Source organism: Coffea arabica, chromosome 9c (genome assembly GCF_036785885.1).
Source record: "Coffea arabica cultivar ET-39 chromosome 9c, Coffea Arabica ET-39 HiFi, whole genome shotgun sequence".
In the NCBI taxonomy this organism is placed as follows: Eukaryota; Viridiplantae; Streptophyta; class Magnoliopsida; order Gentianales; family Rubiaceae; genus Coffea; species Coffea arabica.
In genome coordinates, this window is record NC_092326.1 from 1,677,508 (window position 1) to 1,749,596 (window position 72,089).

The window sequence follows — 72,089 nt, forward strand, 5'->3', positions numbered from 1 at the left end:
TTTGAATACTTGAGAATTAATCTCAAGTTGTTCATCGAACTTATCAATCAAGTAGTCTCCTTGATTGTGGCGTTCTTCTAAATATACTTTGGTTCACTAAACTGGCTAGTCTTGGGTTAAGGATTCTCCTTAGTTCGTGGCTCGTGATTCTAGCAGGGTCAAAGTTCCGCAAATCCACTCAACTTGGTGTTCGTCTAGATCCGTCTCACTTCACCAATATTTACATTTTGTTTCCAACATTTACCTAATGTGCCACAACACTCCTATAAAAGCCCAAATTGTCATGTGGAATGCACTTACTCTCCGACTACAATTAGCTTACGTACCAAATTTTTAGTAACTTAGTCATCAGAATCTTTTGCTAAGCTGTGACTGATAAAGCTATCAGAACTTCCAGTGTCCACCAATACGTTCACTACTACACTTCTCATAACCTGTTGTAGAGTAATGGTCTTTCTTTTGAGCCCAGAAGACAAAGTATGAAATGACATGTCTACCACAACCCCAATATTACTGGTGGTTACCTCATCTTGCTTCCCTTGGACATCTGCAAACTCAATTTCCTCCTCTTCGTCTTCTGCCATCAGATGCAGCTGCTTCATTTTACTTTGATATCCTGCTCCAAATTTGTTGGCACCACTTGAAACAAAAATTATTATTCCTCTGGTATTGGATGGTAAAATTTTCTATATGATGTTAGGACTAGAATCCTGATTAGCAGAAGCTCCTTTTTCAACTCGACAATGAGGGAGCCTATAGCTATTAGTTCCAATACCATGGCCAATTTTGATTTTATATAATTCAAATATGGAGTCCACATTCTGCCTACCCCCTTGTCTAATTTGTCTACGTCAAATGCTTCTATTAAAAGCTCAGGTTTGAACATCTTGACCATGCCTAATTTCTTCTCTAAGCCCGCTAATGAAACTGGAGACAGAATATCGTTCACTAAGTCTTATTACTCCTGCGGAGCATCAAAGTTTTCAACTGTTCAAACTTCTCTTGGTATTCTTCTAAATTACCAATCTATTGCGACTTATTGAATTTTTCCAAATTTCCTCGGTCAACAAATGTGTGCACGATAGTTCTTTAATTCCTTCCAAGACAAACTAGCTAGGTTTTTCAATCTTGACCCCCAGAAACTAGTTATCTGTTATTCCCTCATGATACATTCCAATCACATTCATTCTATTTTCATCAAAAAAATTTGTAAAACAAGAATAATTTATGGCATTTTCTGACTCATTCCCTGAGATTATCCCCAGAGAACATAGGTAATTCAACCTTAAGAGTAACTGGGAAAAGGAATCCTACTCCAGTTCTCCTTAGTAGTCGCTCCAGGCTCATTGGTGGACAGCAACTTCTGTTGCTTCTAGGAGGTGGGAATCCCAAAATTTTCTTCTTCGTAGATCACTTTCTGATTGTCTTTACAAGACATCAACATCATAGAGGAGCTGAATTTCTGATGCACATTATGAATCATGGACTCCATCTTCTTGCCATTACTTTCCCACTCATCTTTAAAATGTTGCTGGAAATTATTCATGGAGTCTAACTGCTGCTAAAAATTTCCTATGGAAGCCAGAGCCTTGTTCAACCTTGCTTCTGTTTCTTGACCTGCTCCTTCAAACACTTAAAACAAGTAGTTTCAGCCATGATCAGGGGGTATTCAAGCAGCCAGAGTCAACCGCTTCATACCAACAACTATCAGGGACTCAAACATTGGAGTCCAAATTAAGTACTGATTTGGGAGAAAAATGAACTAGAGAAGGAAAGAATTAGTTCAAGAATGAGGAATGATCAGAACGAGAGAAGAAGAAAGAGATGCAGAGGGAAAGATTGACTATAAGAAAGGGATGACTACCAAACTCCTTTCATAACTAGTTTCACTAACTGAAGGACATTAAACCAAGCTATCTTAGTATTTAGTTTCATAATTCTTCTAATTTCTTGTTTTGGTGTCTTGTTTGTTTAGTTTTCATATTAGTTTAGGAATTAGTTTCCTTCATTTCTTTCTTGAGCCCGTTCCGTTTGTTTGTTTATAAATATTTCGCTGCCATGCTATTTCTTCGAGTGTGTGATTTGTTTTGATTATTTATCCTATGGGCTATTTTCCTACAAAGTATTAGAGGTCTGGACTTTGATTCTAGGGCTTGTTCATGAAATTGAAGCATGGATCAATGTTATTCATCACGTTGTGATGTTTTTATTTTTGATGATAAAAATGATTTTGAGATTTGGAGTTGGATGATGAAAAAAAAATTTCAAACTATTGGAATTTGGGATTTTGTCTAAAAGGGGTTCACGAAACCTATAGAAGGTATGAATTATCAAGCAATTTAAGTGTTAGAGAAGAATAAATAGTTAGATTGCAAGGCATTCCAATATCTCAACACCCAAGTCCAATTGCATGTAGCCAAAAAATTTATAGATGTAAATACAACAACAGAGGTTTGGAAAATTTTGATGAATTTCTATGGTCATGGTCACTACAAGAAATATATTTTTCAGTGACAAAAATTTATGTGACAACAAAAATCTTGTCACAGATAACCTAATTCAGTGATGACATTAGGTGTCATCACAGATGAGTACAGCACAAGCATAATCAATGACAACATTGGAAGTTGTCATTCTCGACTCGTCACGAAATAGTTGGCGCGCATCTCATTTGATGCCGCGGGAAATGATTTTATGACAACTCAAGTAAAGTCGTCACAAACACTCTCTCTACAGTGACAACATAACTTGTTGTCATTGAAAGTCTACCTGGTTCCAATTTTGTGACAACTTTTTGCGTCACTGTATACTACAGTATTTTCATCAACTTTTACTAATTCTACTATGACACCCTAATTTTATTATTTAGCCCCCAATTCTTTTATATTAGCAAAAGCACCGAAAATATGACACCCTAATTTTATAATTTAGCCCCTATTCATTATGTATTAACAAAATGCAAATGATATAATAACAAACTATTTTTAGATATTTGTAATTTTTGCTAAGTTGACATAATAGACATGTCTGAGCATAAAAATATTTTCATGAATTGTTTATTATTACTTATAACAACCCCCAAAAATCAATAACTGAAATAATTTGAAAAAGTGTAATTGAATATAATTTGTAGTCTAATGTTAGCACTGTGAAAGATTAGTATAACGTGTAATACATCATAACTAATAATTATTTTCATATGGAATGGGTATATACGAAATTAAAATTATTTAGTAAAATATCTGTCGTGCAATAAGATTGAGAGTTGTAACACATTTAACAGAATATTTGATTACATGTTTCTTTTAATTTATTATAAAAACTAAGTAATAGACAAAGAGTAGGATAAGCATGAGTAAGAAGTGCTATACTGTATATAAGCAATTCTATAGTATTTTCATCAAATTTCTCTAATTCTACTATGGCACCCTAATTTTATTACTTAGCCCCCAATTCTTTTATATGAGCAAAAGCACCGAAGATATGACACCCTAATTTTATAATTTAGCCCCTATTAATTACATATTAGCAAAATGCAAATGATATAATAACAAACTATTTTTAGATATTTGTAATTTTTGCTAAGTTGACATAATAGACATGTCTGAGCATAAAAATTTTTTCACGAATTGTTTATTATTCCTTATAACAATTCCCAAAAATCAATAACTGAAATAATTTGAAAAAGTGTAATTGAATATAATTTGTAGTCTAATGTTAGCACTATGAAAGATTAGTATAACGTGTAATACATCATAAGTAATAATTATTTTCATGTGGAATGGGTATATACAAAATTAAAATTATTCAGTAAAATATCTGTTGTGCAATAAGATTGAGAGTTGCCACACATTTAACAAAATATTTGATTACACGTTTCTTTTAATTTATTATAAAAACTAAGTAATAGACAAAGAGTAGTATAAGCATGAGTAAGAAGTGCTATAATGTATATAAGCGATTCTATGCATGTTAAATTTTTGAAACATGTTTTATTGTGTAAGTTTTATTGTAAGGTAAATTTTTAAATAATTTGTATATTGAGTTGTCCAAACCCAAAAATATGTATATAGACACAAACAAGCACACATATATATACATGCACAAAAAAGAAACCAATATCAAATAATTTATTTGATATTTATAGATGAGATTAAGGATAAAAAAAAAGATTAAGTATGAAAAAAGAAACCTGAAAAAAAATTTGGCTAAAAACAAAGGAAAAAAGATGTATGAAGCTAAAAGCGTGAATCCTGGAATCTCAAAGACGTGCTTAGATGCCAAAAAAAAAAAAAGCGCCAGTCTGAAATCTGAAAGAGGCGCGAGGCGGGTGGCTGAAATCTTTACAAAACGACGTCGTTTTTGGTTGTTCACACACAAACAAAAGTCTCGCCGCTTCTCTCTTCCAACACTTAGACAAATTTCATTCTCAGTCTTTCCTTCCTATGGTGAACTAATCCTTCCTTCCCGTAGATTCGAAATGCCGCTCGCCACCGTTAGCCGCTGAAGTCCGCCGCTATCCACCACCATCAGCCGTTGAAGTTCGCCGCTACCGAGCAACTTGAGCTTTATTCTTCAGCGTTTCCTTCACTATTGACGATGACCCTTTCTCCCCTCCATTGACCCGCAACCGCGTCGAAATGCCGCTCACCACTGTTAACCGCTGAAGTCCGCCGCTATCCACCGCCATCAGCCGCTAAAGTCCGAGCTACCCAGCACCATAATTTATTCTTCAGCATTTCCTTCACCACTGACGATAACCCTTTCTCCCCTCTATTGACCCGCAACCGCGTCGAGCTCTTTAGCACGAGCAAATCCGAGGCAATTGGGGAAAGCTATACATTTCTCAGGTAAGTTCAACTGAAGTTTGTTCTTTGTTCTTCATTTCCTTGCCATTTTCGAACCTACATTTTAATTTTCCCCTATTTTTGTTAGCTCATTATCCAATGGCTTCTGTCCTGCCCCCGAAAGGCTTCATTTCCTTGCCATTATCCGAGGCAATTTGGGCTTCTGAAATGTTGCATTTTACATATTACTTTTCTTGATATATGATACTCATTTCATGGCTTTTCATATGAATTTTCATATTACTTTTATGGCTGCTTTTCATATGACTTGTAGCCTTAATTTTTGAAAAGGCTAGTTAACAAATTATTCTCTTTAGTTTGATATTAGAAAAGTATTTTGTACTAAAGGCTGATGTGTCTATATCTAGGACATGGATAAAACTTGGATGAAGATTAGCAATAGGAAGGACAAGGCTTATGAACTCGGAGTAAAAAATGACATGTTGCACGACATTGGGACAGCACAATGGGGGGACAATTGGGCTGGTAGGGAAGAATCAACGGATGATAGTTTAAATGCGAATCATAGTGACACAGATAACTTTCTTAAATTGTTAGAAGATACAAAAAAGGAGCTGTATCCAGGGAATCATTTTTACTCAAAGCTATCCTTCGTAGTCACTTTGCTCCATTTGAAAACAATGAGCGGGTGGACTATAAAGTCCTTCAATGCATTGTTGGAAATTTTTAGGCATGCACTACCTCCTGAAGCCACAGTTCCCAAGTCTTTTGCTGATGCTAAGAAGCTCATTTGAGACTTAGGTTTTAAATCTGAAAAAATCCATGCTTGTGTCAATGATTGCGTTCTCTTCCGCAAGGAAAATGAAAATTTAGACACTTGTCCAAATCTAAATTGTAAAGAACCTCGCTACAAGATGGCAGGTTCAAGAGTTCCACGCAAAGTTTTGCGTTACTTTCCTTTTAAGCCTAGGCTGCAACGATTATATACCCACAAAGAAATAGCTTCAGATATGTGATGGCATAAAGAAAAGTGTGTGCATGATGATAACATCATGTGGCATCCAGCAAACAGTGAAGCATGGAAACACTTTGATAGGTTGCATCCGAACTTCGCCGTTGATCCTAGAAATGTGAGGTTAGGTCTTGCAACTGATGGTTTCAATCCTTTTGGAACCATGAGTAGTGCTTATAGCATCTGGCCTATTTATCTAGTGCCATACAATCTGCCCCTTGGAAGTGTATAAGAGATCCTTTTTTTTTCCTATCAATGCTAATTCCTAGGCCTAAATCCCCGGGAAATGAGATTGATGTTTACATGGAGCCTCTAATAGATGAACTGAATGAAATGTGGCTTGGTGTTGAAACATATGATGCATATAGTGCCAAGAAATTTGACCTTCGGGCAGCTTTACTATGGACTATAAATGATTTTCCAGCTTATGCAATGCTGTCCGGATGGAGTACGAAAGGGTATCAAGCATGTCCTATTTGCATAGTTGAGACAACTTGCGTACATTTACCACATTGAAAAAAGTTGTGTTACACAGGTCATCGCCGCTTCTTACCCATTGACCATTCTTGGCGGCGAGAAAAAAAAACCTTTCGATGGCAATGTGGACTTTAGGAATCCTGTTGCACCTTTATCTGGAAATGAAATTTTGGATCAGGCACAAAATATGGAGGTAAATTTTGGGAAGACCAAGGTGCAATCCAATGCAAAGAAACGCAAGCGTTCTGAGAGTGGTTTGAACTGGACAAAGAAAATTTGTGTCTTTGAGTTGCCATATTGGGCAGACCTCCTTCTTAGGTATAATTTGGATTTAATGCATGTGTCAAAAAATGTCTCAGAGGCTGTCATTGCCACAATTATGGATATTGAAAACAAAACCAAAGACCACTGGTTGTGTCGTCAAGATTTGAAGGATTTGGGTTTGAAAAAAGAGCTACATTTGATTCCAAATGGCGACTCTTATATCATGCCACATGCCTGTTACAGCCTAACCAAGGAGGAGAAAAAAAAAGTATGTGAGTTCTTGAATTCTATCAAATATCCAGATGGGTTTGCCTCAAACATTTGCCGATGTATAAAGAATGGCCAGTTTCAAATTTCTGGAATGAAAGTCATGACTTTCACATTTTTATACAAAGGCTACTCCCCACTTGCAATCCATGGAAGTTTAACAAAAGAAATTCGGCAAGTGCTATTCGAGTTAAGTGAATTCTTCAAAAAATTATGTGCTAGAACATTACATAGAGAGATTCTGGAGGAGTTAGGCCAAAAAATTGTAGTCATCTTATGTAAATTAGAGAGGTTGTTCCATCCAGCTTTCTTCGATATAATGATGCACTTGATGGTTCACTTGCCTACTGAAGCTATCCTTGGCGGTCCAGCTCAATATCGTTGGATGTTCCCATTTGAGAGGTAGAAAGTTGTACATATAGCCTTGTAAGTTTTTTTTTTATTAAAGACCACTACAATCTTCTAATTTCTTTTATTTTGCTTTGAGAAAGACATATGGCAGTGCTAAAAAGTTATGTTGGGAATAAGGCCCGGCTAATGGGAATTGGGTATAGGTTTCACACGGAAAATCGGGAAAGGCAAAGAAAGACTCAAAACAGTGGTATTGTAGTTAGAGGTGAGCATGGTAACAACATGATCGATTTTTATGGTGTGATACAACAAATTATTGAAGTAAGATACTGGCTCGGGAAAAAAAAGGTTATAGTATTCAAGTGTGACTGGTGGAAGACCGATGATAGTGCTGGGATGCAAGTGGACAAAGAATGGGGTATCACAAGTGTCAATTCGTCCAGAAAATGGTATGAAGACCAACCATATGTCCTCCCTCAACATGTCCAACAAGTCTTTTATCTTGAAGACTTGAAACTAGGCAAAAACTGGTTTGTCGTCGAGAGGTTCAGTCCAAGGCACTTGTATGATGTTCCTGAAGATTTAGAAAAAGAACCAATTGTTGAGGAAATATATCAAGAAGAAGCAACTGGGGATTTCACTATTATAATAGACCTCGACAATCCACCATTACTTTCAAGAGAAGACAATGAGATACCAAAGGCTGTACCTTCATCCATTGTACATGCTGAGAAGTCAAAAAATAGCTCAAATGGCACCTTTGAAGACTTCATTAATGATGATGATGAAGTGAATGAACATGAGTCTAACAATGAGGAAGACGAAGAGGAGATTCTTAGTGATAATGACATCGATTCGGAATAGGTGAAATTGATGAGAACTACATGACACTAAGTTTAATCTCTTTAACTCCGGCTAACTAGTTTTTATTCCTAAATTATACTATGTTGTAACACTAACTTCTTGTTACTTTTAGATGGCTGGACCAGGAAAGCGAGGCCAAATGCTGCAGAGAAAAGCTCAAGGTGCACAACAGCCTGTAATACCTAATTCAGTTGGAAGCAATCAACCAAGAAGTGCATCCAAGAGTGTATCCTCAGAGAATGCAATATCTGTCACTCCAACTTCTTCACCTAGAGAAATTGCCAGTGAGAGTAGGATGATACACCCTCAGACATCTGAGTCTCGTGCATCCGGAGAAAATGAGACTATTCCAGTTTCGGATGAGCAAGAAAATGGTAAGTTAGACTTCATTTTCGTGGCTGAAATTAAAAACCAAGTTTCTATTTCATGACTGACTTTGTTAATGTGGTCAAAGTAATGTATGGACTGATATTTGTTAATAGCTATGCTGCTGTCAGCAAGAAGAAGAGGACGTACACGAAATCTTTCATTATTAAAAAAAAGGGAGGCTAATGAGACGCTCACCATTGAAATTGATGATTGTATTCGGCGGATTGTTGGGAAGGATTCTCAATACTTCATCACAGAAGGGGGTTGTGTTGTTAGGAAGGCTGCTAGGCTTAATGTTCCAAAGTGGTCCCATCTCAATCCCGGTGACCGAGAAGGCATATACAGCACGGTTACGGTATTTGTTGACCTGCTAATACTCTAATTTCATCCAGAAAGTATGAGAGATTTTACTGCTTTAGATTTGCACTACTTTTGTACTCAAATCTTCCTTAGATTTAATATGTCATTTTCACATAGATTTGCTTGGTTTTAAGTAGATTGCACTGTTATTGTAGGATGACTTTCGATTTCCAGAGCACATCACCTCAAAAACTGCTATTAATAGGCAGTTAAACACACCATATCGAAACCATTGATATCGGCTTCACAAGTATTTCCAGAGTTTTGAATCAAGACAAGAAGCATTGAGGCAAGTTCCTGAAGGTGTGAGTGAAGAAGATTGGAAGTGGCTGGTCAGCTACTTTGAAAATGATGAATTTAAGGTTAGCTTGTCAAAATAACCTATCCTTTTATTAAATTTCAGATTTCACTTCACAAATTTGCTAATCTTTGTCAGTTAAAATTTTCACTAATTTGTGGCAGAAAATTAGTGAACGTAACACGCAAAATCGTGCCAAAAATGACTGCCACACTACTGTTGGCACAAAATCGCTTGCAAGAGTTGTTGAGGAAAAGGTAATCTGAAACCCAGCCAACACTTGTACATGTACATCTTTTTTGTCATATGACTGAAAATGAAAAAATTGAAAATTTGGACAGAAAAGGAAAGAAGATGTCGAGCTTTCAGAGATAGACATGTTTGAGTTAAGTCGAAAGTCAAAGAAGTCAGGGGGGCTGGTAAATGACAAAGCAAAAGAGACCTTGGTGAGCTGTTTCACTTGGATAATGGATTTTTAAATTATTGACATCCATTCCAGCTACATAATGATCATATTTTTTACTTGCCTAGGACAAAATGAGGGAATTGTAGGCTACAACTTCAATGACTAGCAAGGAAATATAAGAGCAAGAACTTGGTTACATACCTGGACACATCCGCAGTCGTAGTGCAACCAAGAAGCAAGCTGCTGAGGTAGAACGCTAGAGGCATGAGATTGAGGACAGCCGAAAAAGAGCAGATGAAGCAGAAAAACGAGCTGCAGAAATAACTCAACAATTCACTGCTCAACAAGAGTTGATTAAGACCTTGCAACAGCAACAAACAGAAACAAGAAGCCTGTATGATGAGTTAGCTAACCAGCTGAAAGACTTGCGCAAATAAGCAACTTCTGTGTCAAGTATAAATAAATTGTTTGCTCTTCATAGTTATTACAATTGAGGCACTTGAATTCTGGTTCTACAAAATAGAGATTCATTTTTAATACAATTGGGTTGCTTGATGGCACTTGAAATCTGGTTCCACCAAATCCGATTCCTGTTTAATGCAATTGAGTTGCTTGAGGCTGATTTAGGTGCTTGAAATCTTGTTCATGTTTAATTACAGCCATTGAGGTGCTGGATGTTGCAACCAAAACTTTAGTGTTTTTAAAGCAAAGGTGTTTGAATGTTGGGATGTATTCCACTTTTTTCTTTGTCGAACTCATCTAAATTTTTCTGTATCAGAATTTTTTTTTTGTGCTAAGGAAAAAGAGGTACCTGTGATTGTGTGTGTGTGTGTGTGTTTTTTTTTTCTTGATATACTGTGTGGTTCATGATCATCTAGCTCTCAATGATTTTAGGATTTTATTGTTGTTATTGTTATTGTTATTGCATATATATTTGTGAACATGCGGATATTTATTGTGTTTGTATTGTTATTCTATATTTCACAGAATATACATTCAATGTCTTATTTGCTATAATTTCACTTTATTTTTGTGTTAAGCAATTTACTTAGATTGCTATAATTTCAAATTAGAGTGACATTAGTTTTTATAATATGGTGCCTATCTAGAAGTGTAGTTTCAGTTTTAACACCAGTGCTCATTGCTTCAATTTTGATAACGTGTAGGTTCTAACACGATTCCCAAGAAGAAGAAGCCAGTCATTGCTGTGAAGATGGTTTTTGATTTGAAGACTACAAGGCCTATCGTGCTCATGTTTTGTTCTAGATGGGAATCGTGCTCATATTTTTGTATAGAACTTTACTACTCTCTATTGTGGATGGGAAATCACTAGTATCGTAACTGAATGGCTTATTTTGGATGGTACATGGTTGATGACTCATTTGAGGCAACATTTATATATATATATATATATATATATATATATATATATATATATATATATATATATATATGTATTTGGGTTAATCTTCTATTGGAAATGAATGTTGGCTTTCTTTTCGTATGTTGGCTTTTTTTTCTCCTTGCTACTCAATCAGCATTTTGTGATTGTTGGCAGCTATGTTGCATAATTAACATTAGATTATTGTTTCTTACAAAAAAAATAAATGACAATAAAAAAGTTGCCACTGCCAACAAGTTTCACTAGTAACACTAGAAAGTCGTCACTTTTTATGGATGGAAAACAATGACAACAAAAGTCGTCACTGAACGGAAGCATAATGTGACAACTCCAAGAGTTGACTATAACAAAAATTTAGCCAGCTTAGTGACAATAAAAGTCGTCACACAATGTACAACAATGAGTGACGACAAGAGTCATCACAAAAACGAAATCGTTTGTGACGACTTTCAACAGTCGTCATTGTGACATAGAACTAGTGACAGCTCTGTGACAGCAGTAAAAGTCGTCACTGACTTTTTTTGTGACGACTTCTGAATTTTTAGTGACGACTTTCGCCTGTCACAGAAACACAATTTTCTTGTAGTGGGTGGAGAAGAATTTTGTGATGAGGTAGGAGAATTTTTTTTTTTTTTGATGAGTCAAAGAAAGAAGAAATTGCAGAAATTATGGGTACACATGAAGATGAAAAATTTGTGGCCGACAAAGAAATTTCACATGTGATGGAGAAAGAAAGTGAAGTCGTTGGTGATATGGAAAATGTAACAAAAGATTGTGATAAGAGAGAAATTTTTTATTTCATTGTGGTTGATGAATTTTTTGAAGCGAAAGATGCGATTGTTAAAATTGACGCGATTGTTAGCGTGAAAAAATTAAAGGAAAAATATGGTGATGTTAAAAACATTGGAGGTGGCAACTATGATTTTCTAGTGTTGGGAAATTTTCTTGGTGATGTGGAGTAATGAATGGAGTTTGGATGAACATGTTTAACTTTTTTGACATAAGTGATCAAGGTAAGAAATTGTTCAAAAAGTATAAGCTTCAACCACTGTTACGTGTAAAGATGAAACTAAAAATCAATCATAAGTTGGAGTTAAATGTTGTGTCTACTGCAACTGAGTTTTTCATAGAGATTCAAGTTCGAAATGACATTGGAGGTGAGCACAATAACGAGCATGGTTTAAGGAAGGCAATAAAGGAAATTAAACCCAACTATCTTAGTATTTAGTTTTCTAATTCTTCTAGTTTCTTGTTTCGGTGTCTTGTTTGTTTAGTTCCCATATTGGTTTAGGAGATTTCAAATCAGTTCCAAATAAGTTTCGATTTATAATTGTATTTGTTTAATAAGTTTAACAATGCATAAATACTACTAGAGTCGTAGATTATTACTTGAAAAATTGAATCGAGTTTTGAGAGTAAATTTGAGGGAAAGTCTCATAGTTTAGATTTGTAAGTTATCGTAAACGAAAAGTTACTATTTGATATTGCTATGATTGAGTTTTGAGTTAATAAATAGTTAAATGTTTGTTTGTATATTTATTCTCCTTCTCTTCCCAAATACTTTTATATGTGTTAAAATTGCTTTTGTTTCTTATTTGTGCTCTATTATCAAAAAAAAAAAAAAAAAAGTCTTTCCTACTCTTCTAAATGGGGCCAATGGGTGATAGAAAAAGCCCATGGCCTAGGTTGGCCATCTCTTGGGTTACCAATGGGTTTGGTTTGGATTCGAACTCGGCTCAAGCCCGATAATTTTTTCTGAATATGGGTTGAGAAATAATTCCAATACCCGGATCCGTTTAGTCTAACAAAAAATAGGTTGGATACAGAATATAGGATTCCAACCCAGATCCAAACAATATACTAATAATTATAAAATATAAATATTTCTAAATACATTCTTTTACCAAATTAACAATTTAGTAATGATTTTGTAGATTGATTTGTGGTTAGTTTTGTATTGACTATTGAATTATTTGTGATTTAGTTTTATAATTTGATTTGTTTAATTTTGGAGATGGATTTATGATTGGTTTTGGATTTAATTTTAAAATGTTTAAATTTGGATTTTTTTTCGCCGAATAGACCTAGATTCGACCCACAGCCCGTCGAACCCAATTCCAAAACTCTAAGATCAAGTCCCATTGGGTATACGGGTTGGGTCTGGATTTATTACATAAAAATGGGTTAGATTCAGAATTTTCAGTTTCAATCATAATCCCGACCCGTTAACAAGCCTAAGGTCTGTCTACGTGGGAGGGTTACCTGCCTAAGGTCTGTCTACGTGGCAGGGTCTATGTAATAATTTGTGATAGCGAGGGTTTCCATTCGCAAACGAAAAAAATAGAAGAGGCTAAAAAAAAAACTCTTGCCAAGTCAGCATACTACATGTCTTTTGACTTAAGCCATTATTAAAATCACGAAAATGATGTCCAATGATTCATTCAACTTTTTTTTTTTTTGAGGGTAATGACATTCAACTTGAATATCCGATCTATGTGGCAATACGAAAAGACAATTTCAGTTCCCAATCTTAGTTTAATATAGCCCAAAATGCAACGAAGCCCTTTTATAATATATTCCTAATACACTTGTCCAACCTCATCCAGTCCATAGACCAAATGAGCTAGACCTCTGAAGTATCACTTCTAAGAGCATTATCTCTTCGTGTGTTTTTCATCTGTGTTTTTAAACTTGGACCGGACCTGTTGGTTCGATCGATCGAACTAAAAATCGGCCAAATGTCTAGTCTCAGTTATCCTAAAAAATCGGATAGATAGAAATTCAGTCAAATTAGGTCAAAATCTCTGATGTATACGAGTCATTTTAGAAGCAAAACAACTCCATGGGTAATAATGTTAAATTTAAAATTCTATCCTAAAACCAATCCATTTATGGTTGAAGTGCAAAATTCCAAACGACATATTTTGTATATATGTAGTTTGGGAAAAGTCTCAAATTGGATGAAGATTCTCTACTATTGATAGAGCAATTGCAAATGATGGTTTAAATAGTTTTAGTCCGAACGTTCGCTAGATGAGATTGATTTTGAGATACAATTTTTAATAAGTGATAAAACTTGTTGTATTATTAGGTACGTTATTATTATTTGTATTTTCAATGTCCTAATGGTTAAATATTTGTGGTAGTAGTTACATTTTGTAGTACAATTGGCACTGATATTTTGTGACAGGCTGGGCACTGCTGTGCTCTCTTTAGGCTGACGTTGTCTACTTTAATAATGAACAATCGCAAGCTCATCTGCGTAGCAAAGTATGTGGATCCTATTTTGTAAGTCATCAATTTTTGGAGATGGACTAATCCAATTTTGATACAAATTGATAAAGGAATACATCACTCCAGAGAACTTTCCATGAAGACTTTAAAATTACATTTTGTAGTACAATTGACACTGATATTTTGTGACAGGCTGGGCACTGATGTGCTGCTCTCTTTAGGCTGATGTTGTCTACTTTTATAATGAACAATCGCAAGCTCATCTGCGTAGCAAAGTATGTGGATCCTATTTAGTAAGTCATCAATTTTTGGAGATGGACTAATCCAATTTTGATACAAATTGATAAAGGAATACATCACTCCAGAGACGTTCCGTGAAGACTTTAAGGTTACATTTTATAGTACAATTGACACTGATATTTTGTGACAGGCTGGTCACTGATGTGCTCACTTTAGGAAGCTTTTATGGAAGGAAGCCTTTGACCCTTCCTACTATAGACATTTCCTCAGAGCATGACAGGTATATTTGTAAAATGAGGAGTTTACGGATCATTATGTTGCAGTGGTAACGTGTGTGGAGATAAACCAAATAAGACATGTCCGGATGTAGTCTTTTTTCCCCTCCAATTCCTTTGTTCACTGTGCATTGTTTCTCCACTGCTTTATTACATTTAAAAAATTGTGAAACTATAATTTTTTTGCACCTAATATACCAAACAATTTAATAAAATTAATATCAACATACCAACAATATATACCATGACATAAATATGCTAAGCAATTATAAAAATTATTAGGATTATATAGTTACTTTAGAAGTTTCTCCCAAACACCGTGCAACTAAATTTTTCATTCAAACTAACGATAATACGAAAAAAAGACTAATTAATGAAAATATGATCTCAAAAAATTTTTAATTCACAGTCACAATATGTGAATTCGTAATAAATACAAAAAAGTATGGTATTTTGATCATATAATGAAGGAAAGCTATAAAGAGCAGGCCATTTACGGGAAAAGTTTTCATTAATAAAAATACTAGCTCTTCACGACTTTTTTACCAGTCCTCCAACGTATGAGCAAAGTGCCAATAATTAAATTAGTAATTTTTTTGATTTATACATAATTAATTTTTTTTTTTGCATTTCCACAAAAAACAAATGAAAATTTTTAGTTTTGTAGATTTGCTGTAATTAGAATGTACTATTATTAGTTTTGTCATATTTGATGATTATTGCTTTTCAGAATGCATTATTATTGGTCCAGTGAAAAATTTTCTCTAATTACAGGCACCAAACACCCGCGCGATACGTGGGTACTCCCCCTAGTAATACATATAAAGTGTGCCTTGATCACGAATTGATATCAATTGCAACTTGGAGCTACGTGTATATATATATGTATATAGGTAGAGATTTACAGAAAACACAAACATGGAATCTGGTATGATAAATTTGGGAAGCTCTCTAAAAGTATCCTATGTTCAGGAGTTGGCTAAGGAGAAATTTGCATCAGTTCCACCCCGATACACACGACCTGATCCAACCAAACTTGATGGGGCCTCCACAGAGGAAATCCCAGTAATTGACATGCAAAGGTTGCTTTCGGATGAATCAGTGAATCCAGAGCTTGAAAAGTTGCATTTTGCCTGCAAATAATGGGGCTTCTTCCAGGTTTGTCATTTCGTATTTGTATATGCATATATTAGGTATTGTTGTTGACCTAATAATGGAGTCTGATTGTAATAGTATTTGCTCAAAATCTACCAGTCATTTCAATTTGGTTTTTACCACAACTTTAACTTACTTTCAAGGGAATAAAATAATTCTGAAATATTTATTATGTTAATAACTATGACTTTTCAGGACTGTAGGTAAATGATATATCTTGCCACAAGTTTTTTTTTTCATATTGAAATGTTTCTTTTCTTGTAATTATCCAGAGATTTTATGTCAAAAGCAAGCATGCCTACCCTAATATATAAACTCATTTGGTTTTCTCTAGTAGTATTACATAATGCATGACTAGAATGTAATAGGAGTGATCTCCTTTTCTTTCCTGCTTTTCCTAGGATCTTCTTTGAATTGTTATACAAGGACAATCATCTAATTTAAATGGATATACATGCCCGCTGTTAAAATGGAGAAGTGTTATAATAGTCAGCACCAAATAATTAGTGACAGTACAATTTGTCACCAGGTGATTAATCATGGAGTGAGCTCTTCATTAGTGGACAAACTGAAACTAGAGATGCAAAAGTTTTTCAATTTGACGATTGAAGAGAAGAAGAGATTTGCCCAAGAACCGGGCGATGTAGAAGGATATGGACAGGCCTTTGTTGTATCGGAGGAACAAAAACTTAACTGGGGTGACATGCTATTCATGGTCGCTCTGCCAACTCACTTGAGAAAACCTCATTTACCTCCCAACCTTCCTCTTCCATTCAGGTACAAGAAAATTTGCACACACATTCATATCATTGTATTTAGGGTGCATTTGATAAAATTGAAGTTTGAAAACTGAAATCTGAAATCTGAATCCATTAAATTATTGAATTATTAAGTATTAAATCAAATACGTTTGAGTGTATATCACATTCGGTGATAAGTAAAAAGTTTATCACTTATTTTTTATAGCAAGTTTTGCCTAAAAAATTTAATGGCACTTAATTAATTCAGATGTTCAATTTTTTGTTATCAAATGTATCTGAATATATTAAGATCTAAATACATTAAGTTTAAATGATGAATTGTGTTGTCAAACACATGAGGACTATAGTAACATCACACATAGTATAACTTTTGAAAGTCATAAGCGTCTAAAATTCTCTACACTTGTCTAAAATTTTAAAATTTTGTGGGTGAAAATACTTAAAAGCTAGGGATAAGATGATCATAGACTAGTAATAGGTTAAGAAAATAAGTGGTTAGTAGTCTGTAACCTTGCAAATCACCGTACCTGTAATCTTTCTATTTTCTTTTACATAAATTGTCAACATCTTGATATATATAAAGAAACTGAAAGTCTAGAATTGAAATTGTAAAGAGATAAAATGATGATTTTTATGAGTTATAAACTGGATTTACAATAAGAGACATTATTTAAGTGTGGTGGTTTGATTCTTTCATGTATTTTAATTGATGGAAATATGAACATTTTGGTCCTTTATTATAGCAGTGGTGGTTAATTTGGTTCTTTATATACTACTGCGTGCTAATTTATTCCTTATGTCCTCTGCTCCTTTTTTTCTACAGTGGCAATGTCGATTATCTTTGTAATACCAACATTGCATTGAAGTTTATGAATTAAGGGTTGTAATTAGAGATTTGGGAAAATTAGGAGAGGGAAATCGATAGATTACAAATACTGCATTGATTTTATTTTATGGAAATCAGGGATTAATTGGTAGACGGAAGTACGCAATAAATCTTCATCACTGAAATATAGGACTTGAACTATATAATTCCCTTCTAATAAGCAAAGTAATAAAGGACTTGATGAGGTAATTAAGTACTTTGTCTTAAATCTTAAAGAACAGTAAATAAAGAAAGATGTAGATAATGGTTATGCAGCATCTTAATCACTGTTTGTGAATTTTGTTTTGTCCAAAAAAATAATAATATATGTCTCATTCAGTTGTTGAGGGGTAAAAAAGACGATAACCACTCAATTATTCTTTTATTCTAGGTCACAATTTGTTTATAAAAAGTATTCCATAATTTCCATTGACGACTAAAATGCTTTATTCAGAAAAAAAAATTTGATAATGCTGGTAGGCAGCACAGAAAAAAGCTTTTACATATAATTGAAACTGAGGAGGCAATAATAAAGCCAAATGCTGCTACATGAAAAATTGTAGCAGAGAATATCCGGATGTACGTAATATATATATATATATATATATATATATATATCTCTAATTTATTATGTAGATGCATTTATTTGAAAGTCGTACTGTCTTAGGGGCCGACGTACGACACGAAACATCGAATGTTATTTTTTTTTTCCCAACGATAACGGCATTTCATTAGCTTATCCATAGATACACTCAGAGCAACTGCTCTGTTAAATCGTCCCTTGCGGCATTGACTAGCCAGGGGAGAAAGTCGCCTTTCCAGATTACATCAAGCAACAGTTTAATGCAAATTTTGCCAACTTGTGGCCCACTACATTGCCTGCTCTTCTAATAAAAGAAAAGGTGCTGGACTTGAAGTGCTTCTTCAATCTTCCTATATCCTCCAATACCGTCGCACATGTGCTGTCCTCCGTAACTTCCTGTTGCAGCTTCTTTATGATTTTTTGACAGTCCGATTGAACTTCAATTTCCTGCCATCCTTCCTGCCTTGATACCTGGAGAGCTTTCCGAATTGCTAGTGCTTCCTCGAGTTTTGGTTCCGTGCAATTTGTTTGTGGTAAAGCCCATGACTGGACGAGCTTGCCTTCCTTGTTCCTTGCCACAATTCCCCACCCTGCTTGTCCGCAATGGTCCTGTAGCGCTGCATCAGTGTTGATTTTAATTCGTTGTCCTGTCGGAGGCGCCCATCTTTTGTCATACTCCTTCATCTCCTCTTCCTCTGGTTGCTTTTCAGTTTCATCCAGGGTTGATTGGTACTCATTCCACTCCATAAGAGCCTTATTAATTGCCCTCATTGCACTCTTTCTACTGTTCTGGAACTGTTTTTCATTCTTGATTTCCAGATCTGCCATAGTATATTCACAGTTAAGGCTATATGCTCCTTTCCTTCAGCTCTTCTGGTCGTTTGCATCAACTCCTCCCACCACAACCAGAAATTCTCTCGAAAACATTCCAAACCATCCCAGCTTATTGGAGCTCTCCTCCAGATTTCTTTTGCATTTCCACAGAAAAACATCATGTGCTCTAGCTTTTCCACTTGAGTTCCACACACTTTGCACATTGGATCTCCTATTCCTGTCCTCCTTCTAAAGGCCTCATTTATAGGCAGTATCCTCTTCAGACACTTCCATCCGAAATGCTTTAACTTCTGTTTAATGTTCTGCCCACAGCACTGTCCATATTCCTGTGTGCTCTTCATTTCTACTACTATTACTTTCCTTCTCTTCTTCTCTTTTTTTTGCCCCCTAGCTACCATATACCCTGACTTAACTGTGTACACTCCTGTGGATGAGTGACACCAATATAACCTATGTTTACCAACTTCCAGACTCAAAGGTATTTTTAATATTTCTATCACATCCGCTTCATTGCATACCTTTTCTAGTAGCTCCTTGTTCCATTTTCCATCTACAATGACTTCACTTACCTTCTCGACATTTTCCCCATTATCAGACCTCGGTCTTACCAGCCCACTACCCTTCCTAAGCAACCATTTATCCTTCCACATATGTACTGTGTTCCCATCTCCTATCCTCATCCTCAATCCTTCCTTTAGCAGTTCCCTCGATTGCAGCTATGTTTTCAGAACCGGACCGGAAAGCGACTCGGCCGAGGTCAGGGGTCAATGGGTTCGACCGGGGGTCGATAGGGGTCGAACCGGATGACGTCATAAATAAAAATTATTTAAAAATTAAAATATTATATATATAATATTTAATAATATGTTGATATTAATAAAGGTATATTCATATATATTTGATGTTTCAAATATATTTAATAAGAAAATACAAAGAAATTAAAACAATCAAGTAGCAATTTATATTATTTAATAAATATTAATAAGTTTAGAATTAAAATTATGAATTAAATTGAAAAATAACATAAAATTTTAGGACAATATTTATAAAGTATCAAATATTTGAGGTATATCAATAAGTTTTAATAATTTAGGGGGTCAAAACATAATATTAAAAAGTTTGAATTTTTTTTTTTAAAAAAACACTGTTGAGCCGGAAAACAGGTTTTTTTCCCGTCAAACCCGGTTTTTGACCGACTTTGACCGGGTTTTAAATTCCCGGTTTTTTTGTATGACTCGGACCGGCTACCTGGCCGGTTCCCGGTTCGACCGGTTCGACCGGCCGGTCCAGTCCGAGTTTCAAAACAGAGGATTGCAGGATACTTTGCCACATCCACGAATCATTTAGTTTCTTTTCCATTGTCCATAATGGTGCTCCTGAAAAGTACCTTGCTTTCATTACCTTACTCATCAGTAGATTAGGCTTTGTGAGTATTCTCCGTAGCTGCTTGGCTAATAACGCCTGATTGAAGTCTTGTAACTCCCTGAATCCTAGTCCTCCCTTCCCCTTTACTTCTGCCAAATCATCCCACCTTATCCAATGAATCTTTTTGGTTTCCTCTGTAATGATCAATAAAATTCAATTCTTACCCCGTGCTAATCATCCCACCTTCTGCCACATCGAATGTTATCCCTTCAATAAAATTCCATGTGTAATGATCAAGACAGCTTATCAGCCACACCTTCAAAAAAAAAAAAAAAAAAAAAAAAGACAGCTTATCAGCCACAAAGTGTCCTAAGGATTGAATATTTTGATCATTATCTCTCTTAAAGTCTCCACATGATAGGCCTTTTCTTCTTATTTTTTTTTACCTTGGACTCATTCTTAATGGTTTTCCAACATTTCTCTTCTTTTAATCATATGGCTATTGGCCACCCAATGACTTAAAGTCTTGGTGGAGTGGGAGGTTAAATGTTCAAATCTTACCCCCTTCACTTAGCAACTATACGTGGTTTTCTCAAATCCATATGAGTGCGTACGTTTGATTCAATGGTGATTCAATTCTGGTCGATTTTTTAATGAATTCAGTTGAGCCTTCCCCTAAAATAGATTAGAGTAAAAAAGTTTGATCCGATAGTGATTCAATCACCGTCGGTTCCCAAATAGATTCAGTTGGGTCTCCCCTTAGAATAGGTTAGAGTATGAATAGAGTAGATCATGACAATTGACAAAAAATAAATTACATCTCTCTCTCTCTCTCTCTCTGGTATAGGAAAATATATCCTCTCTTGCTTTTCTTAAAGGGACAATTTCAAAAACCTCTCCTCAGGTTTCTGATAATTTCATTGAGCTCCCTCAAGGTTATAAAAATAACATTTGCCTCCTTTGCCCACATAAAATGACAATATTAGTTTTAACATTTTAATAAAACTCTCTTGTTAGATATAATTTTACAAAGAATGATATTAATAATTATTTTTCTTTCCTTATTCTATTCTTATCCTCCCTTTTTATATTTTTGCCAATAAAACCATAAAATATAAACATTGACAGCATAAATGTTTTACTAGTGACAATTTTTATGACTTTGAATGCAATCTAATTTTTACTTGCTGATTTTTTTGGTACCAAAAGCAACATTAACTCAAAAAAAAAGCCCAATATTTCTACCAAGCTATGATAATTCCACCAATCCAAAATTCTACGAACTTTAAAAGAATTATGATGGTATTTTCTTTTTCAAATTAAAAAATACATACCCTGGTAAATCACCATTAAAAGTAGTTTATCATAGTGATAGAACTATTGTCATCTTTGCTTATCAAATAATAAATATGGTATTAAAAACTTCACACTCTTTTTGTATATCTGTGTTAAATATATTATGATTGTTCTAGAAAGTAATTCAAATGTTATAAGTTGAGGGTATTTTAGGATATTCATTAAAAATTTTGACCAAGTCTAAGGTTTGGTTACCAAAAGTGTCAAATTAGGGGAGGTAGGTGTAATTTTTGAAACCTTAAGGGAGCGCAATGAAATTGTTAAAATCTTAGAGAAGGTTTATGAAATTATCCCTTTCTTAAATCTTACCTTCTTAATTGTCTTTATGAGGAAAATTAATAAGCCGTGTCACCGTGAGATGATGATAAAACATCCATCCTTGCATGCATAAAAAATTAGTTAACATCTAAAGCATTGTGCATTGTTATTATATATTGGATATTCTTTACTTTTTATTTACATTTTTTTAACATTGTAGAGAAACTCTAGATCAGTACTCAAGGGAATTGAAAATCCTTGCCATCAAGGTCCTTGAGAAAATGACAAAAGCATTAGGAATGAAGCTTGAAGATATGGCAATGCTTTTTGAAGATGGGATGCAATCAATGAGGATGAACTATTATCCTCCATGTCCCCAACCTGAGCTAGTGATGGGCCTTTGCCCCCACTCTGATGCTGATGGGCTTACCATATTACTTCAAGTCAACGAAGTGGAAGGCCTCCAAATCAAAAAGGCTGGAGCTTGGGTTCCTGTTGTACCACTTCCTAATGCATTCACAGTCAATGTTGGAGACATTTTAGAGGTAATCATGCTCAAAATCCTTTCTCCAAAGATGGAATGTGAGTATGAACAATCTCTTCATATTACTTTTCTGTTTATATAATTACAACATCTATCTAGTTTTTGGGCTCCCTTATGTGATATTTTCAAATTGGTTTCTACAATTATGAACATATATGGAAATTAGAATGTCCTTCCCATATTTTAATAGGATTCAAGAGATAATCTTTCCGATTATGATTATTATGCCTACAGTAGGTTGATCTTTCCGATTATGATTAGTATGCCTACACTAGGTTGATGTAAGACTAATTATCAACTTGCACCGCCTAGAAAATGAGGCCAGGACAAAGTGTGGCTTTCATCCCAAAATTTAACTTTTGACAAATTTGTGCCTAACTTCTAACTTTGGCTACTTTGTCAGAGTTAAACGAATGTTGTTTATTGATAGAATATTGAGTACTTTAATGGAACACGTATCTTTATAAAGTAAAAAAAAAGCATAAAATATATGGATGAAAAGGTCTTTATATTGAAAAAGTAGTCTTATTCATATTAGTAGCCAACGTAATTGATTAATTACTTAATTATTCGAGAAATATTTCCGAAGAATGTAAATCTTGGGCACAATAAATTCAAAAATTAGTATTGTACATGCTCTTCCACCCCACCCTTCAAATCATTGCTTACCTGTGATGTACAAGTGGTGGCATATGAAATTCAAATTGCTTTCCTTTCAACATCTTGAAAAAAGTACTAATTTTTTTTCTAACAAGTTTGTTTTGATTTTCAGAAAGGAATTTACTTTTTTTCTTGATTTCAATGCTAATTACACAAGTTACTTACAAATCATGTCCTGGATCTATCAAGGTATAGCTTATGAATTCTATCTCCAGTGTTTTTGGGGCATAACAGTAGTTATGGGTGGACTCATAAGATTACCCTGTTAACCATATCCTATTATTGAGCATAATTGAACTTTTATAAGAACGTATGCTACATAGTACACAGTTGGGAACAATGTGACGTTTTTGAACTGAGATGCAGATTGTGACAAATGGGATTTACAAGAGTGTTGAGCATCGGGCAACTGTGAATTTGCACAATGAAAGGCTTTCCATTGCAGCGTTCTTTTTCCCAAAAGTGGATGGTGACATGGGTCCAGCGCCAAGTCTTACCCCCCCCTGAAAATCCAGCAATTTTCAGAAGAATTAGTACGATTGACTATTTAAAAGCGTTTTTTTCCCGTGAACTAGATGGGAAATCATTCATTGACGCAATGAGGACCCAAAGCGAAGACTTTTAGGGTCTTAGTCCCTCTATGCTTTTTCTCTTTGAAACTTATGTACACTGTTGATATGGTGTCCCCTCTTCATCGCCTCCCCCAACTTTCATTCATCACAATATGTATAATTGTTTAAGAATTAATCCTTTATAAACTGTGTATGCTATTAGATTCGAATGCATGACAATTAATATTAATTTAAATTTAAAATTCAAAATTTGAAACAAATAGTATGCATTCAGATTTAATACTGTATACATTATTAATGTACAAAAAATTAATCTATTTTTAAATATGAAAGAGAATGATGAGTAATTGTATGTGCTATCAACGACATATTAGAAGTCACTCTTATGCCAGATGTTGATAAGGGGAACCAAAAAAAAAAAAAAACTCTTTGCTATTTAACCTTTTACCTCTAGTACTTATTTTAGGCACAATTATAAATCTTTGAATATATTGCTATCCATAAGTACTCTTTGTATTAAATTCAAATTTTGGGTTTTTCTATTATGTCCTTAAAAGTATAGCCCAGAAAAAGCATATAAAATAGAAAGGATGGACTCGCTATAAATTTCAATTATTATTATTTATTTATTGAATTATAAAATCTTGTTCAAATAAGTGAAAATAGATCCATCTTCTATCGTGTGTCCTGAATAGAACAAGGGATAATTGCAGAAACCTCCCCTGAGATTTCTGACATTTGCACTGACCTCCCCTCTAGGTTTAGAAATTGCATTCCCTCTAGGTTTAGAAATTGCATTCACCTCCCCTGAACAGTAACAATTCGTTGCAGAAACCTCCTTGACAGCTTGATGTCCCATTAAAAAATTATTTGTAGAAGTGAGATAAAACATTTCTTCCAATTTTGCCGTCATCTTGCTTGACGATTATTATTTGCTTGACAATTGCTTAACTAATTATCTAATAGTTAAGCTAATTAACTATTAACTAATTATCTAATTATCGAATTAATTAATTAACTAATTAACTAATTTCTATTTATCTAATTTACTAATTATCTAATTAACTAAAGCTGTTGTCTGTCTGAAACTAACAAACTATTTGCATGTTAAACTAATTAACTGCTTAACTAATTAACTAATTAACTAACTAACTGATTAACAGACTATTTGCATGTTAAACTATATGCGGTACGCATTACCTATTTAAAGTATCGACTCTTTATGGGTATTTTACTTTCAAACATTTAATTTATGATAAAAATATCAATGTTTGTAAGTAAAATTCAAAAAGTGTTACAGTAATATTCTTACAAAAAGGGAGGGGCATAGGGCCATAAATTAAATATTTGAAAGTAAGAATATTGATATTTTTTGTAACACTTTTTGAATTTTACTTACAAATATTGATATTTTTATCATAAATTAAATGTTTGAAAGTAAAATACCCATAAAGAGCTGATACTTTAAATAGGTAATGCGTACTGCATATAGTTTAACATGCAAATAGTCTGTTAATTAGTTAAGCAGTTAATTAGTTAATTAGTTTAACATGCAAATAGTTTGTTAGTTTCAGACAAACAACAGTTTAGTTAATTAGTTAATTAGATAATTAGTAAAATAGATAAATAGAAATTAGTTAATTAGTTAATTAATTAATTAGATAATTAGTTAGTTAATTAGTTAAGCAGTTAATTAGTTAATTAGTTTAACATGCAAATAGTTTATTAGTTTCGGATAGACAACAGCTTTAGTTAATTAGATAATTAGACAATTAGTTAATTAGATAAACAAAATTAGTTAATTAATTAATTAGTTAAGTAGTTAATTAGTTTAACATGCAAATAGTTTGTTAGTTTCGGACAGACAACAGCATTAGTTAATTAGATAAATAGAAATTAGTTAATTAGTTAATAGTTAATTAGTTCAACTATGCAGAAATAGTTTGATTAGTTAATAACCGTTAACAATTAGATAATTAGTTATTAGTTTAACCACGAAGAAATAGTTTGATTAGTTAATTAGTTAATTAGATAAAATAGAAATTAGTTAATTAGATAATTAGTTAATTAATTTAACTATGCAGAAATAGTTTGATTAGTTTAATTTGTTTAACAAATTAAACGTTGGTTTTGATGAAAGTACTCAAACCTTTCATCCAGTAAAGTCAAATCCAATAGGGGTACTCTAGTAATTTCACACACTTTTACCTTTTAAATTAGTTCCAATTTTTTCTAGGGGAGGTTAATACAATTTCAAAATTGATAGGGGAGGTCAGTGCAAATGTCAGAAATTTCAGGGGAGGTTTCTACAACTATCCCATAGAACAATTCTTAAAGTTTTAAACCTTGTTACTTGACAACATCTCAACCATCAATGATTTGCAAAGATTTGCTAATTAGACAATTATATACCAAGTATCACTCCGTTGCGTGATCCATCATCGAGGTAATTGACTGAGGCACGACAATTGGTCCTTGAGACTTCATCTTCATGGTTTCATTATTCAAAGCTAGAAATGAAACCATTCGATGCTATAGGTCCCCTAACCATAGGGCGCCATAGATGCCAACTTTATTCACTTTCATTCTAAATTGGCCCTTCTAATGGCACGGGGATTAAGAGATGGAGAGGGGTCACGATCGGTAAGTATGCCCGCCCCGTAGGGATAGAAATGGGGCGGAGAGAAATGCGGAGTGGGAGTAGGGGTTGCGAGAATTTGTCTCAGTACTATCCCCACCTATAAATTAAATAAATTAATTAATACATAAATATTTGTCAATATCTATGTACATATTATATATAGTAGGGGTGGTGGGGATGTGTATCGATACTATCCCCACCTCTATATATATATATATATATATATATATATATAGACATACACACATACACATACAGACATATACATTATAATTTGAAAACTCATGATATCATGATTTGTGTGGTAAAATGATGATTTTGTCATTTTTAGTTTACTGAATTTTTTTTTTTTGTGTATTGCATGTTTGCAATAAGATAATAATAGTAGCAGATATTACTTTAGTTATGCTAATAAATACGGAGAAATATTTTTAAAAGATTAAAGTATATTTCAAACTTAATTTCATGTTGAATTTTAGTTAAAAGTTCAAAAGATTGATTTATACAGTTATTTGTTGATATTATATATGAAAAATTATGAAAAATAGAAGTTTAATTTGAACCACCCAATGGGGCACCCTTATTGGGTGGTGGGGTGGGGGCAGGAGGAATAGTTTAGGGCATAGGAGGGGAGATGGGAAAGGGTTCTCTAATTCCAAATCCATCTCGTTGTCATTCCTAGTCACCAACTCTTTAAAACCTAGAAATTTTAGTTTTCCCTCACATAAGTTTTGAAGTAAATGTTAACTTCTACCTCCAAAAAAAGTTCTATAAAATATTATTATAAAATTAAATGTTATTTGTATATACTGTTTTTCGATCAAAGTAATTGTTATGCTTCCTTCTACATAGATAACATAGCAAGACCTGTATAATTTCAATAAAAAATTTAAGGATAATCTAAAATTTGGATAAACATCATGAAGTGAAGGTGATGAACCATCATGAAGTGAAGGTGATGAACAATAAAACATCATGAAGTTGATGAACAATAAAACATCATAAAGTTGGATAAACATCATGAAGTGAAGGTGATGAACAATAAAACATACTTGATAAGGATACGGAATCTCTCAGGAGCTATATTCCGCTTGCTCTGCCAATGCTCGATCTAGTACCTCCACGAGCTGATACTCCGTCAACCGGGTAGGTTATAGGTCCGTAGAACCCCACTTACTTCGCACTCCCGATCACCGTTACACCCCCTGTGAGAACCCGACATTTTCTAATTTTCTAGACTTTATTTTATTTAATTGCATGCCTTTTCTACATTTTCGTTACTAGGAAATTTTTTAGATAATTTTTATGAGTAAATATAGTTTTTAAATTATTTTTCTAGTATTAGTTAGTTTTTGAGAAATTAAGAGTGAATACCGGATGTGGGACCCGCTAGTGCAGTAAGTGCGGTAAAATTTGGTCAATTAGATTAAGTTTTGTATACCAGGAGTAATTTACTAGGTGATATGAGATAATTAGAGATGTCTTAGATGGATTAGTATAGAAGAGACCAAAGGATAATTATCAACCAAAAAGGTGACAAGTGTCACCTTGTGATTTAATCTTGGACTTTGACCACTATTCATGCACTTTACTAATATCCCAAAATTGATCAAAAAATCTTCATTTTCTTCACTCTTGTGGACGACTCTCTCAAGATAGAAAAGAAAAGAAACATTCAACTCTTTTGCTCTCAATCTTGCTCAATCTTGCAATCCAACCGATTAATCTTGAGACTACTCCATGAAAACCCTTAGCTAGGTAGGTTTGAGGAAGTTGGTGGAGTTGTTTGGAAAGCAAGAGACCTAAGCTATAATCTTTTGGGAGGTATCAAGGTATGGTGTGTAAAGATTCCTTGTTTGGTTCCTATAATGGCTAATTCATGACTTATGGTGGTTAGTTATGTGATTTTGTGGGTTATTTCATGACTTTTGGTAGAGATTGTGGAATTTTTATATTTATTCATAATTTTCTGTTTTATATGTTTAATGTTGGTTGGCCATGGATGATGGCTTGTTTTGGTCTAGAATGAAGCTTTGGTGCGCTAATTGTAGCTATTTGCGAAAAATTTCTGCTTTGTACGGAGAATTTCAGCTTTAGGGTTTTAATTTGACCATGATTGGGGGTAGTTTTGGAGCTACCAATTGGTTGTATTTTAAGGGTGTTTCATAGGCTATGATTTGTATGTGCAATGGTGATTGTTTGTTATGAAATTTGGTGGTTAATGGTAGCATGGTGAAGTACGGAAATCTAGGGGAAGTGCTGCTGAAATTTTCGCAGGGCCTTGAGCAGTCTTGGGGAATCTACTATATCTTGATGTAGGAAAATCGGAATTGAGTTCCGTTTGTTGCGTTTTAAACTAGATTCATAGGGCTATAAACCATGTAAATTTCAGACCCTGTTTCTGTCTGTACAATTTATGGTGATTTTTTAAATTTGACTGAAATATTGTACCCATTCTGCTTTCACTGGATAAAGTAGCAACTTGAGGCTTGAATTTGACTGACTTGCGTTTTGAATCTTACGATGGTGTTTTCTGGAAAGTTATAGCCCTTTGAATATATTTTACAACGGTATAACTTTTATTAATTTTGGACTTACAAAACTTGAGATATGATTTTTCATATAGGGTTGCGCGAAACTAGAAAATCCTATTTTCCTAGTAGTGATCTTACTTTCATTTTCTACTTCAAATTTGGAGTTGGTCAATCATTGTAGGTAGGGTTTTGAGGTTGTTCATGCCTTTAGGACTAATTGTTATTGTGACAGCCCAACCTTCCCCTAAGGCATATCAAAGGGGTTAGCGGACTACCTGCCCAACTCTCGCCAGGACTACTAGAACGGTTTGTATACAACTAAAACGTTCCGGAATATTTTAGCGTGCTCAATGAATCAAAATCACGAAATGAAAATGGGAAAAATGGAGCCGCACATGAATAGTGCCGTACCTGTTCGAAACCTATATAAGTGCAATAACTTTATATACTCCAAGAAAGGGACATTTCCAAACCAAAATAGCACATGAACATTACCAAACACTTTTATATATGCATAGTTACAAATTTACATTTCAAAAGAAATGTTGGATCCAAGTACATGTATGGATTTCCCAACTATCAAGGAGCTATACAAAAGAATATTAAAACTAGCTCAACTCGGCTTCAAAACATCATAGTTTCCAAAAGGTTATTCCCTGTAAGGAAAACAAAGTAACGAGGGGCGAGCTTACGCTCGTGAGGTACCAACAAGACACACCAGTAAGCAAGTATTAACACATAGTGATTCCAAAGCTCATAAACAAGCAAGTCAATGTAAAAGGATACAATTGGCTCTCAAGAGCCACTTTCCACTTGCCACACTTGATCTCCAACCCGTTGACACTCCGTCAACCGTTAAAGAGGAGAACAACCTGTAGAACGCCACTTTACTCCATATCCCTTCCACCGAACACCCCCTTACCAAGCCCGAACACCTCACAGTAACACAGAGGGTAATACTCGAGTATATCATAAGGTCAAGGATTTAACACTCCACTCGACTACAGTGAACCCAAGGTTCGTTATCGATTCACCCAAGCCCTTGCCGACTCGATTCGACTAAGGACCAATGGGGTATGAGTTCAGATAGTACAGTTAAGTTGTTGGGCAAATCCCCAAGCCATGTCAAATCACACATGTATACAATTTCACAGTTGACAGTACCAGTAATACAGATAAGAGATCGAGAGCGATAAAGTACACTCTCGTCTCATTCAAACCATTCAAGTTCACATAACAAGTATAAACAACCATTTAAGCAGTAGACCTATAATAGTACATTCACCAAGATAAGTAAGCAAATTCACAAGTTAGCTTCAGGTGTAGGCGTCGGATCACCGGCACGACCTATATAACAAGAATATCACAATTAAGACTCGAACAAGAGTCAAATCCAATCCACACACTACCAAAAATAAGGCCCAATAGAACGTATAAGTGCATAGTCAAGCGAGGGAGAGTCCGGAAATGAAGTTTATGCCCTAAAACCAAAAGACAGTTTTGACGTCATTTAGCGGAACGGACACAACTGGAGTTACACTTATCGGATTGGGGTGAAATTTACACCATTTCGAAGCTAAGATAAAGGGCTACAATTTTGAAGAAGGCCATTCAGTCCAGTTCGTAGGGTAGCTAGGCCACAATTTCAATGTACCAAACTAGCATCACACAAACAGGTTAACTAACCACAGTATGGTTAAAAGACCCTAATTCAGGCTACCGAAGCCCAATTAAGGTGTTTCTAAGGCCGTTGAAAAGCTAAGACCTAGCACTACAACTTTCATGTTTTGGCCAGAATCTAATTCAGTAAGAATCAGGGTGAAAAGTCATGGTCAGATTGGGTGAAATGTCCACCCTGTCCAGCGAACTCTTCCTACGGCAGTCTCCGGTATTTATGTCTTTTTTCAGGTTACACAACTCGTATTGGGCTGAAATTTTACAGAAAACTATAAAACATTATTTTCTACAACTTTCATGTTTTAATCTAAGGCTAATTTGGCCTCTAACCTAGCCGAATAGAACCGGGCAGAACAGGGTCATTTGGAAACCCTAGAACTGAAAATCCCTCTAAAACCTGGAAATTTCTACAATAAACCACAATAAGCATATAGAGGCTCCAAATTCCTTCATATAGGACTATCAATCCATAGCCAACCACAAGATACCATATAAAACAGAAAATTCCTCAATAAATAGGAAAAATTGAACAACTCAACCATAAGTCACAAAATAATCCACATAATGACACGCTCTACCACTAGAAATCCTTAATTGATCATTAGTAACATGAGAGGGAAGATATTTAACAACTCACCTTTGCAACTCCAAGAAACAAGACAACTAGAGCTTGTTCTTCACAAATGGCTCCACTCAACACGTTAAACTAGCTTAGCAACTCACTTTTGTGGAGAAATTTGGAATTTAACCGGTAGGTTTGCAAGATTCAAGCTAGAAATGAAGGAAATTTGAAGAAGCTCTCTCTCTCTTTTCTCTCTTGTTGCTCAGCCAAGAAGGAGGAAATGGAAGATGATTTTTGGTCAAAATTAGTTTAGTAAAGGTAAAGAAAGACTAGTCAAATGCCAACCTCCAATCACAATGCAACATGTGCCCATTTCAAGCTTATCTCATTTCTTTTGTCTTGCAAGACTTAATTAACTAGCTAACCCCTAATTATCTCATTACACCATGTAATATAATCCTTGTATACAAAGCTTCTCCAAATGAACCACATTTACCGCACTTATCGCACGAGTAGGTCTCGCATCCACTGTACACCACCTTTAACACAGAAAATAACTTATATGGAAAAAAAAATGTAAAAATCATATGTCCTCATAAAAATTTTTAGAATTTTCATATAAGAAAGAAAATATGAAAATTATACGTAAAAGATTAAAATAAATGCCTAGAAAATAAGAAAAATTCGGGCCCTCACAGTTATCTTTTCACTCCAAAGTCACCTCTTCGCTTTACATTAATGGTTCATTTGGATAGGCACATGACTTGTAACCGAGTTTTACTTGCGAATTCCATTTATTAGGTCTTGGAGTCAAGTCTTAAGTGTTTGCCCTTGATTGTTCTAGGAGGTGCCGGCGAGTAAAGCCACACTTGGGAAAGAAATTTTTGAAATTATCCTTGTTTGATCTGGTGAGTGTACCACTCCCCTGCATTGTTGCTTAATTGGTTCATCTATACTTGAAATTTGTGACATAGATAACTATGAACTCTGTTATTTTGAATGAGACGAGGGTGTACTTCGTTCTCTTGCCTGTGTTGTATAAACTGAAATCTATTACTTGTACTTGTTATGAACTTGAACCTGTTACTTGCGCTCATTATAATGTCGTTTGAAAGTGTGTCCAACGACCTTCCTGTTAAACCTGAGCTCAATCTCATGGGGAGTTAATTAAATCGAGCCAATAAGGGTTTGGTCGAGGTATTTCACAATCCATGAGTGCCTGTTCCTAGGGAATCTTTGAGTATTGAGACTCTTGATTCCGGTATACTCGAATATTACCACTTTCATTCTTGTTTGGCGTTCGGGCCCGGTAAGGGTGTATGATTGGTGAACGGGATTTGGCGTTAAAGTGGCGTTCTATTGGACTGGTTTCCTTATTTGAAAGTTGACGGAGGGTCAACGTAGTCGGATCAAGTACTATAACGGGGATTTGGCTCCTAAGAGCCACCTGTATCCTTTCTATCTAAGTTGTTTTGCTCATCTCCTTATTTGGTATACTTATGTGATTAATTGAGCATGAAGTTCCTTGGTTCTTGACAGTTATTATTTTTGGTACCTCATTGAGCTTCTAACTCACCCTGTTCCGTTATCCTTATTTTCCTTACAGGGATCCACTTTTGGAACTGTGATTTTGAAGCATGAGTTGAGTTAGTTTAGATATTTTGTATAGCTCCTCAATGGTTGGAACTCTAATTGTACTTGAATTCAAATGTTCCCTTTTGATTTGTAAAACTACGAATGTAGTTTATCAAAGCGTGTACTCATGTTCATGTGGTATGTTTGGTTTGTATATATCCATTTCAAGGATTATATGAAATTACTTGTATTCGATTGAGCCGTGGTCGAATTGTGACGTGGCAGGCACTATTCACTTTCCGTTTCGATTTTTTTTTATTTTTTGATTTTGTGATTTTTGCTTTGTTTAAGCGCGCTACTGTATTCCGGCACGTTTTGAGTTGTGTATAACCGTCTTAGTAGTCTTAGCGAGAGCTGGGTAGGCGGTCCGCCGAACCCTTTGGTTCGCCTTAGGGTGAGGTGGGGCTGTCACACCCCCTACTCCGAGCCCGTACTTCTTTTATATAAGGCGATACTACTCGAATATGCCAAGTGAGATCTCTCAAATAGATCAAGTTTATACAATTTTTTCTCATGGCTCATCAAGTTTCACGACCAAGCCCATGCCGGTTCGAGTCGCAAGGTCGGCCGATGAGTTTAGGCGTCCCCTACTATTATCAATATAAGCTGATAAGATTCACTCCAATCGACATTCATTCAAACATAGCATGATTCACTATTGCAACACTTCACTTTATGCACTTAGCAAATTCATTTCGTACAATTCAAATATAATTCATTTAAAAGAGAACGAGTGTAGTAAAGTACATACTCGATTTGGCACTTTTAGAATACTCAATTAATGAGAACATTTAAACACGTAGCAACACTCCATACACTTGATACTCACCAAATCAAAAAGTGAGTAAGTAAGCAAATAAGCCTTTAGTGGTCGGCTCCGAGATTCTCTTCAAAATCCTCTTGAGCACCTGAAGAAATAACAATTATCTATCACTCACAAATATTTACAAACTTCTTGCCAAACAAAAAAGAATGTACACTTGCGCAATACTAAGACAATGTCTTAAAAGAACTTTAATATCTCGAAAATCGAGATTCAAAAGTGAGGATTTAAATTCATAAGAGAAACTTGCATCCTCCATGAAGATGAGTTTAAAATGGATGATCAATATCGAAAGACAACGAAAAGTTCTCAAAAACTCATTTTCCAAGAAATCATGAATTTTTAGCTCTACGCGATAAACTTGGTAAAATTAGATCTTGAGTTCGGTACTTCCAAATATGGAAAAACTTTATTCCGTTGGAAACTAGATCCAAAATGCTAAAAGTTCCTAGAAGACATTTTTTCAAGATTCTAAACGGAAAGTACTCATTTTTCAACTCAAAATTTCAGTTCCAAGAGGACAGGTTTGAACCAGTCTTTGATTTTTCAGCCATTTTTGGAAATTCAGCAAAATTCATAGAAAACGATTCAGTCTTTGAAATTTGTAACACAATAAGGGTTTCAAACAGGTTTTCAAACACAACAAACGAAACTAAATTTAGAGTTTTGAGCGTCAAGATAAAATAGCCTAAAGTCGGTTAATTTTCACTACTTTAACAGTGAATTTCCAGATATTCACAGGGAGAGAGGATTGTGTTGTTGAAACATGTCCTCTTTGCTATGCCAACATACCTGTTGATGGCGGCTTCACCTCCCAAAGCTATTTTCAAGGAGCTGGAGGGTATATTCGCTAATTTCTTATGGGGGTCGGATGACAACGGCCCCAAACACCATTGGATTCGGTGGAACGATTTATGTGTTGAGCGTGGAGAATGAGGGGTTGGGCTCCGCCTGCTGGAAGATATTCACCGGGCTTTCTCCATCAAATTATGGTGGAATTTTCAATCCAAGTCGTCCTTGTGGGTCTCATTTATGCATGCAAAGTTTTGCCGGGTAGTGCATCCTAACCTGGTGTTTTCGGAGAAGGGATCAGAGGGGTGGAGAAGGATGGGGAAAGTTCGAGCCTTGGCGGAAAGGAACATTGGATGGATCATCCGGTCCGGGAATGCGAATTTTTGGTTTGACAATTAGTTAGGTTCTAGGCATTTGGCGGATCGATTGGATAGTGTGTCAGACCATAAGGTGGCGGACTTTGTGCAGGGCGGTTCCTGGGACGTTTGCAGGATTTCACAATGGGTACCGCCGGATATAGTTGCAGGGATTGGCCAAATGCACCCACCTAGAGGGTCGCTGCCTAACCTAATGGTTTGGCCGCCGGAGCCATCGGGCCGTTTTAGTCTCAAGACGGCTTTCTCCTTGGTCCGGCATCATGCTAGGCCTTCGCCTCTTTTCAAGCGCATTTGGCACCTAGGGGTACCGCTGAGAGTTTCGTTTTTTCTCTTGCGCCTGCTGCGAGATCGCCTCCCCTTGGACTGTTCCGTATGGAAGTTGGGGGTGCAGGGACCGTCTCGATGTTCGTGTTGTACATCTCCTGAGATTGAGACTACGGAGCATGTGTTTTGTGATGGGGCTATGGCACGGTTTGTGTGGCAGTTCTTTGGGGCTCCGATTGGGTCGGTTGGTCAAGGTCTTCGTTTCGCGTATGTCTGGCAGCCTGGTGGGAGGGGCGGCATCAGAATAAGTTGTTGAAGTTTGTCCACCAGGTTGTCCCTTTGTTGATCTGTTGGCATCTTTGGAAGGCTTGCAACGGGGTGAAGTACGAGAGCAAGAGGATTGTGGGGGCTCAAGTATGCCATTTGATCTTCTCCGAGGTGATACAGTTGTTCAAGATCTAGTTTCCGGGCTACCGGGTACCGTCATGGTCGTGGGTCCATTTTTATTTGGCCATATGGAAGTGGAAAGCGGGGATCTCACATAGGCTGGTAAAATGGGTGCGGCCTCTCCACGGAAGCCTAAAACTTAACACGGACGGTTGTTCTAAGGGTAATCCTAGTTGGAGTGGAGGAGGGGGGTGTTGCGTGATTGGGAGGGGAGGATGGTGCTGGCATTTTCTTGTTGTTTCGGTTTGGCTTCAAGTGTGCAGGCTGAGGCCCGTTCCCTGTTGGTTGGGGTCAATTTGTGCCTCCAGCGGGGCATCGCCATCTTTGACGTTGAAATGGACTCGTTGACATTAGTCCGCATTTTGAATCGTTTAGCTCATTGCCCATGGGGCATCCACACGGAGGTGCAGCAGTTGATGGGGGTAGCATCTTCCTTTCCGCGGATTCTTCACTGTTACCGTCAGGCGAACCAGGTCGCCGATACGTTGGCGAATACTGGATGTCAGCGGGCCCGTGACGATATATACTTGGCGGCATCGGAGTTACCCCGGTTAGCGCGAGGGGCTTTATTTCTAGATAGGCTAGGTATGCCTTCCCTCCGCCAGGTTGTTGTGAGGGAGGGGTAGTTTTTTATTCGAGCATTGGCATTTGTAATTTTGTTCTTCCGATAAATAACAAAAAAATGTTTACACTCTAAAAAAAAAAAAAACAGTGAATTTCTAGATTTGAAGAGCAATGTTTGAGGCATCATTTGGATATCGAAATGTTATTGAATTTATACCAAATTTGGTACACTTAAACTTCCATATTTGGACTTTCCTATCAAGTTATAGGCAAAAACTCACACGGGAAGGCAGTTAACAAAATGACTAAAATTCGTGAAATTTTCAAAGCAAATCTGTCAACCCACTCTTTCTTTCTTTCCAAAGGTTTTTGTCCAATGAAATCAATCCCAATTCTTTGAAACCAAGGTTCTAGAAACATTTGATAAGCAATTGACATAGAAATTTTCATGGCAAAACATCCCAAAACAAATTTGACCATTCGGCCAACAAGAAAGGAAAAAGTTTCCAGTTTCCAGCTTTGTTGCACTTTCGAAATCAGACCACATCTCACTCAATACAAACTCAAATTGGGAATGATTGGTGGCGTTGGAAACTAGGTTCAAAATGATACATTTCATCAGAAAGAGTCATTTCCAAAATCAGTTCACAAGTAAGAGAAAATTAAGCCACAATATGCAGCTTCTCCATTCCTCTCGGACAAAGAATCACAACAGGACAGTCAAATTTGTTAAATCACTACAGTTCACTCAGTTCGAACTAGTAGGTGATTTTTATACCATTAGAAAGCTATAAATGTCTAGTTTCAAATGCCATAAACGGCACTCCATTTTAATTTTTGTACAACAAGTTATGTTCAAACAAAGAGCTACTGTCCGGACCTCCTGATCACAAATTCCAGATTTCTTCCATTTTCGAAAACTCTAGTTTTGTGCAACCAAATGAAATAATTTTCGCAAGGCACTTTGTACACCCAATATACAACTTATATCCATCAATTTCATAGTCAAATAAGCAAAAAAAATTCGAAATGCAAACAAGATAACCACAGGACAGTTTCGGCCAGCTCACATCTCAAACCTTTTCCAACTTTCTCTCCATATTCTAACTATAAATCTCTTATATAACACATAAACACAACAATCAAGCATTTTAATCCTTAAGTCAGCTACCTATAATCCACCTCAAGATCGCTAGCCTAGAGATTAAAACAAGAATTGAAATTCCTCAAGTCCTCTAACTTATTTCTTGCTTAGGGTTGTAAACCCATGCAAACTAAGCTTCATTCTTGAAGAAATTAGAAAGATTGAAGAAGGTAAAGGGTTACCTCTTGAACCCTAGATGATACCAGAATTTTTTTCACCACAAAACCTCCAAGAAATTCTACAAGATGATGTCTTTCTCCAAACTAGAACTAATCTCCAAGTAGTATGTAATTTGGGTGAAGATTTGTGAGGGAAATGGAACAAGATTTGGAGCAAGATGAAGAAGCTTTCTTCCTTCCTTTTCCTTTGCTGTTTCGGCCGACCGAAGAGAGGAGAGAGTGAGTGGTTTGAGTTGTGTGAATCTTGTCTTGGAAGCTTGAAGAAATTGTGGCCAAAAGCTTTGCAAAAGTCAACTTTGAATAGGGTTCAAATAGTGTCCCGTACTACAACTTTTCTCTCTTGTTTGTTTCACTTGTATACTAATCCTCAACTATAATTCCTTTAACACTGTATTTACTCACTCTTATGAGTCTAGTATAACTTTCTCAAATCTCCACTTTATCATTCCTTCGCGCAATATGCAAACTTTCTACTCGCATGCGATAAGGCGAAATTTTTGAACTCACCCACCTCTAATCCCTTAATTAACTTTTCTTAGTCTACTATTGATCATTCTTAATTTTTCAAGATAATTGTACTATCGGATCGAATATTATATCGAAAAATGTGTATTCGCTATTTCTTGCTAAACGAGCCGCAAAAAAAATAAATTTACTAACTGGACGTTTTAAAAGTATAATTGAGACATTGTTCCATGTAAATGGATTTAAAATGGTTGAAATAAATTATTCGAAGAAAATGGATGAATAATTATTTAAATAAGTCAGAAAAATAAGATAAGAATAAGAAAATTTTCGAGTCCTCACATAAACAATGTTGGATTAATGAAACATCTGGTGCGAAAAAATATATATATTCTGAACTAGGGATTCAGTGGATAGATACAAGAATTAGAGCTTTGAAGTTGAAAAGAACCACAATCGTGGATCCCAAGACAAGAAAGCTTGGGGGATCTCTGAATGTTCCTTTTGTCCAAGAGTTGGCCAAGAAAAATCCCTTTTCTGTTCCAACTCGTTACATACGCCCCGACAAAGACCAATATTCAACCATCTCTAACAGTTCTGCTGTGGAGGTAAGTGATTTGGAGCTTCAGAAGCTGCATTCTACTTGCAAGGAGTGGGGTTTTTTCCAGTTATATATACAAGGATTGAATGTATGACAAACATATATTTGTGTGACAAGCTATTGTATTTTTGAAATAGTTTGATTATACAACTTTTTTACAAAACTAAATTGTCAAGTGTTGTTATTTTGATGTTTGAACCGTCGATTTTGTGTAAGGTTTAAACCCTAACTAACATCCTAGAAAGGAACTTTAAATTCCCCTTGGTGGCCACTAGACCAAAACTCTATGGTTACCTTTTTCAAGGTTTGAGACCATCCCACTTTTTTTTTGTATCGAAAAAAAAGAAACCATCTTCAAATGAAATCAAAGTCCTATGAAAAATGAATCCGTTGATGACTTAATCATCTTTTACCTAAATTTTACGGGTGCAAATCAGTTGAAAGTATACATATGCTTATATGCTGTTCCATCCAGACGCTATTACTTATGAGTAACTGTCAGCAACTGATTAATCATGGAGTTAGCTCTTCATTGGTGGAGAAATTGAAATCAGAAGTTCAAAATTTTTTCAATTTGCCAATGGTTGAAAAGAACAAATATGGTCAAGAACCAGGAGATGTAGAAGGATATGGGCAGGCCTTTGTCAAATTAGAGGAGCAAAAGCTTGACTGGGCTGACGTGTTATACATGATCACTCAACCAGAAGATTTAAGAAAACCTCATTTATTCCCTAAGCTGCCTCTTCCTCTAAGGTATATTTGACCAACCATGCACAACACACACAAAACGGGGAATTTAAATCAAGTGTTCTATCTTTAGTCTTGTAATTCTTTAACCATGCAGTTGTAGGATAAAAACTGTTTTTGACATGAACTAACATATGTACTATGCTAAAATTTTAGCCAAACTGTACTACTAGTTACTGAAATTTCTTGAATGAAAAAAAAAAATTGGATGGCCGAAAAGAGACATTCATGAAAATTTAATGGCCACTGATGCACTTTGCCAGATGGTTTTGATTGAAGCAATTCAATGATACCATTTAATTTAACGTTTTCACATCTATCTAAATTTGAACGCTAATGCATCAGATAGGTGAGATTTTTTAGTAGGTAAAGTTGATTTTTCTGTAAAATTATCTACTGAGAAAGATAGAATAAAAGAATATGTTGATGTGATAATTTTTAAAGTTAACATTTCAGATTTCTGTTTAGGGAAGTATAAAGATCCAGAAATGGCTGAATACATGACGACGAAAGGTCAAGCAAAAAAATAAGCTGAAATGCCAATGAGAAATTAATTACCCCGCCGCCCTCCATCCACTAGCTTCCAAACCAAATAAAAAGAGAAAAATATATTTAGAACTACAATATGAATAATTCAAAACATTAACCTATTGTACATATGCTAGTAAGTCCACTAAGGCTTAAGAAGCTTTCTTTTTCACTTTTTGTGAGATTGAGAAAAATAATGACCTGCCAAGAATTTGCGTTTGTGTTTTGATCAAAGATGATTTTTTAATAAAATATCATATTTTCATTAAAATTTACACTAATGGTAGAAATTATATCATCAAATATATACAAATATAAAATAACAGATCTAAAGAAAGGATACCACAGATATGAAGAACAATAAAAATTACATTATAAAGCTTCAAATTTAAAAAATAAGATAAAATAATTGTAGCTCCATGGATATCTATGCATGGTTGTAATCGTCAAATCTACTGATTAACGGCTTCAAGTCCATGTATTATAGTGAGATCTACTAAATAAATCTTAGAAATTTCAGATCTAATAATCAAAATCCGAAAAACTCAAATGTAATAAAAGAAAAATGAAAAAATTATCAAAAACTCTTACTAGGAATGCTTAGGAGAGAATAAAATTCCACTAAAAAATTTAGGAGAGAAGAAAACTCTCACTAGACAACTCTAAGGAGAAAAGATGACAGGTGTCGAGCCTGTGTAATAATAATTACATTCTTAAGAAAAATACAAATTTTGTATATAGCGGTGAGTAGGGTCGAATCCACAGGCACTGGGGATAAGTATGAGGGATTTTTGGAGAATGTAAACTAACTAATGAAACAACTAATAGAAATAAACAAGAATTAATCAATAACCCATACGACTCTGGCCAAAGGTGCAACTTTTTAGACACGGTTTATTCAACTAATTATCGATGCAAAGATAATTCAATTACTCATTAATAGATTGATTATAATTATCATACACGCGATAAACAACCAGTCTTTCCTTACTTTTTCGATAGTCAAGGTACGACCGTTAACTATTTCTCTAACCAAAAAATAACTCTAGATACGACTGTAGGATTTAATTTCTAGATTGCATTAAGAATTAGAAAAACCCAACCCTAACTAACAAACATGCTAGAGGGTTTGTTTAAATTAGATCATGCGTTTTCCTAACATGGAACCAATCACGTTAGTCGCCACTGGTATTAATCAATTGAACAATTACGGATTAAATCAATTAATTTGGCAGTAGATTATTAGGTTAATTTGAATATCGGGCTCTTGACATTCAAATAACAAAACAATTATAAGAAGTTAAACTAGAAAACGTACAAATACCAATGAATAAAAGAAATAAGTAAAATAATTCGATCTCACAGATGTTTGGAACTGGGTCTTCAAGTTGACCTTCGACTAAATGAGGAATTTAGCCACGCCTTATAAAGAAATTTCCACGTGAATTTGTAGAATTCATGAATATCAAACTTTGTACTTAAAACAATCTAATATGTTTCATGCAAGAAGAGTAAAGGCATGAAGAAGGAATTATCTCCTGTCTTGCGACCTCGGGACAAAGACGAATTGTGACAGCTCCACCTCCCCCTAAGGTGAACCAAAGGGTTCGGCAGACCGCCTGCCCAACTCTCGCCGGGACTCACTCACTCACTACAGTCTTCAAATATAATACAATGTAAATCTCAAATATACATCAAATTCTCCATGAATTACATATCATAAGCGAAGCGATTCAGACTGGCGCTCTTTTTTTTTTGGCATCTAAGCACGTCTTTGAGATTCCAGGATTCACGCCTGTAGCTTCATACATCTTTTTTCTTTTTTTTTTCCCCTGGTCAAATTTTTTTTTCAGGTTTCTTTTTTCATACTTAATCTCTTTTTTTTTCCTTAATCTCATCTATAAATATCAAATAAATTATTTGATATTGGTTTCTTTTTTGTGCATGTATATATATGTGTGCTTGTTTGTGTCTATATACATCTTTTTGGGTTTGGCCAACTCAATATACAAATTATTTAAGAAATTACCTTACAATAAAACTTACACAATAAAACATGTTTCAAAAATTTAACATGCATAGAATTGCTTATATACAGTATAGCACTTCTTACTCATGCTTATCCTACTCTTTGCCTATTACTTAGTTTTTATAATAAATTCAAAGAAACATGTAATCAAATATTCTGTTAAATGTGTTACAACTCTCAATCTTATTGCACGACAGATATTTTACTGAATAATTTTAATTTCGTATATACCCATTCCATATGAAAATAATTATTACTTATGATGTATTACACGTTATACTAATCTTTCACAGTGCTAACATTAGACTACAAATTATATTCAATTACACTTTTTCAAATTATTTCAGTTATTGATTTTTGGGGGTTGTTATAAGTAATAATAAACAATTCATGAAAAATTTTTTATGCTCAGACATGTCTACTATGTCAACTTAGAAAAAATTACAAATATCTAAAACTAGTTTGTTATTATATCATTTGCATATTGCTAATACGTAATGAATAGGGGCTAAATTATAAAATTAGGGTGTCATATCTTCTGTGCTTTTGCTCATATAAAAGAATTGGGGACTAAATAATAAAATTAGGGTGCCATAGTAGAATTAGTGAAATTTGATGAAAATACTATAGAATTGCTTATATACAGTATAGCACTTCTTACTCATGCTTATCCTACTCTTTGTCTATTACTTAGTTTTTATAATAAATTCAAAGAAACATGTAATCAAATATTTTGTTAAATGTGTTACAACTCTCAATCTTATTGCACGACTGATATTTTACTGAATAATTTTAATTTCGTATATACCCATTCCATATGAAAATAATTATTACTTATGATGTATTACACGTTATACTAATCTTTCACAGTGCTAACATTAGACTACAAATTATATTCAATTACACTTTTTCAAATTATTTCAGTTATTGATTTTTGGGGGTTGTTATAAGTAATAATAAACAATTCATGAAAAAATTTTTATGCTCAGACATGTCTATTATGTCAACTTAGCAAAAATTACAAATATCTAAACATAGTTTGTTATTATATCATTTACATTTTGTTAATACATAATGAATAGGGGCTAAATTATAAAATTAGGGTGTCATATCTTCGGTGCTTTTGCTAATATAAAAGAATTGGGGGCTAAAAAATAAAATTAGGGTATCATAGTAGAATTAGTGAAAGTTGATGAAAATACTGTAGTATACAGTGATGTAAAAAGTTGTCACAAAATTGGAACCGGGTAGACTTTCAATGACAACAAGTTATGTTGTCACTGTAGAGAGAGCGTTTGTGACGACTTTACTTGAGTTGTCATAAAATCATTTCCCGCGGCATCAAATGAGATACGCGCCAACTATTTCGTGACGAGTTGAGAATGACAACTTCCAATGTTGTCACTGATTATGCTTGTGCTGTACTCATCTGTGATGACACCTAATGTCGTCACTGAATTAGGTTATCTGTGACAAGATTTTTGTTGTCACATAAATTTTTGTCACTGAAAAATATATTTCTTGTAGTGTCATTAGTGGACAAACTGAAACTAGAGATGCAAAAGTTTTTCAATTTGACGATTGAAGAGAAGAAGAGATTTGCCCAAGAACCGGGCGATGTAGAAGGATATGGACAGGCCTTTGTTGTATGTGAGGAACAAAAACTTGACTAGGCTGACATGTTTTACATGGTCACTTTGCCAACTCACTTGAGAAAACCTCATTTACTTCCCAACCTTCCTCTTCCATTCAAGTACAAGAAAATTTGCACACACATTCATATCATTGTATTTAGGATGCATTTGATAAAATTGAAGTTTGAAAACTGAAATTTGAAATCTGAATCCATTAAATTATTGAATTATTAAGTATTAAACCAAATACATTTGAGTGTATATCATATTTGGTGATAAGTGAAAAGTTTATCACTTATTTTTTATAGCAAGTTTTGCCTAAAAAATTTAATGACACTTAATTAATTCAGATATTCAATTTTTGGTTATTAAATGTATCTGAATATATTAACATCTAAATACATTAAGTTTAAATGATGAATGTTGTCAAGCACCTGAGGACTATAGTAACATCACACACAGTATAACTTTTGAAAGTCATAAGCGTCTAAAATTCTCTACACTTGTCTAAAATTTTAAAATTTTGTGGGTGAAAATACTTAAAAGCTAGGGATAAGATGATCATAGACTAGTAATAGGTTAAGAAAATAAGTGGTTAGTAGCAGTCTGTAACTTTGCAAATCACCGTACCTGTAATCTTTCTATTTCTTTTACATAAATTGTCAACATCTTGATTTATATAAAGAAACTGAAAGTCTAGAATCGAAATTGTAAAGAGATATAATGATGATTTTTATGATTTATAAACTGGATTTACAATGAGACATTATTTAAGTGTGGCGGTTTGATTCTTTCATGTATTTTAATTGATGGAAATATGAACATTTTGGTCCTTTATTATAGCAGTGGTGGTTAATTTGGTTCTTTATATACTACCGCTTGCTAATTTATTCCTTATCTCCTCTGCTCATTTATTTCTACAGTGGCAATGTCGATTATCTTTGTAATACCAACATTGCATGGAAGTTTATGAATTAAGGGTTGTAATTAGAGATTTGGGAAAATTAGGAGAGGGGAAATCGATAGATTACAAATACTGCATTGATTTTATTTCATGGAAATCAGGGATTAATTGGTAGACGGAAGTACGCAATAAATTTTCATCACTGAAATAAAGGACTTGAACTATATAATTCCCTTCTAATAAGCAAAGTAATAAAGGACTTGATGAGGTAATTAAGTACTTTGTCTTAAATCTTAAAGAACAGTAAATAAAGAAAGATGTAGATAATGGTTATGCAGCATCTTAATCACTGTTTGTGAATTTTGTTTTGTCGAAAAAAATAATAATATATGTCTCATTCAGTTGTTGAGGGGTAAAAAAGACGATAACCACTCAATTATTCTTTATTCTAGATCACAATTTGTTTATAAAAAAGTATTCCATTGATGACTAAAATGCTTTATTCAGAAAAAAAAAATTTGATAATGCTGGTAGGTAGCCCGCCAGAACTAAACATATAATTGGTTAACAGAAAAAAGCTTTTACATATAATTGAAACCGAGGAGGCAATAATAAAGCCAAATGCTGTTAAATGAAAAATTGTAGCAGAGAATATCCGAGTGTACGTAATATATATATTTTTTATTATGTAGATGCATTTATTTGGAAGTCGTATTGTCTTAGGGGCCGACGTACGATATGAAACATCGAATGCTATCCTTTCAATAAAATTCCATGTGTAATGATCAAGACAGCTTATCAGCCACTCCTTCAAAGAAAGAAAAAAAAAAAAAAAAAAAGACAGCTTATCAGCCACAAAGTGTCCCAAGGATTGAATATTTTGATCATTATCTCTCTTAAAGTCTCCACATGATAGGCCTTTTCTTTTATTTTTTTTACCTTGGAGTCATTCTTAATTGTTTTCCAACATTTCTCTTCTTTTAATCATATGGCTATTGGCCACCCAATGACTTAAAGTCTTGGTGGAGTGAGAGGTTAAAGGTTCAAATCTTACCCAACATCACTTTGCTACTATATGTGGTTTTCTCAAATCCATATGAGTGCGTACGTTTAATTCAATGGTGATTCAATTCCCATCGGTTTTTCAATGGATTCAATTGAGTCTTCCCCTAAAATAGATTAGAGTAGAAATAGTTTGATTCGATGGTGATTCAATCTCCGTCGGTTCCCCAATAGATTCAGTTGGGTCTCCTTCTAGAATAGGTTAGAGTATGAATAGAGTAGATCATGACGATTGATAAAAAATAAATTATGTCATCTCTCTCTCTCTCTCTCTCTCTCTCTCTCTCTCATACAGAAAAAATATATCCTCTCTTGCTTTTCTTAAAGGGACAATTTTAGAAACCTCTCGTCAGGTTTCTGATAATTTCATTGAGCTCCTTCGAGGTTATAAAAATAACATTTACCTCCTTTGCCCACATAAAATGATAATATTAGTTTTAACATTTTAATAAAACTCTCTTGTTAGATATACTTTTACAAAGAATGGTATTAATAATTATTTTTGTTTTCTTTTTCTATTCTTATTCCCCCTTTTTATATTTTTGCCGATAAAACCATAAAATATAAACATTGATAGCATAAATGTTTTACTAGTAACATTTTTTATGACTTTGAATGTGATCTAATTTTTACTTGCTGATTGTTTTTGGTACCAAAAGCAACATTAACTCAAAAAAAAAAAGCCCAAAATTGCTACCAAGCTATGATAGTTCCACCGATCCAAAATTCTACAAACTCTAAAAGAATTATGATGATATTTTCTTTTTCAAATTAAAAAATACATACCCTAGTAAATCACCATTAAAAGTAGTTTATCATAGTGATAGAATTATTGTCATCTTTGCTTATCAAATAATAAATATGGTGTTAAAAACTTCACACTCTTTTTGTATATTTGTGTTAAATATATTATGATTGTTCTGGAAAGTAATTCAAACGTTATAAGTTGAGGGTATTTTAGGATATTCATTAAAAATTTTGACCAAGTCTAAGGTTTGGTTACCAAAAGTGTCAAATTAGGGGAGGTAGGTGTAATTTTTAAAACCTTAAGAGAGCTCAATGAAATTGTTAAAAATCTTAGGGAAGGTTTATAAAATTATCCCTTTCTTAAATCTTACCTTCTTAATTGTCTTTATGAGGAAAATTAATAAGCCATGTCATCGTGAGATGATCATAAAACATCCATCCTTGCATGCATCAAAAATTAGTTAACATCTAAAGCATTGTGCATTGTTATTATATATTGGATATTCTTTACTTTTTATTTACATTTTTTTAACATCGTAGAGAAACTCTAGATCAGTACTCAAGGGAATTGAAAATCCTTGCCATCAAGGTCCTTGAGCAAATGACAAAAGCATTAGGAATGAAGCTTGAAGATATGACAATGCTTTTTCAAGAAGGGATGCAATCAATGAGGATGAACTATTATCCTCCATGTCCCCAACCTGAGCTAGTGATGGGCCTTTGCCCCCACTCTGATGCCGTTGGGCTTACCATTTTACTTCAAGTCAATGAAGTGGAAGCCCTCCAAATAAAAAAGGCTGGAGCTTGGGTTCCTGTTGTACCACTTCCTAATGCATTCATAGTCAATGTTGGAGACATTTTAGAGGTAATCATGCTCAAAATCCTTTCTCCCAAGATGCAATGTGAATATGAGCAATCTCTTCAAATTGCTTTTCTGTTTATATAATTACAACATCTATCTAGTTTTTGGTCTCCCTTATGAGATATTTTCAAATTGGTTTCTACAATTATGAACATATATGGAAATTAGAATGTCCTTCCCATATTTTAATAGGATTCAAGAGATAATCTTTCCGATTATGATTAGTATGCCTACACTAGGTTGATGTGTAAGACTAATTATCAACTTGCACCACCCAGAAAATGAGGCAAGGTCAAAGTGTAGCATTCATCCCAAAATTTAACTTTTGACAAATTTGTGCCTAAACTTCTAACTTTGGCTACTTTGTCAGAGTTAAACGAATGTCGTTTATTGGTAGAATATTGACTACTTTAATAGAATACGTATCTTTATAAAGTCAAAAAAGCATAAAATATATGGATGAAAAGGTCTTATATTGAAAAAACTCGGGCATAATAACTTCAAAATTAGTATTGTGCATGCCCTTACACCCCACCCTCCAAATTATTGCTTACCTGTGATGTACGAGTGGTAAAATTCACGCTACTTTCCTTTCATCGTTTTGAAAAAAGTACTTGCTCTTTTCCCCGACAAATTTGTTTTGATTTTCAGAAAGGAATTTACTTTTTGTCTTGATTTCAATGCTAATTACACGAGTTACTTACAAATCATGTCCTGGATCTATCAGGGTATTGCTTCTGAATTCTATCTCCAGTGTTTTTGGGGCATAACAATAGTTATAGGTGGACTCACAAGATTCCCCTGTTAACCATATCCTATTATTGAGCCTAATTGAACTTTTATGAGAATGTATGCTACATAGTACACAGTTGGGAATAATGTGACGTTTTTAACTGAGATGCAGATTGTGACAAATGGGATTTACAAGAGTGTTGAGCATCGGGCAACTGTGAATTTGCACAACAAAAGGCTTTCCATTGCAACGTTCTTTTCCCCAAAACTGGATGGTTACATGGGTCCAGCGCCAAGTCTTATCACCCCTAAAAATCCAGCAATTTTCAGAAGAATTAGTATGATTGACTATTTAAAAGCGTTTTTTTCCCGTGAACTAGATGGGAAATCATTCATTGACGCAATGAGGACCCAAATCGAAGACTTTTAGGCTCTTAGTCCCTCTATGATTTTTCTCTTTGAAACTTATGTACACTGTTGATATGGTGTCCCCTCTTCATCGCTTCCCCCAACTTTCATTCACCACAATATGTATAATTGTTTAATAATTAATCTTGTATACACTGTATATGCTATTAGATTCGAATGCATGACAACTAATATTAATTAAAATTTAAAATTCAAAATTTGAAACAAATAGTATGCATTTAGATTTAATACTGTATACATTATTAATGTATAGAAAATTAATATATTTTTAAATATGAAAAAGAATGATGAGTGATTGTATGTGCTATCAACGACGTATTAGAAGTCACTCTTTATGCCAAATCTTGATAAGGGGAACCAAAAAAAAACTCTTTGCTATTTTACCTTTTCCTCTAGTACTTATTTTAGGCACAATTATAAATCTTTGAATATATTGCTATTCCATAAGTACTCTTTGTATTAAATTCAAATTTTGGATTTTTCTATTATGTCCTTAAAAGTATAGCACAGAATAAACATATAAAATAGAAAGGATGAACTCGCTATAAGCCTCCCACGTGTGGAGCAATTGTCTCAAGAAGGTCCCCATTTTTAGTACTTTTCAGTTCCACTTCCTGTAGATAGGTCCAAAGACCAAATATAAGTATATGTTAACAATTATAACAATATTTGGTAAGGACAAAAAGGAAAATTAACAATAAAATTACTAACAATTAACACCCTATCAATTCCCCCCACACCTAAATCATGCTTGCCCTCAAGCATGAGAACAACTAGACCCAACAATGGTCAACTCTCACGTCATCTATTGCCAAGCTGTGTTTATACTAAAATCAAGATTCAGTGGCCAAGTGTCAAGACATAATCCTCCCGGTTAGCTCATGAAATCATAAACTCGTCCAATTCATGGCTAACTCATCAAGGAAATCAAATATCAAGCTAGCAATAGTCAGCAATTGGTCCAACTGGCCACCAAAATCTCAACATTGAAGAACAAGGATCGGCAGGCCAACATGATCATAAGTTTACATATTTTTCACATCTGTTCTTTTTCTTTTCTTCCTTTCTTTTTTTTTTGTTTTCTTTGTTTTTCTTCTTTTTTGAACAAATAAATGCTTAGTCTCAAGCCATTCAAGTCTTTTGACGTGAACTCTGATATTTTTAGATGAAAGAGCTCAGTTACTCAACTTTTCACCGTTTCAGGACCACCTACTCATAGATATCGCAACTGTTTTGATGTAAGAGTCAACACTTGTGGTGGAGACTCCCGGTTACTGGGTGACAATACCAGCGGAGTATAGCCATATGTTATTCACAACAAAACACCAAAACATGGGACAATTAAAGATCATAGCCTACTTCATTTCCGAAACATGGAGAACTAAGGTTAACAGGGGACCAATCCACACAACAATTGCCAGCAAAATATTTATATTGCCTAAACAAGTTAGCCACCATTCGCACAAAGTCATTGAACTCACAGTACTCACCAAGACAATATGGTCTTACTTGCCACCGAAACTAAATTTATAGAATAAAACACATCTAGCAATAAAAGAATGAGTTTGCAAGGCAATTGTTGATCACCAAGATAAGCAGTACCAAAAGCAGAAAACTAAAGAGGCACCAGTCGAATCCCCCCCACACCTGAATCGCACATTGCCCTCAATGTAGCAAATAAACAGAAAAAGTAAGAAGAAGAGCAACGGAACTTCCCTGAAATCATGGGACCGTGTTGGGGTCACAGCGGTAGGTGAGGTGGAAATTGAGGTGTAAGACCCGTGTGGTATATAAACGCTGCCAAATTCTGTATAAACGCTGACAAAACTTGCCCACCCCAAAATCTTAACAAATGTCTCCAATTGGACAGTCAATTACACAACTCAGCCAACTGAAATTAGCAAATGTCCCAAGAAACCAACAATTCTAGCAACAGCAGTTGAAAATTTGGACAACAATTTAATCACAAGGTTTTTAGCTTTCAATCAGACAGCCAACCAAATAGAATCAACAAATGTAGTCAAAATACCCTAACTAGTACCACTGGTGCACCTCACAGATAATGAAGCAACTCAAACGGCCAACTCAATCAACAAATAAAGCCACATTAGGCACCCAAGGTCTAGATAAATATCCCAACAATGCAGCAATTTCAAAGCACCCGCAGGTTGCTCTCAGCTAGTAAGTCACAATCAACTTAAAAATCAACTAAATCTATGGCGACAATCAACGTAATAAAAGCCAGTGAGTCACAAGCAAGCAATCAGAGGCACACTGGAGCCAACCAAATCTCAACACAGACCCACAGAAGGTAATGATCGAATTAATTAGGCAAAAATGCAGCAGAGGAATCGCAAGTGAGTTCAACACACAAATTCCAAAAATGATGCTCTAAATACAAAGGGAAGAGTTGAGAGGAGTAAAAACTGAATGTCTCTGAAGTACGAGGATGGCATGGATGGGTGGCAGTCACGCATCAGAGATGCGGGTGCCACCAACAATGGTCCTATGGCCTAAGCGAGAGAGAGAAAGTGACAGTGGCAGCTCGCGGGTGGAGGAGATGCGGCACTGGGAGGGGAGAGGGGAGAAGGGAGATTCGCGCAATGAAGATGGAGGTTTGTGGTGTGGCTTGGGAAGGGGCGGAGGACAAAGAAAAGGGAAAAGGGAAATGGAGAAGAACAAAGAAAGAAAAGGGGAAGAAGGAAAGAAAAAAGAAAAAAAGAAAAAAATAGTTTTTTTTAACTAAAATTTTAAAATTTGAATTTTTGAAAAAAAAAACAATACTGAAGGTTTAAAAAGAAAATAATTTTATTTTTCTAAATTTTTTTTTCAATTTTAGGTCGTCAAACACCGCGTGGATACGCCGAAATTGGTAAACGTCCACTGACCTTGGGAGTCACTTTTTCGTGCCCTCCTCGCGTGGGCACGCAAAGATTCCCTGTCCTGATCACAATGAAGGAAAATATCAAGATTAATCAGTACCCAAGTGAGAAACGATATATTTAAAGAATTGAACAACAAAAACAACAATACTAATATTTGGGTTGCCTCCTAAAAAGCACCTCTCTTTAACATCTTTGACTAGACGTTGAATACCACTATTCAATTTGGATGTAATTCAATTTTCCTTGTAATTTGTGGCCTTTCTCCATGATCCAAATAGCCATTGAGTGCAGCCTTCTTTCTTAATTTCCTACTCCTTTTCACCTCATAAATTACTTTCATCCCCTGATACTTGTTCATAAAAACTTTGAATTTACCCCTACAAGCAAACTCAGAAAATTCTTGCACAGAGGGATTAGTAGCATGAATAGCGAACACAGAATGAGAGTTAGTAGGATGTTTCATTGTATCAAAAATATTAAAGTGGACTATTTCTCCCTCAAATTCCATTGTGAGAGTACCCTTACTAACATCAATCTTAGTTTGGGCAGTACTCAAGAATGACCTTCCTAATATAATAGGTGATGGATTTGGGGCGCTTTCATCATCCATGTAAAGCACATAAAAATTAGCAGGAAAAATTAATCCATCTACTTGCACTAAAACGCCCTCAACTACCCCATCCGGATAAGCAAATGTATGATCAACCAATTGAATTATTATCCCTATTTCTTTTAAAGGAATGTCCTAAATTTAGGGAATCACCTATTGATTTAGGCATCACATTAATTGAATTCCCTAAATCTAGCATGGCATTTTTAATCTTAGAATGTCCAATCTTACAAGAAATAGTAAATATATCTGGATCTCCGCATTTAGGTGGCAGTTTTCTGTGTAAAATTGCTGAAACGTTCTCACCTACCACAATATGCTCATCCCCCCTCAACTTCTTCTTGTTGACGCACAAGTTTTTCAAGCATTTAGCATATTTTGGCACTTGCTTGATCACGTCCAACAAAGAAATATTGATTGCCACCTTTCAAAACACCTCTAGAATTTCCTCTTCCTTATCTTGTTTCTTCGATTTCTCCAACCTACTAGGAAAAGGTGATAGGTTAGTCTTAATTGTAATGAATGGGTCCGGAAGTATCTTTGAATCCTTGTTGCTTCTACCCTCCTTTTCAAGCTCTTTCTCAATTTGTTCCTCATTTTTATCCTTCGGAATCACGAGTTCGAATCCCTGAATTTCCTTCTCACTCCTTAAGGTCATTGCACTTACATTCTTTAGATTCAATTCAGGTTGAGACGGCAATTTTCCATAAACTTGGGATTCCATGCGGTTGATTGCTATTGCCATCTGACTCATCTGACTCTGCATCGCTTGCACCTGTCCCAGTTGATTTCTCATACTTTGTAGGTCAGAATCTGTCTTTTGTTGATTAGCAATTAATTGCTTCATCATCTCTTCCATAGACGGGCATGAGTTTGAAGGGGGTGGTGGCGAGCGAGATTGATACTGTTATTGGTACCTTTCCTGTCTATTTGGCGTAAAATTCGACTGCCTATTTCCTCCATAACTGAAGTTAGAATGATCTCTCCAACCGGATTGTACGTATTTCGAGTATAGGTCGTATGACTGTCTTGGTGCGGGCGCGTGACCAGCCATGTTCACTTGCTCCGTACTTTCTTCTTGAACTAGCGGACACATCTCCGTAGAGTGACCCAAAGCAGTGCATACTCCACATACTTTGGCTTGTGAGGCACTTCCCATAGCTAGTTATCGCACGAAAGACGTCAATTCAGAGAGTTGCTGTTGGATAGAAGATATTTGTGACGCCCCCACTTCTCCCTAAGGCGAACCAAAGGGTATCCGCGGGACGCCTGCCTAGCTCTCGCCAGGACTCAAGCAATTCCATTCAACTTATATCCGGACCACACAATACAAATCGATAACTTAGATACAATAATTGCGGAAGTGTTCAAACTTAATAACAGTTATCCATTCTTCAAACCACCCGTCAGCATACATAATACATTTCGTCCAAAGCCAAAGGCATAAACAAAAGTAATAGCAACCCTAAAACAAAAGCACATCAAGAGGGCTGCTCCATTTTACCTTTGAACTCAACCTGTTAAGGAAAACAAATCTACAGGGTTAGCAAAACGCTCGTGAGGCCAAGAACACACATGCAAACACATAGTTCAGATAACAATCCTAAATAACAATTCAGGTATTAGCTTGCAAGTAATTAATAACACCAATAAACTGTAACCAGAAATAATTCAAGGATATAGAAGCTCTCAGGAGCTAAGTTCCACATTTGCCGATACCATTTATATATCTTTCCGTGATGACTCTCCGTCAACCGGATTGATATTTTCATATCCGTAGTTCACCACTTACTTCCCATCCGTCCACCATACACCACTTCGGGCCCGCACGACATTTATAAGGCGATACTTTACGAGTATGCCAAGCGAGATCTCTCAATAGATCAAGCTTATCATTTGAATCTCATGGTTCACCGAGATTCCCGACCAAGCCCATGCCGGCTCGAGTTCCAAGGTCGGCCTATGAGTTTGGGCGTCCCCCATGTGTCATGTAAATGTCGAGGAGATTCACTCCATCGACGTATGCAATCATAGCATACCATTTCATGTATTCAAGCATTTGATAGGTTTAAGCAGGCATTTCAAGTCATGTAAACCAAGCAAATCATGTTAAGCATGAGTCATTCGTTTCAAATGAGAACGAGTGCGATCAAGTACACACTCGACTCCATTTTGTCAAAATCAGTTAAGCTAAGCATGAAATCAGGTGAATCAACCATGAATCAAGACTTTAGAGTTCAAGTAGGCATACACTTGACACTCACCAAGTTATGCAAGCTAGTAGGTTGGAGGGAGAGTTCAAACTTCCACAGTAGGGTCCTCTTGGAGGTCCTCGTGCGTGCCTGAACATCGTATATTAGATAATTACTGTAGGTCCCCAAGTGGTGAGAAAAATTGAACACGAGTAAGGTTCGAAAATAATTGAAAACTTCGTTTGACTTGCCTTTGAAGTTGAATTCTCAAAAGGGTGTAAAACTTAAGTACAAAAATTGGATTATTATCCTAAAAATCATTGGTTGGAAACAAGTACGAGCGAAAAGATTGCAAAACGAACGATCGAAATCGAAGGAAGGTTGGCCACGTCACAATCCGGCCGGAACCTGGCCGGATATCCGGCCGGATTTCTGGCCGGATTGGAGGCAGTGGCTAACCCCCTCTTTTTCAATTTTGGCCACCAATCCGGCCGACAATCCGGCTAGAAACTGGCCGGATTCAAGGCCGGATTCTGGAAAATTGTTCCTTCGCAGATTTCCTTTGAAATTTCAGAATTTTCGATTTTTGGTCAAATTTTGAAAAATCATAACTTCTTTTCTACTAATTAAAACTTGATGAATTTGGTACCGTTGTAATCGTCTTTGAAAGTACTAAACGTTCTTAGAAGACACCTTTCCATGAATCTAAGTGGAAGGCATTCAAAAATAAGCCTAAAGTTGCTGTTCTAGATTGCTAGGATTGAGCCGGGTTGGTTTTTCGCTAACTTTGGAAATTCGGCAAAAATCACTCGTTGGAAACCGGCCCTTGAAACTTATAACTCACTTAGAACTGCAAGTAAAGTTTTGGATGGAACAAGCGGCTCAAGAATCGGAGTTTCGAGTACCAAGATACGGTAGCTCGAAGTTGGGGAAAATTCAAGATTGTTACAAAATTTCCAGATTTGGTTCCAACTTTGGACCTTTAGTTTAGTGCCTAAACGGACTTTGATTGACACCAAATTTTGCAGTATAATACTTCCATATGAAGGTTATCTCTCTATCAAATTTCATGGAAATATACCCTCGGAAGGGTGGTCATTCAATCAACCAAAGTTTGGAAAAATCCTTAAGGCAATCTGTCCAAAGCTAAGGTTTTAAAAAATGAGGCAGTCGCCGTATTTTGATCATAACTCTCTCAATTTAACTCGGAATTGGAAATAGTTGATAGTGTTAGAAAATAAATTCACAGGGCTACAACTTTACAGAGGAAATCGTTCCAAGTTTCAGCATGCAACTGGTTCAAAATCAAGCCTCAAGTTGCAGCATCATCAAATCATTTCGGCAGAACGGAGAAACAGGACAGCCGACTTCAGATGAATGGTGTGGCTCACACACATGAAACCAGAATGTGTACTATACACCGTTGGAAACATAGGAACGTCTAGTTTCAAATGCCGCTAACGGCACTTGATTTTGACGTCGGAGTACGGAGTTATGGACGAAACACGAACACTGGTCTGGTTACGACGGCAACCGTTTTCCCAGATTACTAGCTTTGGAAATAAATTCGTTTGACCCATCAAAACTCAATATTTTTCAATGAAATTTTGTACACAACTACTACAACATATATACAACATAATCAAGCCATTAAATCCTCAAATTTCTGCATTTAAGTGACCGAACAGAGCAGGGGTAAAATGGAAACTTTTTGTTTCAAGAGTTCAATAACGTTTCTGGTAACAAAGCACCTTTAATCTACTTCCTTAAGCTCTAATTCAGCAAATAAACCATCATCAAACATCATCACAGCTATCAACCCAAAGTGGGAGTTCATAGAGCCCACATTTCCAACAATACAGGCTATTAAAGTAAAGATTCCAACTCAAATGCGTAAATCAACTTCCATAAGACAAGTTGAAGGTGTTAGATTGCTACCTACTTTGATGGCTGGTTTGGACAGATTTTTCGGTCCTTTGAAGCTTGAAGAAACCGTGAAAGCTCCTCCCTTTTTCAGCCTATGTTGTTGTCCAAGTGAAAAGCTAAATGAATGTGAAGTTTGGTGAGAATCTATGGAAGTTTTGGTAGGAATTTGGTTGAGTTTTGGAAGAGAAGAAATGGTGAAGCTTCGGTTGTTCCTTTGCTGCAGTCTAGCCGTCCATTGCAGCGGAGGAAAGGAAATGAATTGCGGTTCCGAAGCCTTTGCGTATAAGAGACGCTTGACGTCAAATCTTTTAATACGTCAAATCAATTATAACTAGTACCCTACACTCGCGTTTTGTGTTCGATTTCTCTTACGTTTGTTGCACTAGTGCACTAAACCTCTAGGGTACTTACATTTGTATAAATATTATTCATTCCTAGTTGTCTCAAAATAATGGTCCAAAGTCTCCCAATTAAGCGCGCACGTGAAAACACGTATTTCTAATTTAGACTCAATAAAATTGAAACCTTTGAAAAATTCTTATAACGATTGTACCACTAGTTATTACTTGTGTGTTTAAACCTAAAATTGTCTATTTTAGGGACATTGTATATGTCTTAAATTTTTAGCTTATTGCACTCCCAATTGGCTATAGTTGAAATACGTTTTCACTTTTTCACTAATTAAGTTTTTATGAAAATATTTGTTTATTCATCTATTTTTTTTATTTTTTTTTTATTTTTTAAAATGAGACACTTTAGAAATATAACGAACTATAAAATCATGTACTTAGATCTAATAGGCTAGAAAATATTATTCGTGGCAAAAATCCAAATAAATAATTAATTGAGCCAAAATTAGGGATTTTAAAATAATAGAAATTTCGAGTCCTCACATCCTCTCCCCCTTAAGAAATTTCGTCCTCGAAATTTACCTTGATTGACGAACAGGTCTGGATACTTTTCTCGAATTGCTTCTTCGACCTCCCAAGTTGCTTCCTCCAACCCATGGTTCTTCCAGAGGACCTTTACTAATGGTATCTGTTTATTCCTCAATTCCTTTACCTTCCTATCCAGAAGTTTAACCGGTTTCTCCTCATAGGTTAAGGTCTCATCAATCTCAACATTTTCCGGTTGTAAGACGTGAGAAGGGTCCGGATGATACTTCTTAAGCATAGATACATGAAACACATTATGGATTCGAGATAAACTCGACGGTAATTCCAACTTATAGGCTACACTCCCCATACGTTGGATAATCTTATAAGGCCTTACAAATTTTGGTTGTAACTTCTTTCCTTTCCCAGACTTCAACCTTGCTTTCAGAGGTGTAATCTTGAGAAATACCAAATCTCAAACATTAAACTCCAATTCTTTCCTCCGATTATCAGCACAACTCTTTTGGCGGCTCTGAGCCACCTGAATTGTTTGTCGTACCAACTTTACCTTTTCATTAGCTTTTTCAATCCAAGATACTATGGTCGGATCTAGAATCTTCCGTTCACCTATTTCTTCCCAACAAATTGGAGACCTATATTTCCGACCATAAAGTGCCTCATACGGGGCCATCTGAATAGAAGAGTGGAAACTATTGTTGTAGGCAAATTCCACTAAAGTTAAAAACTTACTCCAATTTTCTCCAAAGTCCAGAATACATGTCCTTAACATGTCCTCAAGTGTTTGAATTGTCCTTTCCGACTGTCCATCAGTCTGAGGATGATAAGTGGTACTAAAGTTCAACTTAGTCTCCAATACCTCCTATATCTTTTGCCAGAATCTCGAAACAAATTTCGGATCCCTGTCGGACACAATACTCACAGGTATGCCATGCAACCTAATGATCTCATCCAAATACAATTTGGCCAACTTTTCCAACGGGTACTTCATGCTAATCGGCAGAAAATGGGCCGATTTAATCAATCTATCCACTATTACCCAAATTGCATCATGGCCTCTCTGCGTTCTGGGTAATCCCGATACAAAATTCATAGTGATATTTTCCCATTTTCACTCAGGTATTTTTAGGGGTTGCAAAAGTCCTGACGGTTTCTGATGTTCGGCTTTAACTTGTTGACAAATTAAACATGTTTGGACAAATTGGGCAATTTCCTTTTTCATGTTCTCCTACCAATACAGACTCTTCAAGTCCTGGTACATTTTATTCCCTCCTGGATGTACCGTAAACATTGATCGGTGTGCCTCTTCTAAGATTTCCCTTTTAAGCCCTTCATCTTTTGGCACAACTACTCGATTCCGAAACCTCAATATTCCATCTGACCCCAAATTAAAATCTGTCTTGTCTTCCATTTTACTCTTTTTCACCCATTTTTGCACTTCCGTGTCCTTTTCTTGAAATTCCTTGATGCGTTCCAATAGAGTGGAGGTTACTATAATATTCTCCAAAATTACCTTCCTTGGTTCCAATCGAGGATTCCAGTAACTCACTTCTTCCAATAATTGAAACTCCTTAATCATCAATCCAGCCATTTGTACTTGACGACTCAAGGCATCGGCCACTACATTAGCTTTCCCTGGATAGTACTTGATAGCACAATCATAGTCTTCCAAAAATTCCATCCATCTACGTTGCCTCAAATTCAGCTCCTTTTGAGAAAACAAGTACTTAAGACTTTTGTGGTCTGTAAAAACCTCAAATGTTATCCCATACAAATAATGTCTCCATTTCTTCAAAGCAAAGACCACCGCCGCTAACTCCAAATCATGAGTCGGGTAATTCCCTTCATTTGGTTTCAATTTCCTAGAGGCATATGCTATTACTTTGCCATTTTGCATTAAAACACAATCCAGTCCTTCCTTAGAAGCATCTGTGTAAATCACAAAACTATCTTTTCCGTTTGGCAAAGCCAACACAGGTGCCCTTGTTAACCGTCTTTTCAATTCTTGAAAACTTTCCTCACACTTAGGACTCCATATAAACTTCCTATTTTTCTTGGTCAATTCAGTCATGGGTCCAGCAATTTTCGAAAAATCCTGAATGAATCTCCGGTAATACCCTGCTAATCCAATGAAACTTCGAACCTCGGTAGGGTTTTCCGGTCGTTTCCATTTTGAAACAGCTTGAACTTTAGCTGGATCCACTTTAATCCCTTCCTTAGAAATTAAGTGTCCCAAGAAAGTCACTTCTTTTAACCAAAATTCACACTTGCTAAACTTAGCATACAATTGGTGCTCCCTTAAGGTCTGTAAAACAACCCTCAAGTGTTTCTCATGGTCTTGCACATTCTTAGAATACACCAATATATCATCAATAAAGACCACCACAAATTGGTCTAGATAAGGTTTAAAGACCCTATGCATTAGATCCATAAAAGCAGCAGGAGCATTCGTTAACCCAAATGGCATCACGGCAAATTCAAAATGCCCATATCTCGAGTTAAAAACAGTCTTGGGTATATCTTTCTCCAAAATCCTCAATTGATAATAACCCTACCTCAAGTCCAACTTAGAAAATACTACAGCCCCTTGTAACTGGTCAAACAACTCATCAATGTGGGGCAGTGGGTATTTATTGTTAGTTGTAACATTATTTAAACCTCTATAGTCTATACATAGCCTCAAACTCCCGTCCCTTTTCTTAATAAACAAAACTGGGGCTCCCCACGGAGAATCACTCTCTTTAATAAAACCTCTTTCTAACAAATCTTGCAATTGCAATTTCAACTCCTTCAATTCGGCTGGAGCCATTCGATATGGCGTCCTAGAAATAGGGGTCACTCCAGGAGTTATATCAATCTTAAAGGCTATTTCCCGTTCCGGGGGTAGAGACTCCAATTCTTCAGGAAAAACATCAGGAAAATCTTTCACTACAGGCATGTCCTCCAAATTCACTTTATCACTAGGGGTGTTAATAAGAAAAGCCAAATATTCTTGAGCTCCTTTACTTAACAACTTTCTAACCCGAATTCCTGAAATAAGTGCAGACGAAGCTAATTTACCCTTTACATCCAGTTTCAGGGTTGCCTCTCCTAGAATACGCAACTCCACAACCTTCGTCCTACAGTTTAGCTGAGCATTATAACGGGCTAACCAATCCATTCCTAAAATTACATCGTATCCTTTAATCATCAATCCCATCAAATCAGCCGATAATTTTCGTTCCCCAATCCAAATTTCACAACCTTGATACACCAAATTAGCAATTAGACTTTGATCCCCAGTAGGCGTTTTAACCTCTAGATCATATGGTAAATTAATTGGCTTCAAGTCTATCCCATTCATGAAATTAGGGTTTACAAAAGAATGTGTAGCACCTGGATCAATTAAAACCCTAGCTAAACGGTGAAAGATCGAAATCGTACCTTCTACCACCTCAGTTGCCTCAGGAACTTGTTGATAGTCCAGTGCATAAACCCTAGCCGGTACTTTCGGTCGACTCCCTCCGGCACTAGTTTGCTTAGAAGCTGACTTTTCTGGCCTTTGGGTATCACCTCCCGTCTTCATTTTATTTGGACAGTTCGCAAGCTGATGCTCGGTACTACCACAAGCCAGGCACTTCCCAGACTTCCTCCAACAATCACTTTCAGAATGGTTTGGTTTTCCGCAGTAACCACATGAAACTTGAGGGGTCACCGCTGAACTGCTAGAAGGTGCCCTTCTTGCCTGTGTCGGTCCCCTATGACCTCCTCTAGATAAAGCTCCTCTCGAAGGTCCAGCAGTCCTTGGTCCTCCCATTCCTTTTTCCATTTTGGAAGGCTGTACATTTTTACTAACTTGTCCAGAAGCATGGCTAGAAAAGTTTCTCTTTCTGCTATGGAAGTCTCTCACTTGAGACCTTGCACTTTCAACCCTTTGTGCCTTCTCTAAAGCCTCAATAAATGTAGAGATTTGGGCTGCGGCCAGGCCCTCTTGTATCTCCACATTAAGTCCTTGAACAAACCGTCTAATCCTTTTTCGCTCATTTGTCACCAGTTCGGGAGCATACTTTGAAAGTTTAGTAAATTTTCCTTCATACTCCGCTACACTAAGGGTTCCCTGTTTCAGTTTAATAAATTCATCCTCCCTCTTCTCTTGGATTAAGGGCGGGAGAAACTTTTCATTAAATTTCCTTGTGAAATTATCCCAAGTCCAAGGGGTTTGAGTTCTCTCCCATTTTCCTTTTATCAAATCCCACCAAGCACGAGCTACCCCCTCAAATTGGAAAGCAGCGAAATTCACTCGCCTATCCTCAGTGTAGTCTAAAGCAGCGAATATATTGGTCATCCTTTCCAACCAATTCTCCGCCACCTCAGGATCAGGTTCGCCAAGAAACTTAGGCGGGTTAAATTTCAAGAATCTCTCTAAGGCTCTATCCATTCCTCTTTCCTGACCCCCAGGTTGGTTGAACGGTCCAGGGTCCTGTCTATCAGCCAAACGCTCTAGGATATCAATCATCCTATTAATGGCAGTAGCCACTTGATTACCCTCAATATTTTCCTGACCTTGGATCGGTGCAGTTGCCGATCCCTGGTCATCCCCTTGAGGTTGGGCCTGACTAGTCCCTCGCCCACGACCTCGATCACGGTCTCGACCACGACCTCGATCATGGTCTCGACCACGACTTCGACCACCTCTTAGTCCTTCCATCACCTAGGCGTGCCGAGTGCAAGAAATAAATAAATTATGCGATGCAAAATAGAAAGCAGGAACCAATCAAGAAAACATTGGAATTAACAATAATTTACATTAATTAGCATATCCAGTTCATACAATTAGCAAGTCAGGGGGTAATCACAAAAATATAGCACACAGGTGCCATAAGAGTACTTTTAGTCACAGAAGACTAAAGTAAAGCTAGTGCCTCAGAAGTAGGCCACATAGTCATGCAAAATACAATGGCCTCAGCACTTAGCATCACCCCTGCTAATACTAGTCAAAAAGTCAAAAGAGGTCGATCAATCTAGACCTAATCCGCAGCAGGACTATCAGGAGGAACCTCCTCCTCAGGATCCTCCTCCGGATCCTCCTCAGAATCTTGGGCTACCTCCATAGCCTCATCAACTAGCCTCAGAATCTTGAGCCCTAGTGCTCCGGAGCTCCTCGTTAATCACAGCAGATGTGGCAACCTCGCCCTCAATCACCTCCTCAAGCTCGGCGACCCTCTCGCCCTGAGCGCTCACCATCTGTCGAAGCTCATCGACCTCAGCCTGTAAGTCTAAGTTGGCAGTCACCAACTGACGACGCTCGTCGTCCAGGGCCAGTACAACATAGTTTGGGTAAGCAAAGGTCACCCTACAAGCACATCGGGGATATCGGTCAGATGGGGAGTAGCGTACTCGAGCTTCCCCAGCCAAAGCTCGATAAAAGATAGGCCTAGGAGGCGTTATATGTCATTAGCATGGCCATTCCCGTTAGCAGCCGGAACTCCATTTCCGTTGTCCATCCCTGCAACATAATAGCACCTTTTGGGTTAGAAATTTAAATCTCTATTTAGTTCCAATATCCTGCAATGCATGCCTAACCTAATCATTGGTTCATCCCAATTGTCACTTGATGTAGGACTAACTTAGTTGCTAGCTCGCCTCAAGTATCACTTAGGGTATGACTAAGTCATCCCATATCGAGTCTTAAGGTAGAGTATCTAATATGTTTCCCATATAGATCTCTAACCTAGCGCTCTGATACCAACTGTGACGCCCCCACTTCTCCATAAGGCGAACCAAAGGGTATCCGCAGGATGCCTGCCTAGCTCTCGCCAGAACTCAAGCAATTCCATTCAACTTATATCCGAACCACACAATACAAATCGATAACTTAGATACAATAATTGCGGAAGTGTTCAAACTTAATAACAGTTATCCATTCTTCAAACCACCCGTCAGCATACATAATACATTTCGTCCAAAGCCAAAGGCATAAACAAAAGTAATAGCAACCCTAAAACAAAAGCACATCAAGAGGGCTGCTCCATTTTACCTCTGAACTCAACCTGTTAAGGAAAACAAATCTACAGGGTGAGCAAAACGCTCGTGAGACCAAGAACACACATGCAAACACATAGTTCAGATAACAATCCTAAATAACAATTCAGGTATTAGCTTGCAAGTAATTAATAACACCAATAAACTGTAACCAGAAACAATTCAAGGATATAGAAGCTCTCAGGAGTTAAGTTCCACATTTGCCGATACCATTTATATATCTTTCCGTGATGACTCTCCGTCAACCGGATTGATATTTTCATATCCGTAGTTCACCACTTACTTCCCATCCGTCCACCATACACCACTTCGGGCCCGCACGACATTTATAAGGCGATACTTTACGAGTATGCCAAGCGAGATCTCTCAATAGATCAAGCTTATCATTTGAATCTCATGGTTCACCGAGGTTCCCGACCAAGCCCATGCCGGCTCGAGTTCCAAGGTCGGCCTATGAGTTTGGGCGTCCCCCATGTGTCATGTAAATGTCGAGGAGATTCACTCCATCGACGTATGCAATCATAGCATACCATTTCATGTATTCAAGCTTTTGATAGGTTTAAGCAGGCATTTCAAGTCATGTAAACCAAGCAAATCATGTTAAGCATGAGTCATTCGTTTCAAATGAGAACGAGTGCGATCAAGTACACACTCGACTCCATTTTGTCAAAATCAGTTAAGCTAAGCATGAAATCAGGTGAATCAACCATGAATCAAGACTTTAGAGTTCAAGTAGGCATACACTTGACACTCACCAAGTTATGCAAGCTAGTAGGTTGGAGGGAGAGTTCAAACTTCCACAGTAGGGTCCTCTTGGAGGTCCTCGTGCGTGCCTGAACATCGTATATTAGATAATTACTGTAGGTCCCCAAGTGGTGAGAAAGATTGAACACGAGTAAGGTTCGAAAATAATTGAAAACTTCGATTGACTTGCCTTTGAAGTTGAATTCTCAAAATGGTGTAAAACTTAAGTATAAAAATTGGATTATTATCCTAAAAATCATTGGTTGGAAACAAGTACGAGCGAAAAGATTGCAAAACGAACGATCGAAATCGAAGGAAGGTTGGCCACGTCACAATCCGGCCGGATTTCTGGCCGGATTGGAGGCAGTGGCTAACCCCCTTTTTTTCAATTATGGCCACCAATCCGGCCGACAATCCGGCCAGAAACTGGCCGGATTCAAGGCCGGATTCTGGAAAATTGTTCCTTCGCGGATTTCCTTTGAAATTTCAGAATTTTTGATTTTTGGTCAAATCTTTGAAAAATCATAACTTCTTTTCTACTAATCGAAACTTGATGAATTTGGTACCGTTGGAATCGTCTTTGAAAGTACTAAAAGTTCTTAGAAGACACCGTTCCATGAATCTAAGTGGAAGGCATTCAAAAATGAGTCTAAAGTTGCTGTTCTAGATTGCTAGGATTGAGCCGGGTTGGTTTTTCGCTAACTTTGGAAATTCGGCAAAAATCACTCGTTCGAAACCGGCCCTTGAAACTTATAACTCACTTAGAACTACAAGTAAAGTTTTGGATGGAACAAGCGGCTCAAGAATCGGAGTTTCGAGTACCAAGATACGGTAGCTCGAAGTTGGGGAAAATTCAAGATTGTTACAAAATTTCCAGATTTGGTTCCAATTTTGGACCTTTAGTTAAGTGCCTAAAAGGACTTGGATTGACACCAAATTTTGCAGTATAATACTTCCATATGAAGGTTATCTCTCTATCAAATTTCATGGAAATATACCCTCGGAAGGGTGGTCATTCAATCAACCAAAATTTAGAAAAATCCTTAAGGCAATCTGTCCAAAGCTAAGGTTTTCAAAAATGAGGCAGTCGCCGTATTTTGATCATAACTCTCTCAATTTAACTCGGAATTGGAAATGGTTGACAGTGTCAGAAAATACATTCACAGGGCTACAACTTTACAGAAGAAATCGTTCCAAGTTTCAGCATGCAACTGGTTCAAAATCAAGCCTCAAGTTGCAGCATCATCAAATCATTTCGGCAGAACGGAGAAATAGGACAGCCGAATTCAGATGAATGGTGTGGCTCACACACATGAGACCCGAATGTGCACTATACACCGTTGGAAACATGGGAACGTCTAATTTCAAATGCCGCTAACGGCACTTGATTTTGACGTCGGAGTACGGAGTTATGGACGAAACACAAACACTGGTCTGGTTACGACGGCAACCGTTTTCCCAGATTATTAGCTTTGGAAATAAATTCGTTTGACCCATCAAAACTCAATATTTTTCAATGAAATTTTGTACACAACTACTACAACATATATACAACATAATAAAGCCATTAAATCCTCAAATTTCTGCATTTAAGTGACCGAACAGAGCAGGGGTAAAATGGGAACGTTTTGTTTCAAGAGTTCAATAACGTTTCTGGTAACAAAGCACCTTTAATCTACTTCCTTAAGCTCTAATTCAGCAAATAAACCATCATCAAACATCATCACAGCCATCAACCCAAAGTGGGAGTTCATAGAGCCCACATTTCCAACAATACAAGCTATTAAAGTAAAGATTCCAACTCAAATGCGTAAATCAACTTCCATAAGACAAGTTGAAGGTGTTAGATTGCTACCTACTTTGATGGCTGGTTTGGACAGATTTTTCGGTCCTTTGAAGCTTGAAGAAACCGTGAAAGCTCCTCCCTTTTTCAGCCTATGTTGTTGTCCAAGTGAAAAGCTAAATGAATGTGAAGTTTGGTGAGAATCTATGGAAGTTTTGGTAGGAATTTGGTTGAGTTTTGGAAGAGAAGAAATGGTGAAGCTTCGGTTGTTCCTTTGCTGCAGTCTAGCCGTCCATTGCAGCAGAGGAAAGGAAATGAATTGCGGTTCCGAAGCCTTTGCGTATAAGAGACGCTTGACGTCAAATCTTTTAATACGTCAAATCAATTATAACTCGTACCCTACACTCGCGTTTTGTGTTCGATTTCTCTTACGTTTGTTGCACTAGTGCACTAAACCTCTAGGGCACTTACATTTGTATAAATATTATTCATTCCTAGTTGTCTCAAAATAATGGTCCAAAGTCTCCCAATTAAGCGCGCACGTGAAAACACGTATTTCTAATTTAGGCTCAATAAAATTGAAACCTTTGAAAAATTCTTATAACGATTGTACCACTAGTTATTACTTGTGTGTTTAAACCTAAAATTGTCTATTTTAGAACCATTGTATATGTCTTAAATTTTTAGCTTATTGCACTCCCAATTGACTAAAGTTGAAATACGTTTTCACTTTTTCACTAATTAAGTTTTTATGAAAATATTTGTTTATTCATCTATATTTTTATTTTATTTTTTTTTAAATGAGACACTTTAGAAATATAACGAACTATAAAATCATGTACTTAGATCTAATAGGCTAGAAAATATTATTCGTGGCAAAAATCCAAATAAATAATTAATTGAGCCAAAATTAGGGATTTTAAAATAATAGAAATTTCGAGTCCTCACAATATTTCTACCTCATTCACCTTACGCGTCGGGATGTCCTCTCTTGAACCAAACTGCTATGAATTCTCAGCCATCCCTTCAATCAACTCCCATGGTTCTCAAGAAGTCTTGTTCACCAACGCCCCTCCACTTGCAGCATCAATTATACTTCTGTCTCTGAAAAGTAACCCCTCATAGAAATATTGGATGAGCAGTTGCTCACTTATCTGATGCTGAGGGCATTTGATGCACAGCTTTTTAAACCTCTCCCAGTACTCATAGAGGGACTCGCATGGGTGTTGTTTGATACCTCATTTTTCCTTCCTTAGACTTGCAGCTCGAGACGCCGGAAAGTACTTGTTCAAAAAAATTTTCTTCAGTTGGTCCCACATGGTGATATTACCTGGTGGTAAGTAGTACAACCAATCTTTCGTAGAGTCCTTCAAAGAGAAGGGGAAGACCCTCATTTTTATCTGCTCTTCTGTAATTTTCGGGGGTTTTATACTGTTGCAAACGACATCAAACTTTTGCAAGTGCTTGTAAGGCTCCTCACCTGGTAAGCCATGAAAAGATGGTAAAAGATGAAATAGGTCAAATTTTAACTCGAAAGATGTGTTATCATTTAAATACGAAAAAGTAATGCATAAGGGTTGCTGATTTAAATCTGGGGCAGCCAACTCCCTTAATGTTCGGGCATTCGCCATGGTGACTTCCTTTTGGTCTGAATCACTCGAATAATCACCACGCAAATTTGTCGATTCAACCTCTCGATCAAGTCCCTGAGGCGCAACACTAGACTGCTCCTCCCTGAGCTGTCTAATCTCTTTTCTCGTTCTACGTGTGGTCTTCTCTACTTCAGGGTCGAAAATTAATTCGCCTATGCCAGAAGAACGAGGCATAAACTAGAAAAGTACCATAAAATTAAAACAAAAATGAACTTAAAAGTATACAAATAATTAATGCCAATCCCCAGCAACAGCGCCAAAAATTGACAGGTGCCGAACCTGTGCAATAATAATAAAAATGCCTAACTACCATTAAAAATAGTCAATAATCAATTCTAGGTACTGGAGCAGGGATTCTAGGTGTGCAATATGTTACTTGATTCACCCTGTTCTCGAAAAATTTGCTTAATCTAATATACCAGAATTAATTAGTTGACAGACTTTACTAATAAGTAGACAATGGCAAGCAGGGTCGTCTCCTCAGGGACTGGGGATATTTGTCTCTTTGAAGTTCTAATTGACAATGTGGGGCTTTATCGGAGTGAAGATAAAAATAATTACGCAATTCAACTAAAAATAAATAATTAACTAGCACGAATTTAGGCAGGAATTAAATCAAGAATAAATAAATTCTAGCCAAGGATACAACTATTCAGACACAGTCCATTCATCCGATCATTGATGCAAGGGAGGTTCACTTAATTTATTAATAGGTTAATTATAGTCGCCGACGAGCTCTAACGACTAATTTTTCCTTAGTTTATTGGTAACCAAGGTACGACCATTGATTACCCCTAACCAGAAAATACTCCTAGGTACGACTGTATGAATTAATTTTCCAATTACCTTAAGAACTAGAAAAATCTAACCCCAATCAATAACACGCTACGAGGATTATTTAAATCAGATTGCACATTCCCCTAGTGTGTAAAACGCTAGTTGCCACTGATATTAATCGATTAAACAATTAGGAATTTAATTGACTAATTTGACAGGAGATTAATAAGTCACCTTGAATATCGGGGTCTTGACATTCAATTAACAAAATAATCCCATGGAAGTTCAAATAGAAAACGCGCAAATATTAACAAATTAAGGAATGCATAAAAACTAATTCAATCTCACAGATATTCGGGACTGTATCATCACGTTGTTCCTTGACTAGATGAAAAACTTAGTCACGCCGCATAAGTAAATCTCCACGCTAATTAATTGATTCGCAAGGCATCACGTTTTTCATTAAATAATCAAGAAGTAAGAGATGCTTCTCCAGTTGGGACTTTTGTCAAACCAAAAGTCGCGCATTCAAGGACAATGGAAGAAAAACTATCCTATTTCTAAACAATGACCAACGCCTCTCTACGTGGTCCCCCGGATAAGGGGCAAAACCAAATAAAAATAAAGGGTCCAACCTACTCAAGTTCCCTCTATCACGTTTCCTATTGCTAATCAACTTCCTAGTACAATGCAACTCTTTATCAGCAAAAGCATAGGAAATCCGTTTCTTCTCTCCATGTGGGCTAGGTTTGTAGAGCTTTTAGTAGCCTCCCACGTGTGGAGCAATTGTCTCAAAAGGTCCCCCTTTTTAGTACTTTTCAGTTCCATTTCATGTAGATAGGTCCAAATACCAAATATAAGTATATGTTAACAATTATAACAATATTTGGTAAGAACAAAAAGGAAAATTAACAATAAAATTACTAACAATTAACATCCTATCACTTGATAAACTTTCTCTCGTAATACTCTCAGTGGATGACAACAGACCCTCAAAATTTTTCATTGTCTTAGTGATGTGCTTTCTTGTTTCTCCATTCATCCATTTGGAATTCTCAACTTGATTTTTCCCTTGTGAGCTAATAGTGCCCATCTTGATTTCTGATTAATTCAGCATGAGTTCCTAAATAGAAGACATGAAAGAGTTAGTAATGTTATTGGATAAATATTTTGACATGTCACAATGACATAGTTACCTTGCTCCACAATTTTTCCCTGATGCATAAGTGCAATACTGTCAACGTTTTCAACACTTGATAAACTGTGAGTAACGATTATTGCTGTTCGTCTTGATGCAACCTTGAAGATTTCATCATAGATTGCTTTTTCAATTTTTGTGTCCAATGCACTCGTTATTTCATCGAGAAGGAAAACTGTAGGGTCCTTTAGAATTATCATAGCAATAGCAATTCTCTGCTTTTGTCCACCAGAGAGTTGAGCTCCAAGGTTGCCTACCATGGTGTCTAGACCCTGATAAAAATCTTACTTGATATATTTCCATGTCCAGTGATATAAAATCAAATATCCAGTAACTTATATCAGCATTAAGAAGGATCTAGTCAAATCTTTTTGTATTATTTTGTAATCTTTACACCAACAGAAGCTTGTTCATCTCATCATGTATTTACAAAAAATTAAGGGAGGAATAAAGAAACAAAAGTGTTCACCAGTGGTAAGTCTTTGATGAAGGCTGCAGCAGAATAAGACTGAAGGGCTTTGTTGATTTCATCTTCTGTGGCATTTTCCTTTCCATATGCTATGTTCTCTCTTATTGTTGTGGCAAATAATACTTGTTCCTGACTAACTAAGCCTATCTTTTCCCTTAGCCACTTGAGCTGTAATCTCTTAACACTGACACCATCTATTAGTACTTCACCAGCATCTGGATCGTAAAACCTTTCTAGTAAACTAATCACTGTTGACTTCCCACATCCGCTTTTCCCAACTAAGGCTACATGCTTACCACTTGAGATGTGTAAAGATAGACTAGAGAATACTTCCACAACTTGCCTTGCAGGATATCTGAAGTAGACATCTTTTAGATGAATTTCACCCTTGATGTTTTCCAGTACAATCCCAGTCGAATCAACAGCATTGATTTTTGGCTTTCTTTTGATTGTCTTGAACATGTTACTTTCAGCAGCTTTTCCTGATGATGATGCGTTTAAACACGACGAAGATTGTAACAATGCCCTAGTGCAAGAAGTCAGAAAAACTTGTTAGGGAGGTTATAATGTCCAATGGAAACAGTAGATACTGTTAGACTGTCAGATAAATTGCAAACCTCTCTCTTGCAGGTAGAATGTTTATTTTCACTGATTAGATAGGAGTAATTTGTGATAAAAAAATCCTACCTAAAAAATTGATTGGAATTTGCATGTAAAACTAATGAAATTTTACCATAAGAATAATGCTCAACTTCCATTCCACCATACACCAGTGCAACTATAATGCTGATAACCTGTCCACCTGTGTAACCTTTCTCCAGGATTAATTTAGATCCATACCAAATGGTTAATCCATAACCACCAAAAAGAATAAAAGACACTGTTCCTAATCCTAGCCTTGAGACCAATCATTGTCTGGCAAAAAACACGTTGACTTTTTCCAGTTTCTTGGCATACTTAGTGATGGCTTCATTTTCTGCTGTTAAGGATGAAACCTTGTGCAAGAATTTGAAAATAATAATGTCAATCTTTTTCTCTAGGATAACAACCTAATTCAAGATCATTTCAAAGAACTAAAATGGAAGAATATCAAGTAACATAAGGTTTTAATTGCTCCAATAGTCTCTTCCACCACACCTCTGGCTTCAGAATAAGCAGCTTAAGTGTTAATGGACATTTTGGCAAGAATAATCACTGTAACCCCTCCAACAATGAGAAGAGAAGGAATCATTGAAACCAAGGACAGAGAAATAAGCCATCCTCTAGCAAAGGCAATTAAAAGCCCGCCAAGAAAGGTGGACAAGTATTGGATAGACTTTCCTATCTGAAAAAAAATGTGTTAGGAAATTGGCTTAATTTCTTTTAGGTAGAATTTTTGTTTTGTGTGGAAGTAACTAGTTTCCTAATTGATTTTAGTTACTTGAACTAGTAGCCAAGGAATATTCTATTTAGTTTAGGATTGGAAGTTATTTCCTATTTTATGTAAGTTTAGGAATTAGAATTAATTTCCTATTGTTATTTCGATTTTGGCCAAATAATGTTATCTATAAATAGGCGGATTGGCATACTACACAAGAGACACACAAGGAGACCCAAGGGGCATACAAAAGGGCAACATGTAACCTTATATATGGTGTGGTGAGAGAGGGTTCTTGAACAATGAGAGATGGTATACAAGGGTTGGGTTTGGGTTCAAGTTGTATTCTTGTATAGGATTTTTCTCTTATAATAAAGAACGAGTTTCTATCCGTGGACGTAAGCTCAATGGTGGAGTTAAACCATGTTAAATATTATATGTCATTTATCTTTCATACTTGTGGCTTGTTTCTTATTAAATTGTTATGCACTTGACATCTCAATAATTGTTTATTCCGTGTCTGGATCCTAACAAGTGGTATCAGAGCTTCAAGTTGTGAGACTGGACAATAGAGCAAAGTTCGTGATTGAATCCTAGTTAACTATTGAGATCAAGTGGATTGGTAGCTATTACTAACTAAACAATTTAATGAGTGGTATCCTTGTTTCAATGACTTGATAAAAAGCATTGATGGTAAAGGATGGAAAGTCAAAAAGCATGGGGATACTTGACAGTGAATCTAGGTAGGTAATTCAAGGGTCAAGGAAAAGGTAGAGTCCAATGTTGATTTTGGACGTAAATCGTTGGAGACTTTCTCACACCTCCAACGGTTGATACTTCATCCCAGTGATTTTTAGATTTTGATTATATTTTTTGAGTGGTGTGGCACGTGTTCCAAAGAAACAAGGAGATCTAATTTCCATGTGCTAGAAGACTCTGACAGATACGAGTTTTTCGTTTTAGGTAGAATCTTGGAAACCACACGTGGCGAGACAGTCCTGAGGATGGGAAGAAGTATGATAATTTTACCACTTGGTTACTTCAATGGTTAGGGTTAGAGCTCAGAAAAGGGGATCCCAGATTACAAGTGGTAGTGAGAAGAAATCCTATAAAGAGATATGGTGAATTGAGGCACCTTCTCATGAGTCAACTGGAAGTTGAATTCGGGATAACTACACATGTTCGTTTTCCGGTTGAATCAATTTAGTGTCAGGACTGTATTGATTCCGATGTGTAGTTCGGTACCATATTATTTGGTAGTTGAAGGCAAATGGTTGCTAAAAGAAATTTTCGCCAAGGTGGAGATTTGTTAGGAAATTGGCTTAATTTCTTTTAGGTAGAATTCTTGTTTTGTGTGGAAGTAAATAGTTTCCTAATTGGTTTTAGTTACTTGAAGTAGTAGCCAAGGAATATTCTATTTAGTTTAGAATTAGAAGTTATTTCCTATTCTATGTAAGTTTAGGAATTAGAATTGATTTCCTATTGTTATTTGACTTTTGGCCAAATAATGTTATCTATAAATAGGTGGGTTGGCATACCATACAAGAGAGACATACAAGAAGACACAAAGGGCATACAAAAGGGCAACATGTAACCTTATACATGGGGTGGTAAGAGAAGGTT

General features: G+C 36.0%; 1 protein-coding gene, 2 long non-coding RNA genes and 1 pseudogene across 4 annotated transcripts; 3 read left to right on the top strand and 1 right to left on the bottom strand.

Moving 5' to 3' along the window:
- The first annotated feature begins 8,552 nt into the window (after positions 1-8,552).
- LOC113708708 (uncharacterized) lies at positions 8,553-9,919 on the top strand. Of its 2 annotated transcripts, XR_003452469.2 has the most exons (5): positions 8,556-8,767; positions 8,928-9,134; positions 9,235-9,327; positions 9,412-9,516; positions 9,602-9,919. It is a non-coding gene; the product is annotated as an uncharacterized lncRNA (long non-coding RNA). The 2 variants fall into 2 exon arrangements; XR_003452468.2 differs by lacking the exon at positions 9,602-9,919 and having other exon boundaries at positions 8,553-8,767; positions 9,412-9,517.
- A 5,559-nt stretch (positions 9,920-15,478) lies between these two features.
- LOC113708703 (oxoglutarate-dependent flavonoid 7-O-demethylase 1-like) lies at positions 15,479-23,793 on the top strand (annotated as a pseudogene).
- A 10,457-nt stretch (positions 23,794-34,250) lies between these two features.
- On the top strand, positions 34,251-48,033 carry LOC113708442 (oxoglutarate-dependent flavonoid 7-O-demethylase 1-like). Its single transcript, XM_027230897.2, has 7 exons — positions 34,251-34,293; positions 35,106-35,299; positions 35,596-35,833; positions 38,087-38,351; positions 38,778-39,038; positions 46,477-46,801; positions 47,703-48,033. The coding sequence occupies exons 1-7, from the start codon at positions 34,251-34,253 to the stop codon at positions 47,958-47,960; spliced, it is 1,584 nt and encodes a 527-aa protein (XP_027086698.2). The 3' UTR covers positions 47,961-48,033.
- Positions 48,034-62,304: 14,271 nt separating this feature from the next.
- On the bottom strand, positions 62,305-65,378 carry LOC113708711 (uncharacterized). Its single transcript, XR_011821168.1, has 2 exons — positions 65,086-65,378; positions 62,305-62,494 (listed from the first exon to the last, which is right to left on the bottom strand). It is a non-coding gene; the product is annotated as an uncharacterized lncRNA (long non-coding RNA).
- Between the last annotated feature and the right edge of the window lie 6,711 nt (positions 65,379-72,089).

Excerpts from the sequence above, each read along its gene's own strand:
- LOC113708442 (XM_027230897.2), top strand. The coding sequence starts at position 34,251 with ATGGCGGCTTCACCTCCCAAAGCTATTTTCAAGGAGCTGGAGG. Across the intron at positions 35,300-35,595 it reads AGAGGATTGTGGGGGCTCAA|GCTGAGGCCCGTTCCCTGTT; the intron begins GTATGCCATTTG and ends TCAAGTGTGCAG. Across the intron at positions 39,039-46,476 it reads AAGCTGCCTCTTCCTCTAAG|AGAAACTCTAGATCAGTACT; the intron begins GTATATTTGACC and ends TTAACATCGTAG.